Source organism: Gouania willdenowi, chromosome 16, assembly GCF_900634775.1.
Source record: "Gouania willdenowi chromosome 16, fGouWil2.1, whole genome shotgun sequence".
NCBI classification, from domain to species: domain Eukaryota; kingdom Metazoa; phylum Chordata; class Actinopteri; order Blenniiformes; family Gobiesocidae; genus Gouania; species Gouania willdenowi.
In genome coordinates, this window is record NC_041059.1 from 17,093,142 (window position 1) to 17,165,230 (window position 72,089).

The 72,089-nt window shown below is 37.1% G+C and overlaps 2 protein-coding genes across 3 annotated transcripts in view; one reads left to right on the forward strand and one right to left on the reverse strand.

Moving 5' to 3' along the window:
- Nucleotides 1–7,833: 7,833 nt before the first annotated feature.
- LOC114478099 (dynein heavy chain 11, axonemal) lies at nt 7,834–50,238 on the forward strand. Its single transcript, XM_028470929.1, is given in 88 exon segments — nt 7,834–7,897; nt 7,989–8,228; nt 11,114–11,254; nt 11,340–11,533; nt 11,612–11,801; nt 11,909–12,008; nt 12,166–12,374; nt 12,522–12,743; nt 12,832–12,996; nt 13,115–13,231; nt 13,311–13,448; nt 13,525–13,679; nt 13,783–13,978; nt 14,559–14,663; nt 14,800–15,195; nt 15,301–15,633; nt 15,922–16,176; nt 16,259–16,428; nt 16,504–16,726; nt 16,998–17,114; nt 17,250–17,336; nt 17,436–17,594; nt 17,815–17,898; nt 18,024–18,182; nt 18,282–18,404; nt 18,684–18,806; nt 19,086–19,310; nt 19,392–19,483; nt 20,244–20,370; nt 20,495–20,647; nt 20,725–20,958; nt 21,635–21,766; nt 22,145–22,305; nt 22,470–22,626; nt 22,717–22,862; nt 22,939–23,055; nt 23,139–23,277; nt 23,466–23,558; nt 23,651–23,845; nt 23,917–23,994; nt 24,079–24,211; nt 24,350–24,477; nt 24,740–24,888; nt 25,029–25,179; nt 25,283–25,414; nt 26,482–26,655; nt 27,321–27,525; nt 28,066–28,231; nt 28,426–28,528; nt 28,716–28,955; nt 29,028–29,189; nt 29,280–29,473; nt 29,622–29,784; nt 30,197–30,320; nt 30,452–30,594; nt 31,583–31,744; nt 33,164–33,397; nt 33,521–33,667; nt 33,742–33,855; nt 33,937–34,080; nt 34,583–34,765; nt 34,866–34,967; nt 35,067–35,201; nt 36,136–36,309; nt 36,409–36,644; nt 37,492–37,614; nt 39,458–39,662; nt 39,776–39,803; nt 39,806–39,939; nt 40,091–40,130; nt 40,133–40,233; nt 40,394–40,564; nt 41,627–41,749; nt 41,871–42,064; nt 43,205–43,353; nt 43,437–43,564; nt 43,896–43,968; nt 43,971–44,122; nt 44,229–44,253; nt 44,256–44,314; nt 44,316–44,420; nt 46,027–46,146; nt 47,163–47,405; nt 47,479–47,661; nt 47,742–47,857; nt 48,286–48,398; nt 48,476–48,616; nt 49,344–50,238. Coding segments are annotated over 87 exon segments (13,416 nt in total). The 5' UTR covers nt 7,834–7,897; nt 7,989–7,994; the 3' UTR covers nt 49,592–50,238.
- A 5,408-nt stretch (nt 50,239–55,646) lies between these two features.
- Nucleotides 55,647–72,089, reverse strand: part of LOC114478173 (rap guanine nucleotide exchange factor 5-like) — a 25,423-nt gene continuing 8,980 nt past the window's right edge. The window contains exons 3-18 of one of the 2 annotated variants that reach the window (XM_028471047.1): nt 72,087–72,089; nt 67,929–68,007; nt 67,601–67,745; nt 67,416–67,513; nt 63,358–63,388; nt 63,107–63,185; nt 61,608–61,757; nt 61,148–61,245; nt 59,935–60,057; nt 59,641–59,819; nt 58,584–58,674; nt 58,430–58,480; nt 57,338–57,425; nt 57,125–57,189; nt 56,972–57,026; nt 55,647–56,427 (exon numbers count right to left, since the gene is read on the reverse strand). The exon at nt 72,087–72,089 is cut by the window's right edge and continues 98 nt beyond it. In XM_028471047.1, the coding sequence (XP_028326848.1) occupies nt 56,309–56,427; nt 56,972–57,026; nt 57,125–57,189; nt 57,338–57,425; nt 58,430–58,480; nt 58,584–58,674; nt 59,641–59,819; nt 59,935–60,057; nt 61,148–61,245; nt 61,608–61,757; nt 63,107–63,185; nt 63,358–63,388; nt 67,416–67,513; nt 67,601–67,745; nt 67,929–68,007; nt 72,087–72,089 (1,454 nt within the window). In that variant the 3' untranslated portion in view covers nt 55,647–56,308. Of the gene's footprint in view, nt 56,428–56,971; nt 57,027–57,124; nt 57,190–57,337; nt 57,426–58,429; nt 58,481–58,583; nt 58,675–59,640; nt 59,820–59,934; nt 60,058–61,147; nt 61,246–61,607; nt 61,758–63,106; nt 63,186–63,357; nt 63,389–67,415; nt 67,746–67,928; nt 68,008–72,086 lie in introns of both variants that reach the window. The other variant, XM_028471046.1, reaches the window with a different exon arrangement.

Here is a 72,089-nt window from a genome sequence, read left to right on the forward strand (position 1 = left end):
TGGGTGCCATCAGAGAGCACAAGGTGTGCATATTAAAAGTTTTTTTTTTAATTTTTTTATCGAGGCTCCACAACACCTGTGATTCTCTAACCATTAAGCCTCACACCACCACAACATTAATCACAGCCTGTGAGAGGAATATCTCACTGAGAGGCAGCATTCCACAGCTCGTGCTGGGATTAGGAAATCAAAAGGCCACGCGCAAGCAAAGTTAGGCCCCAAGAAAGCAAAAGTGCTGAAGAACAGCCAGGGAAGGCTTACACTGCTCCAACATTTATTTATATACTGCTGTTGCACTGACAGAAGTTTCTTTACTTTTTTACACCCCCAAAACACTCACTGTACAGACCCTGTCTGATATGCACTGCACTTAATCATGGCCCATCATTGAAACTAAAATGCATTATAATTTACGGATATTTATTAGGGTTGTGTATTGCCTGGCATCTGGCGATACGATTCATATCTCAATACTTAGGTCACTATACGATACGATACAATTCATCCCGATATGAGTACAAGTAATTTATTTATAAAGCGCTTTTTGCAGATAAAATCACAAAGTGCTGTACAGAGCTGTGGTGAAAATACAAGTGCAATAGACAATAGAATAATAAAACATGGGTGCATAAACATCATAAGAGAAGCATCATAAAAGGATAAAAAAAAACATTTTAAATCCAGTTAACTAAAAGCTTTGCTGAAAAGAGAGACTGGTGCAGGTTACTCCAGAGTCTGGGGGCCACAGCCTGGAACGCCAGGTCTCCTCGGGTTTTAAATTTAGTTTCTGGGATCTTTAGGAGACCCTGACCTGAAGACCGAAGACTTTGCCCTGAAGTGTAGGGGCACAACAAGTCTGAGATATAATGAGGGGCCTGACCATGTCACGCTCGGAAAGTAAGAACTAAGATTTTGTACTCTATTTGAAACTTAACTGAAAACCAGTTAAGTATAATGCAATTATTGCAATTTTTTTTTAAAGTATGACTTAAGGAACAACTAATCTGTAAATGTGTACACCTTCATGAGAACATTATGTATGAAATATATTTTATTGGCATATTTTACATTCAAAACATTGGCTTTAACATGCCATGTGCCAACAACTTAAAAAAAATATGCCTGTGGCTTTTAAACCAACTTTGACTTTAGTGTAACATGGCTTAACTGAGTATACGCCGAGAACAAAAAATAAATTCAGAAAGTTAGTACTTTCTTTTTAGATTTTATTGAAAAAACACAAGCTGGTCAACATGCCAGGGTTTCAGTGCACTTCTTTGTGCAGTTACAATGTCTGCTGCAGTGGAAAAGACTTTCCTGGTTAAATAAAGGTGAAAAAAAAAAATATTGATATGGATGCATTTTGAATTGATCCGAGAATCACGCGACGTAATATCGAGATATATCGCCAAATTGATTTTTTTCAACACCCCTAATATTCATAAAGACGATTATTTTAACAGGCCAACTGAGATTATTTCAAGAAAAGATCAAACACTACCATCATATCCACTCTTACAATACTCGACTTTCTTCAAACTCCAACTTCGTCACCAATCGTCCTAATACCAATTATTTACAAATGTCTGTCTTTTGTAAAGCTTTTATCTTATAGAATAAATTGCCTAAGAACCTGAAAGACACTTCAACTTTACGCATATTTAAAAAATCTTTAGAATAATATTTTTACCAATCTTAATGTATATATCGTGTATTTTTTTTTATGTATTTGTTGATGTAATGAAAATGTGTCTTGATGTACCTTTGTACTCTTTAATTCTTCTGTTCTATACGAGAAACTTTTTTTATGGACCCCAGGAAAATTATCAACCACCACGGTGGAAGCTAATGGGGATCCAATGAGCAAATAAACAAATAAACAGACCAGTTGAACATGTACAAGTTATTGTTTAAATAAAATCAAGGAGCAACTGCAAATTGCATATCATCATTCTGTGTCTCCTCATCTTTTATACATTTTTGGATAAAAGTTTTCCTAAAAGTTTGCAGCTCAATTATATAATAATCTTTTGGACTCAACAAGTTGTTTCAATCATTTTTTTTAATAAAAATACCTTTATGATATACAATTGTTGGAATAAAAAACAATCATATTGCAACAGGTGTGCAATTAAATTGAAACAGAAGACATGAGTTGCAAAGCCCATTTTACAGTTGTTAGATCAGAAGCTTTCCTGAAATAGTAGTAATAAAAAAAAATACACATTTGTTTTTCCCTTGTGTCTATTATCATTTGATTAGATTAATTTGCATTTATGAAGTGAATGATTACACAAGTACACTATATGAGAAATAAAAGGCCCAGCTCAGGTTAAGACTGATTGACAGCAGCATTGTCTGAAGAGGCTTCACATCATTTTGAGAAGAACCACTTTGACCCCCGTGCATTATGGCCATGGAGGCAGTGCCAGTCTCTCAGGATGCTGATGAAGTGGGATAAACCAGCCCCTCAGACATAAGTGGCCTAGCCATCCTCAAGGGAGTCCTACCTTACCAGATTGGACCCAGACTCACCCCGCGCTGCTTTGTAGACAGGCACAGATGCCACCCACACACTCACACACACACACACACACACACACACACACACACACACACACACACACACACACACACACACACACACACACACACACACACACACACACACACACACACACACCTTTCCTTGTACAATTGTCACCTACTTTTTCACTGCACTCCAAGCTGAAGTTACAGGTCTACAAATGGTCATTTATCCATCAAATACGACTTTTTAAAAATGTATTTACAATGAAAGAACTTTATCTATTTGAACCACCTTTAACAGCAGTCCTAAATGTAAGCACAATACATGCCATATGCTCTAATAACAATGTGTTAGTGAACTAACAGAACAATGGGGATTGTACTACAATTGTAAGGTAATGGGGGCCCTTAAAGCTTTTGTTTCCTAGCTGGGGAGCACTTAAAGCAAACCTCAGGAGATAAACGGCCGGCTGTTGTGCTGCGGCTTCCCTTAGTCCCCCAGGACAACATATCCATCACCACGGGCCCTCGAGTGTGGGCTAACAAATTTGTTCAATCCATGTCTTACATAACTCCCAGTGATCTTACCATTGCATACATTTTTTTCTTTGGTATTCTGCCCACAGAGATCACACTTTCAAAGCAATTCTGGCTTTTAACATTCATTACAGGGGCGTTCATTTACTATAGGGCAAGAGGTCTACGTGTAGGCTGTTATTTTCACTCAAAAACTATAGTTCATTGTGTTTGAGTTTTGGAAAATGTATGTAGAAATAACTTACGACAGGATGATTGACAATATATCATTATTCAGTCAATGCGATCAATTACTATATGGATGGTAAACAACAGACTCCCACAGTGCTTTTTCCCCGCAGGCAGTGTTTTTAAATACGGGTACAAATTGATTTGACAAGTAGTCAATCAGCTTTTCAGCACATCATCCATCCATTTAGAAGTAAAGATTCTAAATTTAAATAGTTAAAAACTTAAGCTTACAAACTGTCTTAGACTGTATTACAACTGTTATTCCCTGTCTGCTGTGTTTTGCCTGACTATCAAAAGAGAAAAACTAGTGCCCTCTACAGGACACTTTACACACTAGGGAACTAAGGAACTTTTAAAACCCCAGAAAAATAACCCTCACATGAATAAAATGTTCCTGTTCTGTTGATTAGTTTGTTTTTCTTGTTGTTGTTATAACTGGTCCAAAAGAAAGACTTGAAATATGGATTGACAAATGCAATGAAATCTTTTTCACTGTGAATGGAGGGGAAAAGCTGTGTTGTGTGGTGTTTGAAGTATATCAACGATGAATTTTACATTTAAACAGGTCATTAGTGACCAGATAATTTTTTTTTGTTTGTTTAGGATAGACTACTAGACAGAAGAGGTGTTGGAAAAAATCAATTCGGCGATATATCGTGATATTATGCTGCGCGATTCTCAGATCAATTCAAAATGCATCCATATCAATTTTTTTTTAATTAAAAAAAAAAACAAAAATAAATAAAATAACCTTTATTTAACCAAGAAAGTCTTTTCCACTGCAGGATACATTGTAACTGCACAAAGAAGTGCACTGAAACCTGGCATGTTGACCAGCTTGTGTTTTTTCAAAAAAAATCTAAAAAGAAAATACTAACTTTCTGCATTTATTTGTTGTTCTAGGCGTATACCTCAGTTAAGTTGCACTAAAGTCATGTTGCACTAAAGTCAAAGTCGGTTTAAAAGCCACAGGCAGATTGTATGTTATTTTTTTATTTTAAGTTGTTGGCACATGGCATGAAAAAGCCAATGTTTTGAGTGTAAAATATGCCAATAAAATATATTTCATACATAGTGTTCTCATGAAGGTGTACACATTTACAGATTAGTTGTTTCTTAAGTCATATATTTAAAAAAAAATCGCAATAATCGAGTTATACTTTAGGATAAATCATATCGTATCATGACCAATGTATCGGGATACGAATCGTATCGCCAGATGCCAGGCAATACACACCCCTACTAGACAGTGACACAATCCCTAACTCACCGGATTCCTGCAGAGGGCGATCTTGTGGTGTGGAACTTCTGTGTGGAGGTCAGCAAACACAGGGTCCTTTATTTAGGTTTAGGGTACCACAGGATTTCACATCATCCCAAGGTTTATTATAGATGTTAACCGATGTTACTGAAAAGACACAGAGATCAATGAAAAAGCTTTATAAACGCTACTTAAACATGTTATTAATCAAATAGGTGAAATAATGCCATACATTTTTAATTACATAACCTTAAAGCTCTTGCCATGTGACATAGTTTCTTTTAAATTATTATTTTATTAATCTTATTTCCATTGTATTTCAATTCATTTGTTTAAGAGACTTTTTTTTCATAAGACTTTTAAATCGTATTTAATGATTTTTTTAAATCTAGTCACATAGGATTGTACACAGTTCATGTTCATTAAATAACGTGAGTGACAAACCTTCCTCTCAGTTATTGCTTTGTTTAGGTTTCGTCTTAAATCTGGATATATTTCTTTGTTGTATATTTAACGCAGTGAGGCAGGTTAGTTTTACTCTCATGCTGATGTGATGATGATGCTACAGCAATAATCCTGCTATGAGATGACTGTTTTGCCAAATGAAATTACACAGTATAGATTAATCATTGTATAGTTAATCTATGGGATAAGTAATTTAATTTTGACTAACCATTGATTGATGTCCATGAAATGATTCATTTATACTGCTTAAGGACTTTTGAGGAGAATTATACAGTAATTATTTGTTTCACAATTACAAATAAAAACAAAGCATTAATCAAACATTGCAGTTTATAATTGTTCCCCCCTAACCAAACAGAACCGATCAAGCAAAGTGCAACCAGGGAATTTAGCTCCAAGTGATAAAGTGATTTAAATGTTGACATTGAGGATGTGCCACATACTTCGTGTTGGCAAACTGCAGAACAAGCATCAGGAAGAGGTAATGGAAGGCCTAGCTCAGCAGTGTAACGAGCTTTGGCAGGAAAACTGCAGAGGTGGCCGATCTCTTGCCAGGCTTTAGTCTCCAAAGAAGTCGTTTTTTGTTTGCTTCGTACAGTTGGAAAAGCCTATGGTGCAACATTTGTCTCAGTTTTGCAGCTCCTATTAGAAATAAATAACAGAAAACGAAAGGTTAGCTTGTCCCAAAAAAAAGTGGAAAATAAAACGAATCACAAACACTTTGCCAACCTGACAAAAATCAAGTCGACTTGCGAAATTAGCACGACTACTAAAACTGATGGCTGAATAAAGACTAAACTAAAATTTGGTGTCAAAATGAACACCAGACACTGCTCTTCACTGTGTTAACATCTGTGCTGATTTTCACAGTGAGATAAGTGTGAGGAATTCATCTGAAGCCATCTCCACCTTAACTGCCTGAATGCATTGCTTCCAACTTGTTATTAGCGCCATAGCAACAAGCTGGCAATCTGTTCCCTGTTGGTGGTCTCGTCATTGTTAGCGATGAAGTCCAAAATGGTACCCGCCAGCTGCAAATCGGAGGACTTTTTCTTCTTAGTTTTCTCTTCTTTCCAACACGCAGGTTAGTCAATAGAAAGTATTGATATGCAAAAAAAAAAAAAAAAATTCATTAAAGGTTTTATTTTTCTTTACATATTTCTCACCATAACTTCTGAAATTACCAAGTAATAGTAATTCCTCAACTAAAACTCAATCTCTGCCAAGACACCAAGTGAGCTGCTCTGAAGTGGGGGTGTAAAATCTCTTGTAAATAAATACCTGTGGAGGTGCCAAGACAACACACACACACACACACACACGCAAACACACACACACACACACACACACACACACATAAAGAGCGTCCTACACATTCCTCTTTCTCAGTCAAACAAAGAATTGTAGTCCTGCTGCAAATCCTTCGGCCCTTGACATCTGGCTAACTAGCAACCGGTAAAGGGCATGCACTTTAATATTTTCACGAGCTATACATTGGAGATGTAATGTCTCTTAAAGACTGCATCTATGAAGCCCAGGGGTCTGCAACATTTACTCTCATCCATTTTGCCTAATATCACCTGGATTAAAGTCTTTCCAGAGCCCGAAAAATACCTTCTCAATGGATACAATACAGTGTATAAAATTCTATACAGTTAACATAATATTGAATAATTTTATGAGGTAATGTAAAAAAAAAATAACTTGAATTTGATAACACATGATCATGTTGGTCAACACATGCTAATTGCTACATATCAAGACTGCGTATCAAACCGGCATGTTGGCAATTAAATTAATCTTTCCCCACACAAATAAAATCCCTTATTTCTTCCAGAATAGTCTTTTTGTTAGTTTAATTATCTTACAAGGGATTTAAAACTTCAGGTTAGCCACAGGTGCAAGGAAAGTTGATGGTCTGTAGATGTTGCAGGAGTTGAGGTAGGAAGGTGGCAGAGTTATTGCACAATGTGATTTAACCAGTTAACCAATTGTTTTATCATAATTTTATTTGAAGTTAATGTCATTAATCATCAATACCCTCTGTAAGAAATAACAATTTTTTTTTTTTTAAAGCCACAGGGAGCCATTGCAAGAGTCAAAGAGCCAAATGAGGCCCCAGAGCCGGAGGTTGCAGACCCCTCATCTAGCCTCCTGTTACTTGTATTTATAAATCATTTTCTATTAAAACAGCCTATGTCAGAACCACATACAGTAACACATACAGCAGTATGTATACAAAAAGGGAGAGAGAAAAGACTACCAGTAATGATGCACAGCTGCACATAGGAATTTGTCACTGTATGGAAGTTTTTCAACAAGAAAATATATTATAAGATATGCAGAAACAATAGCTTACTGTTCAGAATGAAATACTAATTTTTGATTTGACAGAAAGATCGCTTAAATGAAAGTGTAATAATTCCAGCAAATTATTTTTGTCTTCTTTTTTTTTTTGAAATATATAGTAAGGTTAACATTTATTAAATGAAAGTGCTTCATAAAATTAATTTGTAGCACACAATTTGGTGTTATAATTCATGTTTTTTTTTGGTTTTTTTTACCATTTTACCAGTACCTCCACAACTACTGCACTGACCATATATTAGCTTCTCTGTGTTTAGTTAGCTTAATGCTGCCCACGTGTGTGTTTGCACCTGTTAGCCACTAAAGTAGAGATGCTATGGTGACCTTCAAGCCTTACATGAAATAAACTAATGACATTTTTCTAAAACAACTCGTTTCACTAGACACACTGTGAGTCTTAGGGACCACTAACCTTTCTGCAGTGATTGAATAGGGTGTCCGTTGCTAAGCAACACAATGCTGACCGCCCCCTCAAGTGCACAGCTCCGAGCAGACGGGTTCAAGAAAGTAAACAAAAGCTAATAGTTATTAGACTTCCTACGGATAGACACCGGGGCCTCCGCTAAACGTTTATCTTGTTTTCTTTCCGTTTGAAAAGAAGTGAATGCGTCATGGTGCAGCCATGTCCGACGACGAAAGCGAGCCCTCGTTCCTGGAGGACGTGAGAGTAAAGTTAGTGGAGGACAAAGTGTGTGATCTGCTGCAGCTGAGCCGTCAGACATGGCAGAAGAACGCTGTCAACGAGCAGTTTCAAACACATCTGAAAGAGTTCCTGGAAAAAGTGTCTGTCATCTATTTCTCTGTGTCGCAAAAGGGTGATATAGTTGTTTCTACTGAGGTATGTATCCCCAACATTATTCATATGCTCAGGGGAAATGGCCAATCTGCTTAATAAGGCCTACACTAAGTTTACTGAAGTGTTCTCCATGATGCCAAAGTCTCAGTTTACCACAGCTGCATTACATGTGTATGTAGTAACAATACTCAAGGCTTTGCTGGTTTAATGCAGAAGTTCTCAATCTGGGGTCGGAGAACCCCCAGGGGTCCTCGAGCTGTAGCTCAAGCCCCCTAATTTACATATAAACAAAAGTCAACAACTACAGTATGGAGGTCCAATGCATCAATAACATAAAAAAAACTTTACATGCAGTATATTATGAGGTGCTGATTGTAAAGTTGCGCATGCTTAAATAAACAACTTTTTTTTGCATCATTTAGCAACAAACCACATTTAAAAAATGTATGTGAAATGTTTTTTTTTATATTACTTTTGACCAGATATACAGCAATATTTGTAAAATTTGTGATTTTTTTCTCGTGAGAATATATTGTCAATGTTAAATCTAAATGTTAAATCTAAATATTATAAATGCAAAATGTTAAATCTAAATGTGAAATTTAAATCTTAAATGTTAAATATAAATGTCACGGGTGAAACTAAATATTTAGCTTGGTTGCTGTTTATTTTAGCATGTGCAACTTTACAATCAGCACCCCATAGTATATTGATATTGACATGACACATCACTGTATCACTGTGATGTGCGATGGCTCTCTCAATGGCTTTAAAATCATGCAAAAACAGTACTTCAAATTTTTTTTAAATAAATGTGCACATATTTTGGTAATTGATATTACCTTAACTCACTCAGTGCCATTGACGAGATAACTCGTCATTTCAAATCCAAATGCTCAGTGCCATTGACGAGATAACTCGTCATTTGCGTTTTTTCACGGGGATTACTAGAAAACACCCTGGCAGAGGTCCCTCATCAATATCTAAGCTGTGGGGTGTTGTAGTGACCAACTGTGCCCTGAAGATGGCAGCAGTGCACCTTTAGATGAGAGATTAGCCACTGATGCTACCATTAGCTGGGGAGGAGAAGCAGGAACGAGGGAGATTATGGCGCTACAGAGTGATATTGTGACGTATCCAGCAGCTCACAGCTCCATATACTAACACAGGACATGTGTGGACCTGAGTGGATTATTGATAATGTTGTGATCGTGAGATAAAACCATCAACTAACCGGGCTAAATGGGTCATCGGTGCGTGCCGGGAGGAGGGGTGGGGGGGTACAGAATACCCCCAGCCTGTGAGCCAGATAGCAAAATAATAGGTGACATGTAGGAGGTAGCATGGATGATCTCTTTGGATGAGAGATCATCCATGCTCAGCAGAGCTCAGAGGGAGAGAGAAAAGGCGTTTATGAGACAGAAAATGGCGCTAAGTACGAGAGTTGAGTCTTCCCAGCAGCGCACACTCAACCAGAGCATGTGTGGAACTCATGGATAATGTGGCGATGGTGAGATAAAACAATAAAAAAAAGAGGCAAGCAGTGACACTCTGCATGTCCGGGAGGAGGAGGAAGTTGCGTGTGTGCAGACTAACGGGAGAAAAAATTGGAGGAACGCCAAAATACAGTAAGAAATCCATTCAACTCTGACATAGATAGCACAATAATAATAATTTTGCCATCAAAAGCCCGGTCTCAGTGTTTTTTTTTTTTTTGTTTTGTTTTATATAAGGAAACAATGTTCAGATGTTAGAGTTGTCACTAAAGCAAAAAAAAAAAATAGCTTTAAAGTCACTGACGGGTTTTTTTTTTTTACAAAAAGGCTTTTTTCTTAGCTTTTTGCTCTGAAACTGAAGATTTGTGTAAAACTTGCTCTATTCAACAGCTGATTACAAAAGAACGAAACGAGCCAGAAACAATTTTTTTGATGAAAGTAGAGGTTTCAATCTTTCAGAATCTGGTGTCATAGTAGAATATATTCTGTGGGTCTTTAAAATCAGTCAAAATGCTCAAAAACGGCTGGCACTGGGGGTAGAAATTCTGAAAATGGCTGGCACTGAATGAGTTAATACCCATATTATGTTAAATACAAGACTAGTACATGTATGTACTCTTTAAGTAATTTCAAGATCTTAAATATTTAAGCTGAAATGTTCAAAGAATAGGTAATTCATACAGAATTCAGGGCTACAAATGGCAGCGAATTGTGTTTAATTGACAGGATTATTAGGGGGATCATTTAAAAATGTTCTCATTTGTAAGGGGTCCCTGGATCTAAAACGTTGAAGAACCTCTGGTGGTTTAATGATGCCTTTTTAATCCTGGTTAAGGTGTGTTTTGTGTGTTAATGCAAATTTGTAATACAGAATTCATACTTAGTCTAAATAATGATTCCTCTAAACAGGGAATATACATGTATTATGGTTTACTGTTGTCAGATAAAACCTATTCTATTGCACTGAAACTTGGTTTTAGTGAGTGTTTGTTTGAAATAATGTTGCCTATCTATATTCCATCTCAAACTACTGTAATCTGACCATTCTCATTCAGTCAAGGCATTTTTGTACAGAGATCTGCCACTGAAGGGATGTTTTCCCATTTTCTCACTGTTGTGTTGTCTGAATAGTATACACACCTTTGAGGTAGTTGTGCATAAATATCCCAGTTATTGTGTCACTTCCGAAATAGAAAGACCAGCCAAGAGCATCACATTACGTCATATTTTCTCCATCTTATAAGGTAGCAGTCATCTGATTCTTTATGTATGTCTGCAAACATTCAGTTGTCATCATACCATTTGTGGCTGATTAAATCTTTCTAACTGTACTTACTTAAACAGTAAGTTAAAAAATAACGGACTGCGTCAGAAATACAGTATTTTATAGTCCAACGTGTCATAAAATTTCATTATCTATTGAAAATGCAGGCATCACCCACAGCCAAAAGGCAAATCTACATACTAAAGAAGAAATGTGGGCCCATAACTTGTGAAAACTACAGGAAACCTCTGCTTTTTGGCCTCCTATCCCCAACACTACTTCTGCAGCTGTTCTGCACAATTGAGCAGGTGGATTTTCTAACTAATTTTGCATATATGTTTACAACTTAAAAAAGATATAATTTTCTGACAACATCCATGTTTTTTTCTTAAGGTATGTTCTCCACTATTGTCAAACAACAAGAACCATCAGATGTGGCCAAATCTGATGTCTGCAGACATCATTTTCCACGTTGAACGCTTGTGCAATAACACGTCGGCTTTGCGAGGAAATGCATTTGGAAAAATCGTCCTTCCTCTGCCAGCGTCTGCAGATTTGATGGAAAAATCATACAGTGCTTTAAAGTTGTATGAAAACTCATGTTCTTTGGTCTTTATTGTTGTGTATAAGTTAAAGTTATTTTATCAGATTTTTCATCTACTCAGGTATGAAAACTATGACAGGGCATTTGCCCATGTCTTAGAAAGCCTTGTCATCAACTGGACCAATCTCATCCATAAAGTTTTGAAGGAAGATCCATCAGAAATGGTTTTGACAAACTGTAATCTGTTGCCAAATGCTGAGCTGAAGTTTTGGGCTTCTAGAAAGACCAATATTGAGAGCATTTATCATCAGGTACATCCCATCTTTGTTTTGATCTTTCAAAAGTATTTCATTTACTGTTGCTTTCTACTTTACTAAACTTTTGTAAATAAAAAAAAAAATGGAATTTGTTCTTGTAGCTCCAAGGTCCGGTTGTTCAAATGATGACTGAGGTGTTGGAAATGATGGATAGCAGCTATCATCCAACACTTAAGAGTCTAATTGGAAATGTGTCTAACGGTAAGAGTGGTTTGATTCTCTCCATTTTTGTATCTTACACACTGACAATATCACAACTATACAATCATCAAAACATTTATTTCCTAAATTATTTATGAAGTTATGGATTGATGTATTAATTTGCTGTTTTCAAATATTTTATTTTGTTTGTCATAAGCCCTTCAAGAAGCACAAGACATTGATCTTCACCTGAAGCCTTTACGTGCACAGCTGGATCGAATGCAAAAAGATTTTCTCTCTCTAGAAACAAACATGCCTACACTTTTCGACATTCTCTTCTTCATATGGACAAACTGTCGATCCTATCAAAGGCCTGCACGCATCCTGGTGCTTCTACAGGAACTCTGCAATCTGATCATTGAACAGGTAACACTTCTCATCCTATACAAACATCTTAATAGATTATAAACAGAAACAGTTCTCATCACTAACTTTAATACATAATTTCTTATCAATATTTCTAACTATCTGTTTCAGTCTCCAAGCATTATTCTTAGTATCTTTATTCCATAGGCTTTGGTATACCTTTCTGATGATCTGCTGCTTAGAGAGGACCCAGAGGAAAGTCAACAAATGGTGAATAGAGTAATACAGATTTTCAGCTCTTTCAGAAGTAATTACCAAATTCAAAGGGAGAAGTTGGCAAGCCAAGCTAATCATGCTCCCTGGGACTTCCCTGTAACTATTTTTCTTTCACGTTTCAACCAATTCTTCAGTCGAATACAACTGCTGGAGGTGAGATCAGTGTGTGATGTACTTTCTTTGAAGTATCACGCAATGGTTTGCTTTTGTGTTTCATAATCTTTTTTTTTTTACTTTGCAGGATTTCTTTGAACTCACACTGGACTTTAACAGGATGGAAAAGCTTGAATTTGGTGGAATGAAAGGGAAAGTTTACAGCAAACTGGCATTTGAGATTCACGAAGAGTTCACGACACACTGCCAAGCGTTAAAGAACAAACACAGTCCGCTTGACCTCAACTCTCAGGTGAAAAGTGTTTTATTTTACATCATTAAAAGATGAAATTTCTATACATATACAGTAATAGAGCTATAACAGTATTTGTGTCAATCTTTAATGATGATGATATTGTCTTCGCTGTTAGGGTTTTGAAGCGGATTACCAAGATTTTAAGAAGAAGATTGTGGACCTTGAAAGCCGCCTGGCCAACCTTCTCTGTTTGGTTTTTAAAGATTGCACAGGACTCGAATCTGCTTTGAAAGTAGGCTGGACTAAATCATTGTTTGTTTATTAAGTTTCATTCCTAAAAAGTACATGACATATTTATTGATGGCCTTTAGATGTTAATCACAATTGGACGCTTTCTGGAAAAAGGACATATCAGACAGATATTCAGTCCAAACTTCTCTCTGCTCCGCAAACTTTTTAATGAAGAGTTGGAAAATTGTAAAAGTCTGTTTAAATCACAAATGGATCAGGTAAAGAGGAAGCAATCACGATGCATTCAATTCCCAATTTCAAACTTGGAGTAATACATTTAAAATGTCTTCACAGCGTCAGTGTGGTGTGATGAAGAATATGACCCACACCTCTGGAGCTTTGAAATGGGCAAAAATGCTGCAAGATCGCCTTCAAAAATCATGGGAAAAAATCAGATTGCTGTTTGACATGTCAGTAAACGCAGAAGCAAGGAATATACAGAAAAAAGAGTTAAAGATACATATTTCTATCAATAATTCACATTTTATATTCAAACTATATTGTTTTAATGATGTCCAAATAAATTGTAATCACTGCCATGACATTTTTTAGGTCTTTAAAAGATGTAGAGATTGTGAACGAATACCACAAGTACAAGGAGATGATGAGTCTTCTGGACCAATTTGAGAAAGACATTTACTCCGACTGGTACAATGGTTTGGAGCACACATGTGTGTTTAACCTGAACCAACCCCTTCTATACAGAGATGCAACATCTGGCCTCATCTCAGTCAATTTTAATCCAAAAGTAAGTGATTTACATTTTTAAAGCATAAAAAAACAGTGTTGATATTTCAAAACTTTGAGTTTCAAAACTTATTGAGTGAGTCGTGGATAGAAATTATGGACAAGCTAGAGCTTCAGTACCTCACATTTAAGTTGCCATTACTTTTTTAACTGATGATTTTTCAACACAGAAATGTGCTCGTGCGAGATATAAATAGCTTCTAATGATGCAAATCGAAATGCAGCTATTATTGGAGAGGTAGAGCAGGTCATCCAATACCTGGAGGGCTTGGCTTGATGCATTTCCCACATTGTGTAGAAAAAAACCCGTGAATAAATTTAATAAAATTGTTGTTGGTCGGAAGGGAGTAAATGGGTTCTGTCATACTGGACCAGGGCAGTTACCTTCAACAGTATGACTGGGTGTGAATAACTAATGGTCTCTCTTTTACAACACAATATAATAACATTGCTATTATGATTAAACGGTGTCTGACTAATTATGTTCTAACTATATTTTACTCTCTTCATTATGGTTTCTCTTAAATGAACAAATATTGTTTATATATTAGAGTGCTATTGTAAATTTCCTTCCCTCACAGCTTGCTGAGGTCTTAAAAGATGTAAAGTACATTCAAACACTCGGTCACATCAGCATTCCTGATGCTGCACTGGCTGTTTTGGACAAGCGTGAAATATTCGCTAAGGTAAGAAGCATTCTTTTTACTTAAATAACTAACTTAAAATTTTAATCTACCCACTGATTACAACTGAAAACAATTTTGTATTTAACCATTCTTCAATATAGGTTTAAATATTTTTCTTCATGTGTTTTTTTTACAGTATATGAGCTCTCTGCAGCTGGTGGTACAGTGGTATAACAACTTAAAGCAGACAATTTTAGAAGTGGAAATTTCTCTCATTCGAAGTGAGCTGGAGTGCGTCAATCTGCAGTTGACAAGAGCTGAAACCAGCCTCACATGGCAGGACCAAAACTGCTGGGACTTTATCATCAACATCAAAGAACTCGTACAAGACATTGTACGTCGAGTAAATAGAGCAAAAGAAAACTGTGTAACCATACAAACAGTGATGAAAGGCTGGAGCAAACAGGCTATGTTCTCCAGAAAGGACAACAAGAAAGCCTCGCTCATTCAGCTCGAAGACAGTGGAGACCTTGTAAAGCAGAGGTACAGCTCCATGACAAAGAATGGAGACCATATACAGGAACTGGTGCAGGTACGTATAGTTAGTCTGTAAACAATGGTCAATTGTTATAATGTTATAATGTTTTAACAATTGCATTTTGGATGTGTACAAAACATTACCAATCTGAAATTTCAGGAGAACATGGCCCTTTTCCACGCGAGCCCTGATTCAAAAGAATGGCTGTCTTACCTGGAATACGTGGATGAGATGGTGGTGGAGGGGCTTTTCCACTCCATCAGTCACTCTCTTCAGTTTTTTGTAATCAACATGAATTCATCGTCCAACCAGGCACCGCTGTTTGAGGCTCAGATGATACTGAGGAGCTCAGGGATCCACTTTTGTCCTTCAATGGAACGAGATGCTGGAGACAGTTTCTATGAACTGGTGGAGGAACTTGTTGGGGATATTTTCAAGACATCAGTGAATATCAGAAGAGTTGCTACTCATCTCAGAACAGAGAGCTATCAGGTAAGTTGTTCTTGTGTCACCCAGAGGGAGGTTCCAGGAAGAAACTACAAAATCTCAGTGAAAGTCACACTATCCCAATTAATGGGTTTTTCTTTTCTGCCTGATAGGTAGGCCATAAGCTATGATATTTAGCTGTCTGTCAGACTTGTATGTGTTAAAATGATCAATGCCATTGTTAATTTATGTTTAAGGAGCTGTTGCTTGTCATTGCTAGATGACTCTCTAATGTACTGCTTACAAAGGCCATTAGAAGTTTGTTTTCCACAAATAACAAATAATATCTTGCAGGATGTGATAAATAACATGGGAGATTTACTGAGCCTAAGACAAGAAATAATGGAACGAGTGGAAAACATACTGAAGAAAGCTATACATTACCAAGAGAAGTTTGAGTGCTACGCCCATCTTTGGCAAGACGACAGGGCTGAATTTCTTAACCAATTTCTTTTGTACGGACGCGTGCTTACAGCGGAGGAAAAGGAAGCTTATTGTACAGGTAGTCTTCCTTTGACACCTCCAATGATTGAAAACTTCCAGGCAAAGGTGAGAAGTTTTTTGAACTTCTAAAGCTTGCTGAAATATTGGATTTTCTGAGAAAAAATGTTGTCATTTTGTTTTCCTACAGATTGATTACTATGAGAATCTGTATGCTGAAATTTCCCAGCTTGAAGACCACAAGGTTTTTGATGGATGGTTTCGGGTGGACATAAGGTTGTTTAAAGTCAGCCTTCTCAACACAGTGAAAAAATGGAGCTGGCTTTTTAAAGAGCACCTCTTGACATTTGTCACTAACAGGTAAATTGTACATTTTTGATTTGTGTACTAGAACAAGCCAATGTTCTCTACATCTTTCTAATCTTTCTTTTGTAGCCTTGATGAGCTGCAGATGTTTATCCAAGCCACTGTTGAAGGGCTAAGACAGCCACTGGATAAGGGGGATTATCGTCACTTGGTGGAAGTCATGGGTCACCTGTTGGCTATCAGAGATAGACAAAAAGTTACAGACAACATGTTTGAGCCTCTGAGAGAAACAATAAGTCTGCTTGAAAGATATGATGTTCCCATCCCAGAAAACTTCTACTTCCAAATGGAGGTAACATGATCATATTGCCACTTTCAACAACTAAATCAGTAGAATAAACAACAAGGATCGCTAGAGGTTTTGTGCAAGCAATGTAGCCTCACAGCAGAAAGACAGTTGGCTTCCATCTTGGTCTTTTTGTGTGGATTTTGCATTTTGAATGTGCATCAGTGTTGAGAAAACTACGATTGTCTCAAGCAATAAACGCTAAACAGGTTAAGTTGGTATAGTATTTAACCAGCTGTCACAATGTCTACACTTTACAATTTGATTATCTTTTTAGCAACTCCCTGAAAAATGGAATGATGCCAAAAAAAAGGCCTTGAAAGTGAGGCATGACGTGGCCCCACTGCAGAATGCGGAGGTGTTGATTTTACGAAGACGATGCACAGAGTTTGCGGTGAGAAATTAGCTTTAGTAGGAATTAATGATTGGAAAACCTAATATAATATTCTGATGGTGTCTATTTTTTGTTGTTGTAAATATACATTTTCTATCAGTACTTTTTACGTAAGGTATTACTTATGTTTTTTAGGTAAAACAAGCCAAATTCAGAGAGGCATTCAAAGCTACAGCACCCTTCACTTTCAATGCGAAAAACCCCTACAACAGTCTGGAAAATGTAAAACACTATACATTCTACGATTAGTCTTATCAAATTTAATCTTTTGCTAAGAAGCACATGTAAGGTTACAATTTCTTTTCCCCTTCTTTTTTGCAGTCTGAAACAGCAGTTAAGAAAATGGAGAAAGAAGTAGCAGAGTTGCAAGAGTCTACCAATTTATTTGATGTCAGTATTCCAGATTACAGAGACATCAAGCAATGCAGACTAGAAATCATCATCCTCAAAGAATTGTGGGACATTGTTGTGTTTGTGCAGGTAAAATGTTCCCCTCTGTTATTGTTAATGAGTGGGATGTTATCAGATTTGGGGTAAATTTAATTTCTTGACAACAATACTCAAAAGTCGGTATGTAATTTAGCCTCCCAGACCATTCTGGTATGCGATTATTAGAACATTCTGTGGTCTTACTGTGCCATTTGGCAATTAATCCCCTCAGCACATATGACCCCTGTTTTTTTTTTTTTTATAAATGCAGAGCAATGTAGAACACTGGGCAATGAACAAATGGAGAAATATACATTTAGAAGAGATGGATACAGAGCTGAGAAAGTTCACAAAGGTAAATGAACTAATGGTGCCAACTCACAACAGTTTTCTCTACCCCTTCCTTGCTCTCATGAACTATTGCTGTTTGTAACAAATGCTCAATAAATAATTATATCAAGCTACCTTCCATTCGTGTAGGACATACAGAGGCTTGACAAAGAAGCCCGCATGTGGGATGTGTATATTGGATTGGACCTTTATATAAAAAACTTGATTACGTCTTTGCGAGTTGTGAATCAACTGCAAGACCTTGCCGTGCGAGAGCGACACTGGGTGCAGTTAATCAGAACAACACAGGTGCTCACAAACTTTCAAAGTGTATTAATATTGACCTTTGTATTCCATTAAATAATATTCATTCTGCATTTTGTACGATGGTTATTATTTCTTTGATAGATGGATGTTGCTGTTACAAACAGCACGACTTTGGAAGACCTCCTTGCACTGCAGCTCCATTTGTATGAAGCAGAAGTTTGCAGCATTGTAGACAAAGCAGTCAAAGAAATGGCCATTGAGAAGGTTTATCCTCACTTATATTCAGACTTTAATTTCAAGTTTGAATTAAAATGTATGGAATTCCATATTGCCTTAACCTATAGTTACTATTACAATAAGATAAATGTTCAAGATTGACTAACAATTTAAAGAAAGATAATTATAATTTTTAATCAACATGCTTCAATGAGTACAGTATTACACTGTAGTTTACTCTGGTAGTCACTGTGCTTTTCCATGAACGATTGTGGTTGTACGAATAGTAGCCATTATTATTATAATTAAAAGTTGTTCCGTTTTTAGATTGTCACAGAAATAAGTCAAACATGGGCATCAATGGAGCTCTCCTATGAACATCGATTCCAAAACTCTGTGCCTCTGCTTAAATTTGACGAGGAGCTTATTGAAACTCTGGAGGATCACCAGGTAAGCATTTTAAAACAGTGAATAAAGATGAGAATGCAAAAAAAAAAAAGCAGTTTCTGCATATGACAACACAGCAAAGAGTAAAAGACTGTCTTTAAGTCTGATTGAACGCTTGGTGGAACATTGGGCATTGCTGCACCATAGTCTTAAACATGCATAACATGTCCAACCTCTTTTTTGTGTTTGCAATCAAAAAATCTGCAGCAATTTCACATTCAGCCAGATGTTTTTTTTTTATTTTAAGTTTTGGCCTATTGTTTTTGTCTCCTAATTCTCAAGGTTCAACTCCAGACTGTTTTTCAGAGCCGACATGTAGATCACTTCCAGTTTCAGGTAGAGGAGCTACAAAAACAGCTGATGGTGGCTGACTCTGTGCTAATGGTTTGGATGGAAGTGCAGAGGACATGGTCCTACCTTGAAAGCATCTTCAAAGGTTGTGAGGATATTTGCCAGCAGCTTCCTGCAGACACACGCAGATTCCAAGCAGTAGATGCTGAATTTAAGGTCAGTACTTTTATGCCGATTGTCCAACAAAGCCGTCTTTTGTTCTCATCACATATATAATATGAACTTTTGTAATTTTAGGAGTTGATGTTGGAAAGTATCAAAACTAAAAATGTTGTTGAGGCCACCAACAAATCCCATCTATTTGAGAAGTTGGGGGATCTACAAAAGAGGTTTGTGGTTCCATCTATTATTTTTCTAAGGCAGCATGATCCTGTAGTGGTTGGCACTTCTCCCAGCAAGTAGGCCCTGGGTGCTGGGTTTGATACCTTGGCGAAGCGCCTGGAACCTTTATTGTGAAGTTTGCATGGTTCTCTAGCTTTCTCCCACTGTCTGGAAATATGTACATTAAGTTAAATGGAGTGTCTAATCTGCCTGTAACCGAATTGGTGTGTAAGTGTGATTGTCTTTTTCTATGCGTTGCCCCTGAGTCAGACTGGGTACCTGTCCACGGTGTATCCCGCCTATGTGAGCTGACATAGGTCAGAACCCAACATGAATGCATGTCCATTTGTCACTGGCAAGTTTTATTTTGGCAAGCTGCTATTGCTATTAACTTGGCAGACACAGTCCAAAGAAAATGTACTTATTATAGCTCAGCCAGGGCAGAGAGAAGAGTTTCTGCCGATAGAGTTGTGGTGAGTGTGCCAACATATAAATTAAATTAAATTAAAAAAATATATAAGCTTTGGGGGTTTTTGATGGTAAAACCAACACATTTTCTTGGTGAGCTTCCGAGTCAAAAAGTATCAAACAGTAACTCATAAACATGAGTTTTACTTACTGATAACTGAATGGTTAGCCATTTTTATCAGTAATGTATGGTTCGGTTTTCAAAACAAAATGTTGACTTGCAATATGGCAAGTAGATCGGATGCACAGAAGATGAGAAGGAGTTTGCTTACTTGTTATGCTCTGTTGTCCTTTGAGCAGGTTGGCTTTATGTGAAAAAGCACTCGCTGAATATCTGGAGACAAAGAGACTTTCCTTTCCACGATTCTATTTCATTTCATCTGCAGACTTGTTGGATATCCTGTCTAAAGGGAACCGTCCCATGGAGGTGTGTGTGTTTCATTTACCAACCAATTTTGTTTTCTAACGTTCTTATTACTTTACATTGTTATGACATTAGCCTTGAGACTTAATTAAAAATCACAACTTATTAATTTTTTTTACTTTTACAGGTCACTGTCCATCTCTCAAAAATATTTGACAGCCTGTCGGATCTTGAGTTCATCAAAAGCGATCATTTGGGTGTTCCCACACAAGCTGTGGGCATGTACAGCAAAGAGAGGGAATATGTCCCATTCCCTGCTCTGTGTGACTGCATTGGGCCAGTAAGGTTATTTTTGATGCAATGAATAAGGTGATGATAATTACCATTTTTCATTAAATAGGTAAATCTCTACTTTAGGTGGAGGAATGGCTTACTGGCATTGAGGAGAATATGAAAGAGTGTGTCAGGGCTCACCTGAATGAAGCTGTGTCGGCTTATGAGGACAAACCCAGAGAACAGTGGATACTTGACTTTCCTGCTCAAGTTGCTCTTACGGGATCTCAGATCTGGTGGAGCAATGATGTGGAGCTTGTGTTTAAAAGACTAGAGGAAGGATTTGAATCTGCTCTAAAAGACTACAACAAGAAACAGGTGAATGGTATTTTTCATTCGGCCTATAGCATCAAAAGTTTGAATCGGTATACGTTTTCAATTCCAGTCATTGTCTGTCATGTATAGACCCTCATGGGTTTATAAGACATCAGAGATACAATTGGATATGTTTTATATCTTTCAAAATGTATGTTATCAGTCTGCTGCATTAAAAGTAACACACTGTTATTATGATAGTATAGTAGTCTCAAAACATTCATGATGCACATGGGATATATATCTATAAAGTACTTTTCACATTTCTAATAATGATAGCAAATTTACATCAACATCAGTGGCACCTGTGCTGGGGTTGGAGAGCCTCATTGTTCACATTGTTGCATTATTGGTGTTGTCAGTTTCATCAGCACTATTAAAGGTTAGCATGTCCTTGGCTGGTGTTTGAATAATCTCTCTCTCTCCCCTCGACCCACTGCACAGCTCTGATTGGATCTGCTGTCATAAGCGACAAGAGACAGATGACACACACTGATGTCTCAGTCAAAACAAAACCACAGGAGAATTCTTTTGACTCCCATTAAAGTGTACAAGGTTCACATTTATGTGCTGCCAATCAGTTTTATGTTTGAATTCAATCGGGCAGTCATCTCTTAACGTTTATCGACTTTATCCTATATTGCATTGAATGTTTTATTTAGTCTTGTGATGCCGACAGATTTCCCAACTCAACCAGTTAATTGGCATGCTGCTTGGAGATCTGAGTCCAGGTGATCGACAGAAGATCATGACCATATGCACAATTGATGTTCATGCAAGAGACATCGTTACCGGTCTCATCACTCAAAAGGTTGGGATTATTTTTTTTTTTTACGTTTAAAAATTATTAATAGAATATATTTTAGATAGATATTTTCTACACAACATATCAAGGGTGAAATCCATGTCAAAGTTCAATACTTTACTCCTGTACTTTGATGTCTTCAAGAAAATGACTTGACCAAAATTTTAAATCCCTATTTGTGGCAGGATAGTATCATTCTAAAAATAAGTAAATTCTAAATGACTTGCTCTTGCATTAGATGTCTATAGATACAAAGTCGAAATGTATACTTTATGGTACAAATAATAATCAATAACATAAAATGTTGGTATGGGACTTGGCATTACAATTTATTTTAATGACTTCAAGTCAAAAAAAATTGATAGCAGAACTGTGTTTTCTCAGGTCACCTCCTCCCAAGCTTTCAGTTGGATCTCTCAGCTCCGACATTCCTGGAACGAGCAGCTTCACCACTGCTTTGTAAACATTTGTGATGCTCAGTTTCAATATTCTTATGAGTATCTTGGTAATACATCCCGTCTTGTCATCACCCCATTAACAGACCGGTAATTCAGCTCTATCAATATGAACTTCAACCACAACTTCATTTATATAATGAATATTCAATATAATATAAAGTATATTATATTGAATATGAACATATACAGTAATAGTAAAAGTTTTTTTTCTAAATGGATCTGTGTTTTTCTTCTAATATTGCCAAGTGCAGATGTTACATTACCTTGACTCAGTCACTCCACCTGACCATGAGTGGGGCTCCAGCAGGACCTGCTGGAACTGGAAAGACTGAGACCACTAAAGACCTCGGCAGGGCAATGGGTGTAATGGTGTATATTTTTAATTGTTCTGAGCAGATGGATTACAAGGTATGCATTTCAACAGTGTTTACTTTTCATTGGTTTGCTTATGTTCTTTCATGCCATACTTGATCAAGTTTTATTGTTGTATTTATGAAGTCGATTGGGAACATCTATAAAGGCCTGGCCCAGACTGGAGCATGGGGCTGCTTTGATGAGTTCAACCGCATCCCAGTGGATGTGCTTTCAGTTGTAGCATTGCAAGTCAAAGCCATTCAAGATGCTCTTCGCTCCAAAAAGAAACGGTGAGTAGTTGGAGTTAATCCTTGAACTTTTCTATTTATGGTTTACTATAAATTGAGTTTGTGGGTCATCTCATAGGTTCTTGTTCCTCGATGACGACATTGTTCTGAAAAATTCTGTGGGAATTTTCATCACTATGAACCCTGGTTATGCTGGTCGAACAGAGCTACCAGAAAACCTAAAAGCCCTTTTCAGGTTTGAATACGTTTCAATATTTATTTAAAATGCACTTTACCTTGGCAAGTAGTTTATTGTCCCTGTCCTATGACATAATGTAGGCCCTGTGCGATGGTGGTGCCTGACACTGGGCTTATTTGTGAGATAATGTTGGTATCAGAGGGCTTTCGTGGTGCTAAGCCGTTAGCCAGGAAGTTTATCACTCTCTACACGCTTTGCAAAGAACTTCTCTCCAAACAGGTAAGCGGACCTCTATAAGTAACATTTGTATAATGTGTAATCACGCAATGAGAAAATATATTTTTTAGCTTTATTTATGTTGTTCAGTGGGTCATGACTCATGTACGTATTCAATAGCTTGTATTGACATCACATTGTATTGTTTATGGATCAATTTGGATGTACATCTTCTCTCCCTGGCATAAAAGGATCACTATGACTGGGGCCTGCGCGCTGTCAAATCAGTTCTGGTTCTGGCAGGAACACTAAAAAGAAGAAATAAAGAACGGCCTGAGGATCAGGTGACCTCATGGGCCTATGTTGAAACATAGCAAGGGTCCAAGGGTTGCAACGATTTCTATCATACTGATAAGATTTTGATTTTAACATTTAGGTGCTGATGCGTGCACTTCGAGATTTTAACATGTCCAAAATAGTGACCGAGGATGTGGCCATTTTCCTCGGACTGCTGGGAGACCTTTTTCCTGGGCTGGAGGTGGAGAGAGAGAGAGACTGTGAATTTGAAAGGAACATTCGAACTGCAACCATGGAACTTCAACTTCAGCCTGAGGAAACATTTATTCTGAAGGTTTGTTAAAAAAAAAGGTTGAAAAAAAAAGATTGAAATGATCATGTTGGTATCATATTGTCTTTTATTAGTTGATGCAACTGGAAAAACTTATGGCTGTTCGTCACTCTGTTTTTGTTGTTGGAAATGCAGGGACTGGAAAAAGCCAGGTTGGATTTTGTTGTTATAAAAGTGGTGCATAACTTGATTTCAAATTGCAGATGTCAAACATCACGTGTTCACAAATTTTACAGATATTGAAGGTTCTCTTTAAAACCTATGTGAACATGAAGAAGAAGCCTGTGTGGAATGATCTCAACCCAAAGGCCATAGACAGAGATGAACTGTTTGGCTTTATTCATCCTGCAACTCGAGAATGGAAAGATGGTAATTAGATATGGAATTAAAAAAAAATGTTATTATATGTTAAATATTTGAATGACGAAATCCAATAAATTAAAATGCAATTATAGTAGTACTACTGTGTAAACAACAATGTCTTTGCTTGCATTTATTGATGTTAAGGTTTACTTTCATCACTGATGCGGGAGCAGGCGAACATCTCCCACCTTGGGCCTAAGTGGATTGTGTTGGATGGAGACATTGATCCAATGTGGATTGAATCACTCAACACTGTGATGGATGATAACAAGGTACCTCCCTCCTGGTAACCCATACACTATTGTACAACGTGTAGGAACCAGGGTGGTGTAGAGAGAAAACAATCCCCCCCTGCACGGTGATTGTGGTTTTATCTAGTCCTAGAGGGATTAATCCTGTTGATGTAATACTGTGTCTTTTAAAAATCACGTTAAGGAGTATTTTTAATAGTTTTTGTATTGTACAGATATTATTGATTATTATTTATTCAGGCTGGGAAATTTTTAAACGTAAAACTTGATCATATGTACTTAGGTTTTGACATTGGCCAGTAATGAACGAGTCCCGCTTACTCCCTCAATGAGGCTTGTGTTTGAAGTCAGTCACCTAAAGATGGCCACTCCTGCTACTGTTTCGAGAGCAGGAATCCTTTACGTGAACCACAACGATCTTGGCTGGAACCCGTAAGTAGCTGATAAACTCACTTGCTTTGTATTTACTTATAACTACCAAGTTAAATTCCCTGTGCTGTTTTAAAACTGTACTTGGCAAACAAAACTTTTCTGATTTGCGTTAAGTATTTTTTTTGTTTGTTTCTGCACAGGTATGTCACCAGTTGGATAGACAAACGAGAACGCCAGACAGAACGAGCCCACCTCACTATACTGTTTGAGAAATACGTTCCACGATGTATAGAACAGATCAAAAACCATTTTAAAACAATCACACCAATCATAGAAAACTCTATGGTGCAGGTGAGGTCTGCATGTGTTAGCATTTGAAGTCCATTGGTAGTGATTTTTCTAAAACGCAAAAGTCAGAAAACAATAACTTTATGATTGTTTTCTGCTCATTTAGACACTCTGCACTTTGCTCGACTGCCTTCTCACGCCAAAGAACATTCCTCATGAATCCCCTCGTGAGATCTACGAGACATTCTTTGTTTTTGCTTGCCTCTGGGCTTTTGGCGGGGCCTTATTTCAAGATCAGGTATTTCTGTTGCTCATTTTTAGGAAAGTTTGGAGGAAAATTAAGGTTTAAAATATTTTTTGGCAGGTTTTTAAAACTTTGCTCAGATCATATTATTGGAAGGCTTTAATTGAAAAAAGTGAATAATTGTTAGTTGTGATTTTTTTTTTTGTATTTTTTTCTTGATCACGGGAAATAATTTCACCAATTGTTATTAAATTATTTTAAACCACTGCTTAGAATTAGTGCAAGTATTTTAGATTTGAATAAACCTTTTGATATTTTATTTGGTAAGTTTTATACATAAAGCTGACATTAAGTCATTAGCATGAATAAGGTGTCATGAAGGCTGTCATTAAGTGTTCGCTAAATATGACACCTTTAGCTAAATGATGACGCCTTTGGAGCTATATTGGCATTTTTTGGGTGGAGGGATCTAGTGGGGTGAGGTTAAGGGTTAGAGTTAGGGTTAGGGGTTAGGATAACAAAGGGTAAAGGCTCCAACATACTCGGGCGGACACCCGCAACTCAGCGCGGAGAAAATGAAATGCTTAGCTCAGTTTTTACTACCGTGCTGACTTCTTCGCGTAATTGGTGTCAAACAAAACACTGCTCGACATTGTATCGACCCGCATTAAATGTAGCACTGACCTGTATTTCACCCGGCTGGTGAAACAGAGCAGGAGAGATGAACATACGCTTAGACGAGAGACTGGCAGATGAGCTACGACAGTAGCAACACGTCCCAGGAGTACAAAGACTACAGAGAATTGCTAAGAATCATGGGATATGTAGGATTTTAATGGAAACTACTACGCGGTGGTGCGCCTACGTATGTAAGCTCTGAGGAGAGCGGACAGTCCGTGCAGAGACGGTTATGCGCGGGATCCACCTGAGTGTGTTTCAGCCTTTAGGCTTAGGGTAACAAACAACACTTAATGACAGCCTTCATGACACCTTATACATGCTAATGACAGGTGTCATATCATAAAAACATCAGCCTTTCCGTATAAAACTTCAAGTAAAGTTTGACATTTATTTATAAGCAATGGTTGATTTGTCCTTGAACTTTCTGAATATCTGTTCAGCTCTATGATCACCGGGTCCTGTTCAGTCAGTGGTGGACCAAAGAAATGAAGACGGTGAAACTTCCAGCTCAAGGAACAGTATTTGACTACTATCTTGACAACAAAACCAGAAAGTTTCTGCCTTGGAGTGATGCTGTACCTTTGCTTGAAATGGAAACTTTCTCACCATTTCAGGTGAGACCATTTGCATATGATGCCAAATAATATGTTTAGTTAGACATAGGTCATATATTGAAAAACTGTGGAGAACCCCTTTAATAATCCTTGTAATAGTTGTGATTTGAGCCCGTGTGGTGGAAACAACTTTTCCAAGAAGTTTGACAATGAATGTGCTTCACAAACACAACAAGCAACCTTGGGAAAGAAAACAACCCAAAAATGAACAATACAGTCGTATTATAAATATATGTACGCCTGAGTGAACATAATAGGAGAAGGTAAAGTCACATCTTTGGGTTATGGCAGGAATGTTTAATGAATGATAGGCTTGCCACTGTGTCTGATTACCATCTAGCGGTCTTTGTAGCAGACTGTGTGGGGGTGAAGGCATGAGCAACAAGGCCTGAGCTATCACCCACGCTCCTTTGTCTTTCTTTATGCTCCTGCATACAGCTGTGCACGCTCCAAAGACTCTTGCTGAGCCATAATTAGTTGGGTTTTGTTCTGAGCAAACGATGCTATTATGACAGAGTATTTGTGGTGTTCCAGGGTAATACAAGAAATTATAAATCACATGCAATCCACTGAACACATGTCTGTCAATATATCACAATCAAAGAAAGCCATAATAACTATGTATGTTTCTGTGCTGTGTTCTCCTGCTGCTTTTATGATTGCAGCCTGTTCTGGTACACACAGCAGAGACTGTGCGTCTACGGTACTTCATGGACTTGTTGGTGGATAAAGGAAAGCCACTGATGCTTGTGGGGAATGCAGGAGTGGGAAAGACTGCGCTTGTCAAGGAGAAGTTAGACTCTCTACCAGACGGTTACTTGACCACAAAAGTACCGTTAAACTACTACACATCCTCCCTCATGTTGCAGGGTGAGAGTTTTTCTTAGTGTTAATTGATAAGGTTGGCATCATGTACTAGAGCACCATCTACTGGCATCAATAAGAGATGAAAGAAGATCTAAAGTTATTTATGACATTTGGTAAACCCTGCCAGACTCTTTTTTTTTCTTCAAAACAGCTTTTAATTGTTTATTGTGTGGATTTTTTAATGTAACTTTTGTAACTGTAAGGCTTTTTCTAGTATTCATAACACAAAAAGTATTGACCATTGTTTTTTTTGTTTGCACCATTATGATCAATTGATAAACTATTCCAATAAGGCTTTATCTCTTCAAAAAAAAACCTGCTGCCTTAACTCATCAACATTATTACAAAAATTGCAACATGACCTTTTATTTGAAAGCCTCAATTGATTTAATTTGCTGTGATGCAATTTTCTGTTCGGTATTTGAAATAATGAATAGGTAATCAATGTAATAGCCAATAGTAATTATTAATATTCAGTGAAAAGGCACATGCAGTTCTGATAGATGATGTTCTTGCAAATAAATTCAATTTCTTGTCTTGCAGGGATCTTAGAGAAACAGTTGGAGAAAAGAGCCGGAAGAAGCTACTCCCCTATCGGAAACAAAAGACTTATATACTTTATTGATGACATGAATATCCCAGCTGTTGACAGTTATGGGACAGTGCAACCACATACACTCATACGCCAGCACCTGGACTATAAGCACTGGTAAACAGAGTTTGCTGTTTGTTCAAAAATACTTTTAATAAAAAGAAAAAGGAGTAAATATTAGATAAGCCTTAACAAAGTGTTGTTAAAGGGCACGTTTGCGATTATAAATATATTTTATTGATCTGTCCCAGTACTTGGTGTCAAGCCAGTGTGTAGTGATCAGTAATTATTTATCATCTTGCCCTGTGCAGGTACGACAGGCAGAAACTGACTCTTAAAGAAATAAACAACACACAATATGTCGCTTGTATGAATCCAACTGCTGGAAGCTTCACCATCAACCCCAGATTGCAGGTAGGTTACTCGGAAAATAGCTTTTATTCTGTAACTATAGTACCATTAAAATAAATGAACCACATTGTAGAATTTTACCACTTTGGTAAATAAAACTACAACTTTTTGACTGGATTGTTGAATGTGAGCTGTTCCTTTGCAAGAATGTAATTTTCCCATATGAGATCATGCTTTTTTTTCTCTGCAGAGACATTTTTCAGTGTTTGCTGTGAACTTTCCTTCACCAGAGGCTCAGGCCTCAATCTTCAGTCAGATCATTTGTGGTCACCTGCAGCAGCATTGTTTCACTCCACTGGTTCAGAGGAGCGGCCCAGCAGTGGTGCAAGCCGCTATACGCCTCCATCACAAAATGGTCAACAACTTCTTTCCCAGCGCCATCAAGTTTCACTACACATTTAATCTACGAGACCTACTGAATGTTTTTCAGGTAGGGTTCCTTCAATTTAAACTGGAAAAATATGTTTGATTTTTCATACCAATGGATTATTTTTGTCATCAGGGAATTCTCTTCTCTGAGCCTGAGAATGTGAGGCAGGGTATTGACCTCGCTCTGCTTTGGATTCATGAGTCGTGCAGAGTGTATTCTGATAGGCTGATAGACGTCAAGGACTCGCAGCTTTTTCAGAAACTTCAAATAGAAACGTTGCATGAATGCTTTGAGGTTTGTTGTTATTCTTATGTATTTATTTTAAAAGTCTCCTCTTTATAAAAAAAATTACCAAAAAGTGTATTCCTGTATGTCTTTCTCCAGGGAATAGAGGACATAAACATCAAAAGGCAGCCTCTCATTTATTGCCATTTCACCCAAACGGGTCAGGAAGCATCTTATGCTCCTGTGAAAGACTGGTCTGTTCTCAGGACGAGCCTCACAGATGCTCTGGAAAGCTACAATGAGCTCCATCCAGCTATGAATCTAGTGCTGTTTGAGGATGCCATGCAACACATGTAAAACTGTTTGGATATTTTAGAGTTGTTTTGTTGGTTGGATTTGATTGATAAAAGTAAAAGTTGGAAAGACTATTTTACCTAAATCTGTACTTTGTATAATTGAAGTTTGTTCTTCGAGTCACAACAATGGCATTTTTGTTGTCAGTTGTCGAATCAGTCGCATCCTTGAGTCTCCAAGAAGTCATGGCTTACTGGTTGGTGTTGGTGGGAGTGGAAAACAGAGCCTAACTCGTCTGGCTGCCTATGTGTCATCTGTGGAAGTCTTTCAAATAACACTGCGGAAGAATTACAACACTCAAGATTTTAAGGTAATGGTTGCAATAAAACACTAAACCTCTCAAAGTGTTTCACATGTCTGCCTCCTTTGGTTACAATTTAAACACTTTTATAATTAATATTATAGGATTTAGTTTATTATTCTTATTTTGATTATCTAGATCAGATATTATGTTCATTACATGATGCAATATATTGATTTGTTTTTTCCAGTGATGCAGAACATAGGTGTCAGATACTATTAGAAAGCTTTCTAAAATATTCTCATATCTCGCTGATGGTGTTCATCAATTTAGTTATTTATTTACACCAAGAGGTTTATCATTGGACCTGCCCAATCCAATCCAATAAATTATCATATTGAGCTATTGGAATCGCTCCACTCTCCCACTTTCAGATTGAATGTGATAGTGTTCATTCTCACAGGTGATGGTTTTTCTTTAGATGGATCTGGCTGGATTGTTCATAAAGACGGGAGTGAAGAACCAGCGTGTGGCTTTACTGCTGACTGATGCACAGATACCAGATGAACGCTTTCTTGTCATTATTAATGACCTGTTGTCATCAGGTGAGAAACAATCTCTTAAGAAAGGTTTTCCATATATGCAGGAATTTCAAGTGATGAAGATGATTTAAGAGAATGTAGTGATGGACATAACTCCACCTTGTCAATTGAAAGTTTTATTTTGGATCTTGCAGGAGAGATTCCTGAGCTCTTTAATGAGGAGGAAGTTGAAGGTATCGTGTCTAGGATGAGATCTGAAGTTCGTGGCCTCGGCTTACTTGACAACAGAGAGAATTGTTGGAAATTTTTTACAGAGCGAGTGCGACATCAATTAACGGTGGAGTATTTTTGAATGTTGCTGCTATTTTTTTCTTTTCTCATTTTTTTTTAACCTTACTATTTGTCATGTCTCTCCTGCTTCATTGTACATTTTTAGAAATCAATGATCTGTTTTCCATGTGTAACATCAACATGGGAATTCTTCTTTCTGGGTTTGTAATATTTCAGTGTGCTCTTGTTTACAAAAAACCTGAAATCTGAAATCGAAAAAGAAAGCCCTCCTCGATCCTCAAAATAAAATATCACACGTGTCAAACTCTAGGTCCGGGGGCCAAATCCTATAGATTATCTAATTTGGCCCACAGCAGTAAGCAAAAAAGTCAGAGAAACCATTAATCATTGTGTAAATTATTCACTAATTCAGTTGTCAATACCTCAGCTAGATATCGCCAAAATAACACACAAATTCAATGAAACTTCACACATTTTCCCCGTGCCTATATCACATGATGAAAGTTATTTTTAAATAATTAAAAGAACTCTCAATTTTCCAAAATTCTGCAATTTTCTTCAAATTATTTTACAAAATATACCCAAATTACATAAAAATGGGTCACAAAATCAAATTAACTTCAAATATAAATTATTAATGATAAAATAAATAATAATAAATTGAAAGTGAAGATCCTGCAGGGACTGATATCTGTCACTTATTGCTTTGATAATATTAGTGCCGTACATTATTCATCATTTATTTATGCAAACTAGATCACAGTAATGATGAAAATACTAATTTTCTTGCTCCATGTTTGGCCCCTGAACTAAAATGAGTTTGACAATGTTATACTGATATATTTGTCTTGCTAATTTACCAAAGCAAGACAAAGCAAACGGTTAAAAGAACAAAAGTTTTTTTTTTTTATTACAAATGGATGTAATCCAACTCCTGACGAGTGATGTCTGAACGTCAACATTATCCAAGCAGCAGCAGAAGATAAAATAAGCTCTCTTTTCATATATACATGTGTTTTACCTCTTCTTTGTAGGTAGTACTGTGCTTTTCCCCCATGGGCAGTGCACTGCGTGTCAGGGCTCGTCAGTTCCCAGCCCTCGTAAATTGCACAACCATTGACTGGTTTCATCCCTGGACCAGTGATGCTCTGCAGTCGGTCAGCTACACGTTCATCCAAGACATCGAGGGCATTGAGGTCAGGCTTTTCCTCTGTCTTATAGCTTCTTTTGTAACCAATTTTACTTTGTATGAATGATTTTTTTTAATCTAGTACAAAATAAGATTGCCTGTCAGAGATTCCCATTTAGGTGGTATAGTCTCTTGCCCCAGATTGTTTCGTAGCCCAACATTTCAGTAATGAACACTTTATAATTATTGCAATGCAGCCGGATTAAGTTTCCCAGCGATCCTTCATCATTAGTTCTCTGCTAAGGTACTGACAAATTGCTGAGCACACGCCGGGAGACTCAGTGAGTGCAGGCGTATCATTGTTTTCCATCATAGTAGCGGAATGATCACATCCCAGCATCATTTACGTTAATGAGAGAACAGCGATTAAGCACATAACGAGCCTCTAAGGTGGCACAGCTGTCACAACCAGGAAGTGTCATCACATCTGTGAACATGTGCCAGGCCATTACTCTCGAGTGTTTGTATGCGCACATCTGTCCGTGTGCCAAAAAAAGAAAAACACACGTACTATTAATGAAGTTTCAGACCAGAGCAATAGAAGAACAGACACTTTTATCATGAGTATGAAATAGAACTGGGGTAAGTAACTGGAGGTGAAGTATATTCATGCATTATGCAACAAATATGATATATAACAAACATTATTATACTTTTGGGGGTTTGGAATTATTTAAAGGTAAATTAGCCTTTATTTTTTTTTTTAAAAAGTTGTTTTGACAAAACCATTTGGGACATAATTAAACACTTTCAAGACTATTCATCTCCTTAAAGAGGCTGAAGTGAGTCTAAGAAATGAAGTGATCATTTATTTAAAGTTAACAAATCCCCTAATAGTTGCACACAAGACCAATCAATGAACTTCTTCGCTTCTGAAAAGACTTCAGCGTGCTTTGTCAAAATGTGTGATGTCAGATCTTAATTAATAATGATTTTTTTTCTACTAATGGCTCTATGATCATCAACAATGGCTTTTTGTGAGTTATGGTCAGGTTTGATCCTCACATTCTCTGCTCATTTGTTTATGCTTTAATTGATCGCTAACTACATGATGAATGCAGGCTTCGCGTCTCTGTGCATCACATGATGAATGCTCACTGTAGTCAAACAGCTCCCTTAGACAGTGCTAAAAAATGTTGGAAGACTCCAGGTATAATGTAAACAGCATGCATGTTTCATAAGCTTTACATCAACGCTCTGAACACATGATTTTCTCAGGGGCTTTAAAGCATAATCATTTCTGCAACCTGCACCAAAATTTCAGATTGAGTAAGTCAGGGCCACCTGTGTAAGATGGCAAAACTTGTAGATGAATTCAAAATTTATGAAGATAATATTTCAGTTCCCATCAGGTTGGAGATGTTAAACTCCACTCAATCCGGCTCTCCCTGTTCTCCCCTCTCTCCTTGTCTGCTTATTTTTACAGCCTGCCATCCAGGAATCCATCAGTCTTTTCATGGCCTATGTTCACACCAGTGTCAACCAGGCAAGTGAAAAATACCAGCGCAATGAACAGCGGTACAATTACACCACCCCCAAGAGCTTTCTCCAGCAAATAACCCTGTACAGAAACCTTCTGGAGAAAAGCCGCACTCAGTTACAACACAAGATTGTCCGACTTGAAAATGGCCTTCAGAAACTCCAAACCACTGCAGTTCAGGTGAAATTTCTCTTTCAAAATTGTTAACATCAGGGCATGAAAAGTAAACTTAAGGGGTCAAATTAGAAGATCAATTACTTGTTAGGATGTGGACATTAAAGCTTTTTTTTTTGTTTTTTTTAGGTTGAAGATCTTCAGGCCAAACTTGCATCCCAAGAATCTGAGCTCATGGTTAAAAATCAGAACATTGAAGCTCTGATCACAAAGATTGGACAGCAGAAGGAGAAGGTTAGCAACAAGAGGAAAGCTGCAGACATGGAAGCAGAAAAAGTGAGTTATTGTTATTTGTAAAAAAGAAACAAAAAATGACCTGACTTTACATCTGTATTCTATCATCTGTGCAGGTCTCTGCCATTCAGGCAGAAGTAGCTGTCAAACAGAGGGACTGTGAGAATGACCTGGCCAAAGCAGAGCCCTCACTAACAGCTGCCACTGCAGCACTTGACACCCTCAACAAAGTACATTATTCTATCAGACTAAATACATTCAATTTAGTAAACAATCAATTTGATTTTTTTTTCTTTACCCTTCTTTTTAAGTTGAATCTCACTGAGTTGAAGGCCTTTCCAAACCCTCCAGTCGCAGTAATCAATGTAGTAGCAGCTGTGATGGTCCTGCTCGCACCTCGTGGTCGAGTGCCGAAAGATCGGAGTTGGAAGGCGGCACGAGCCTTCATGGGCAAGGTTAAGCCATCATCATGTCTGACGTATCTGTCTGATTGATGTCAATCTAATTTTGGCTTGGGCCTTGACCCTGGCTATGCTTTACGTCTCTCCTGTGCTCACATTGCAGTCGGCTGCCTCCATGAATATTGTCACTCTATGGTGATAGTCCTGCAAGTCACATTGCAAGAATAAATGTCTGTTTTAGATGTCAATTGGAATTTTTAATGAAATATGAATATGAATGATATTTTTCCCAATTTTAGATACATTTGGTTGTAGTGTTATTTCAACAAAGTAGTAGAATGTGTTAACAAGTAGTCGTGTAAAACATTGGATTTTGACTTGCGATTACAATGGCATTAATTCTAGCGGCTCTTTCAGGGTCGATAGAAGCACAAAATCACCAAATATAAAGTATAGAGTACGTTAAAAAAATATTAAGAAAAAACTTTTTGTCAGCTTGATTTAAAATAGTCTTTAAATGTGTTGCCAATTCCCTGTTGTTTTTTTTTTCCGTTAGGTGGATTATTTCTTGCAGACCCTTGCATCCTATGACAAAGAACACATCCCAGAGTCTTGTCTGACTGTGGTGAAACAACAATATCTAAAAAACCCAAACTTCCACCCTGATCAAGTTTGGACTAAATCCACAGCTGCAGCAGGCCTTTGTGCCTGGGCTATTAATATAGTCAGATACTATGAGGTAGGACACTACCAGAAAATGTAATGTCAGTAAATTTATTTCCTGTAAAACAACCCCCAATGCAGAGGCTGATAATGGAAAATTGTCTATTTTGTGGCAGATTTATTGTGAGATAATTCCCAAAAGGCATGCGTTAGCTGAAGCTAATGCAGACCTAGAAACAGCAACAGCCAAATTAGTGGCAGTTAAAAAAAAACTGATGGTGAGTGAATCTTTTTTTTTTTGTTAAAGCTCAGCGTTTATTCTGTTTTCATGGAGAAGAGCCATGATTTTTTTTTTTTTTTTGTCTTGCCTCTTCCAGGACCTTGATGCCAGCGTCTTCAGTCTGACAACTCAGTTCCAAAAGGTTACAGCTGAAAAAATCTCTTGTCAGGAAGAGGTGAAGCGGACCTCCCAGACTATAGAGCTGGCTAACCGACTAGTTGAGGGCTTGATGGTAAATAAGGGAATATATAAGGTGTTTGATGTTGTGGTGAATAACCATGAATAAATCAATGTTTGCTGTGTAAACCTGCGTACCAGATCACATTAGGTATCTAGAGTAATAGTTAATATGTGTCTGGCGATTAATGAACATTAATAAGCAGATCACGTCACATTAAGGACACACAGCACATCCCTGTAATTCCAGTTTGTTGAATATGTAAGAGTTGGAATAAACAACGATTACATGTCACACATGGAATACTGACTGTTTTAATCTTTCTGTGAATAGTTTCTATACATGCACACTATTGTGCAAACAAATCTTTATTTTTATGGATGTGAATACATAATACAAAATGGTCATTTTAGTGTCCATTATGCAAGTTTGACTTTCCTATTTCAGAAAATAAATGTGCTTTGTATGGAACAGCTTGGCTTTTAAGGATATCAAGATAAATGTTTTGTCTCTATGGCATTGACCTGGAAGCAATAGTGTACAGACTAATAAATCAGGCCCTCTATATTTAATCATTAACTTACCTCAAAGCCTCAACAGCTGTTGGAAATTAACAACATCTCACCCCAGACTGAGTGGTATTACAGGCAATCCATAATACATTAGAGCAAAATTATAGTGATTTTTAACTGTCTCAGAATATATTATGTGACATATTCTCGATTCACAGCCCCTTGTAAGAAATGCCATGTGTGATTTATTGTTGTAGGCTTTCACAGACATTGTATTGAAAATTTAAATGAATGCTAAATTATTGCAGAGTCGATCTACAACCAAACTCTGAGCGCTACATGGGGAAATTGTAATCGGAGGCTTTGCATCTTTCCTCTTGTTAGTTTAGTTGATGAATGGAGTCTGAAGTTTTGACACTTGCACGGACTGAGTTTGAGATGTACGTTCTTCTTGAAGTGGTGTTTGTGTTTTGCAGTCAGAGAAAGAACGCTGGTCTCAGACACTTGTGACATATGAAAAGCAACTGAAAACCCTCTGTGGTGACATCCTCCTTATATCTGCATATGTCTCCTACTCTGGTTACTTCAGCAGCTCGTATCGTGTCGAGCTTTTTTACAAAACATGGATACCATTCCTCCGTTCCCAAAAAGTAAGAGTACTTTTTAAAACGTACGGTTATCTTTCAAATATTTCTGCATGTTAACATCCACGCACTGATGGTCAACATGCTTTTCTTTTTCATTTTCAGGTTTCTGTACCGATGACAGACGGCCTGGATCCAATACTCATGCTTACAGACGATGCCACTGTGGCTGCTTGGCATAACCAGGGCTTGCCAAATGATAGGATGTCTATTGAGAATGCTGCCATTCTGACCACCAGTGAGCGCTGGCCACTTATTATTGACCCCCAGCAGCAGGGAATTAAGTGGCTCAGAAACAGACTGGGGTCAGAGCTGAGGGTGGTGCGGATGGGAGAAAAGAGGTAAGAAGGGTTTATTTCAAATTCACTTCAGTGTGGGATGGACTCATCAAGCTCTCAACAGAGACACTTTTATTTCTCAAAATCTACAGGGTAAAAAAAACATTTGGTAACCCTCAAGATAAAATAACTGGTAATTTAGTCCAAAATCACCTTTAAAGCCTTGTTAGTTTTTTTTTTTTTTTTCAAAACAGGCACATACTTCTAAAATATTTGAAACAAGAGCACAAACCTCTGCTAAGTAAAGCACCATGATTATTCATACTTTTCAAAGCTTATAAAAATGTATATCCCCAATAATAATTATATAGTAGGCCCAAATGTATGGGCACTCAATTTTATCAAAAGAATCAGGATAAAATGCACAATCTGAATTCGATATAGATGAAATTATGTGGCTTAATTGAGAAACCAACCATAACCATAGTTAAACTGATGATTTGACGTTATCCTGCTAGTGAAACAAATCAATAAATAAACTGCAGTGAAAATAATTTAGTAATTAGAGAAAAATTATACTTTTGTCAAATTACTAGTAATCTTGTAAATGCCGTAGGGCTGCTACTTATCTTAGAGTAATGGAATTAAAGTATTTTTTTTTTTATACTTTATTCACTATTTTTTCTCTTTTAGATTTTGTTTTTTATTGGTTGATCTGTACATGCATTATGTGTGTGTGTTTTTTTTGTTGCGACACTGAATTTTTGGAAGTCGTCACTTGATGCCAAACGAAGTTTCTTCTAACTTAGAAGAGAAGACATTTTACCTTTTAAATTAATATTTAGTCAGAAGGTGTTAATGTGGCTTTAGTTTACTCCCAATCACATGTGTTGGCTTTCTACATGTGCAGGTATCTGGATGTGATTGAGCAAGCTCTTCATTATGGTGAAACCGTCTTGCTTGAGAATGTGCAGGAGACGTTGGACCCAGTCCTGGAGCCTCTACTGGCCAGACAGACTATTAAAAGAGGAAGGTTAGTGCCACGGTTACATTCATGGATTACTGATTATTGTCATAGTTTTCATCAACTTCACCTAAACCAGACTACGACTAAATGCAAACAAAATAAGGATGACTAGAACTTAATGTGTAACAATAAAAGTGGTGAATGTATGTAAATATATATAATTTTAGTCAACTAAATCCTCTACAGATTTAGTTAACTAAAATCATTTTCTATTTATATGAATTAAACAAGAATAAAACTAAAAACTACTTTTGATGATTAAAATAAGATTTTTTACTTGTTCATCTAAGGTTTTTATTATAAAATTAGCTCACTCATTGTAAATACTCTCTGCTTTGTTAAGCATTGGGTTTAGGTAAAAAACATTTGAAATCAATGAATGGTTTATATTTGTGTCCATATGTAAATCAATATGTGCACAACCTGTCCTACAGTGTCTGTTGTGCAAGACGATCACATCACATTTACCAGATGGTTGGATCTTGCTGAGCTTTGAAACCCGTAGGACGTGACTAAATGCATTATTATTGCCCACTCTTTAGATTATAAACGAGTTTGCGGTATGACTTTTGATTCTCGGAGGCCAACATATTGATTGGTCCCTCAAGACGGGTGATAGATGTACATTTATGTGTTCATATTCTTTGGTTGTGATGAATATTGAACAGCCGAGTCTCAGTGTAAAAGCAAGGTTGAGGACATTCATGGTTATGTATAAGGTTCCCTGTGCTGGATAATGCTGGCATGAAACACTCTAAATTCAATGGACATGAATCATTGTGAAAGATATGATTTGGCAATGTGAATTAAACCAGATGGGTGATTTGCTGGGTACAGAAATCAGCTTTGTATTTTTTATGATCCTAGATTATATTTCAGTGGTCAAATGTGCATTCAAAATACAAATTAAAGATTTACCCCCAAAATTATAGTTTGCTAAACCTAACAACTAAAATCAGAATGAAAATAAAATACTAAATATTGATTATGACTTGATCCCCTCCTTTGAAGATTTTACATCTTTCTCGCCCTGATCGCAGTTTGATCGTGAGTATTGAGTATATTGGGGCACTGAGCTGCTTTTGAAGCTCTGTATGTCACCATGTAATAATCTATCATGGTAAATCTGATTATAAGTTTATCCCTTGTAGATGACCTGTACACTTGTTTCTGTCAATGATTAATACAACCTAGAGCGGCGGCCATGATGAATCTGGTAGGGCTTCACAACTGAAGTTCATTAATAATTGGAATGTTGTAGAGTGTGAAGTAATGAATACTAATTATTCCCTTTCATGGCTGACGGAAGACTACAAGCCAATCCATCAGCAAGGACTTTAATTTGGTAGAGTAATGGTTCTATCAATAGTACATTAATTCTGGCTTGTGAAGATATAGAGTTGAACCAGTCCCAGGCCATGAGGACCTTGTGCTATAAAAATTGGGGCCTTGTCTGACACCCAAGGGGTAATTAGAGATAAATGAAAAGCCACCAGGTTCGTCAAGCTAGCGCTAATTTAAATTGAAATGCAGAAGAAGATAAATATTGGCTGGTTTGTAAATATTATTCAGTTGTGAGAATTCTTGTGTTAGATGTGTGAAAATGTTATTGTAAATGAACACTTTAGTAAATGCTGGGGGTTCAGTGCTGAAGGTCAGATGTGTTTTCTCATCAAAAAGAAAGTTAAAACAACCATTAAGCTTTCAGGCAGATAAATATTTTTCTATGTCGTTCTAAAAAATACTTCCTGTTTTTGTCACTGAATTGTGTTTGATTATTCCGCAAGTGACTGTCGTAGTATTTTAGCCATTTGTCACACATCATAGCTCATGTCTTTTTGATATTTAGGTATATTCAGATCGGGGACAAGGAGTGTGAATACCACAGCAACTTTCATCTCATTCTTCACACCAAGTTAGCCAATCCTCATTTCCCTCCTGAGCTCCAGGCCCAGACAACACTCATCAATTTCACAGTGACCCCTGTCGGCCTGGAGGAACAACTGCTGGGACAGGTAGTGTCCTGGGAGCGGCCTGATCTGGAAGCCATGAAGGTAATCCCTGATAGGTCTGTGGTGCTACTTGTAGCTGGATTTTAAGATGGTAATAGAGTTTCCAAACAGACCATTTCATCTTAAATCCAACACCCCTTTGTCCCTTTCTCAAGATTGACTTAACCAAACAGCAAAACCACTTCAGATCGAACTGAAAAGATTTGAAGATGACCTCCTGAGTCGTCTCTCTGCAGCTCATGGTAATTTTCTTGGTGATATTTCGTTAGTGGAGCAACTTGAGAACACCAAGACAATGGCTGCTCACATCCAGTGCAAGGTAAAGTTAAGATTTTTTTAGTTCCTTCAGGGGCAGATGCCCTTTAATTACATTAAATGTGAATGAATTGTAGTTTGGAATATTTATAATGTGAAAGATTTGGAGCATGACTGAAGGTCTAATAGCTCATTTGTGCGTATGGAACACACAGGTGTTGGAGGCCAGAGAGAACGAGACAAAGATCAAACGAGGCTCGAGAGCTATAACCGCCCAGCAGCCGAGAGAGCATCGCTCCTCTTCTTCATCATCAATGACCTTAGCAAGATTAACCCTATGTATCAATTTTCACTTAAGGTGAACCCTTGAACCCAAACGATACCTCACAAAACCTGTCTGCGTACAAATTGTGTTTTAATGAGAGTTTCTCCCAAACTTTTTGTAAAATCTTCTTCCTTATTTAACAACTGCTTTCTTTGTAATTATGTATCAAAAACACTTATTGATTGCTTTGCAGACCTTTAACTTTGTGTTCAACAAAGCGATGGAAGTGGCAGATCAGGATGAGGATGTGAGGACCAGAGTGTGCAACCTCACTGAGGCCATCACCTATTCTGTATTCCTGTACACCAGCCAGGGCCTGTTTGAGAGAGACAAGTTAACCTTCTTGTCACACACTGCCTTCCAGGTGAGGGACTCAGGACCGCCTCAAAGGTGGAGCCAGCTGTCATCCTCATCAATCACAGTTCTTTTCTGCCCTCACATTAACTTCAATTAAAAGCAGTCAGCAATGCCATACGCTGCTATTGATTATCTCTCACACTTTGGCTCCACGGCTGCTGTTCAGACAGTTGGTTCTGACAGGGGGGTTTGTTCTGATGGCATAATGCAATTATCTATCAATCCACCAACTTTTTCCATCTTAGAAATAGTGCTACTCTGACGACTGTCCTTCATGGGACTATTTCACAGTTTGATACACTTAAAGTCAGGGTTGGATTCAATTACATTGTTTAGGTGCAATTACGTTTTCAATTACAATTCAATTCTGATAACAATAGCCTGCAATTTTCCAATTACAATTAAATGACAATTATTTTTATCATCAGAAAGTTAATTACGATTACATTCACAATTACTAAAGTTCAATTAAAATTAATCACAATTACTGAGTCTGAAATAAATAACCCCATGAAGCATATCCTTCCTCTTGTGTTAGCTTTCTGTTAGCATCTTATGATAACAGGTCCAAAATCAGCCGTAAAATACACTAAAAACCAATATATATCATCTAATTTATTTCCTATCAATTGGTTTCTTTGTTAGTCTTCCAAATCAATGAAAATATAGGTTTTAATATTTTTAGTGTGGGTGTCTGAGCCTTTTTTGTGTCAGCATATCCCTCGATTTCAGAAAATGGTGAAATGTGTGAAAGCTTGATATGAAACTGATAATAAATAATAAATAATTGTTAACTACATATGTGTAGAACTGTATCATGGTTCCCCAGTTTTGCGTTAAATTATCATTGAAATTTTTTAGAGAATTTTCATGGTAATTACAATTACAAAGTGAATTATCTAAACTCAATTACAATTTAATTACGATTATGACAGCAACAGATTCCTTGAATTACAATTATAATTAGGCCATAATTTTAATTAATTATTAATTACGTGATTACAATTATAATTGACCCCATCCTAGTTTACTACCATTTGCTTTTGATTCTTTTTTCTTTTTTTTACAGATTTTGCTAAAGATGGGTTTAATCGATTCTGAGGAATTAGATTTCCTTCTGCACTTCCCAGTGGAGCCAAGCAAACATAGCCCTGTGTCCTTTCTGTCTCCTCATGCATGGGGGGCTGTTAAGGTACAGTGTAGCTCAATAACAACTTATAGTATAACATGATCACATTTTGTTTTCAAAAGCATGATGTCCTGCAAACTCGCTCTCCACCCTTGCTAAATGAGGCTGTAACACTTTCACGCAGACGATATCGACAATGGAGGATTTCAGTGGACTCGATAAAGAAATTGAGAGCTCACCAAAACGCTGGAGGAAGATTGTTGAATCCAGCTGTCCTGAAAAGGAAAGGCTTCCACAAGACTGGAAGAACAAGAGATCCCTACAGAAACTTGTAATCCTGAGAGCTCTCCGCCCTGACAGGATATCCAACTCACTCAGGTCAGTAAGTGCCAATTTTGTGATATCAACCATAGTTAAGCTCTATAGTTGGCCCCACTCAAATTGGGAGTACGTTAACTCAATTTTGGTTTACTAGTGCACGAATACACTTTTGTAGTGAAGCAAAAAACGTCACTAGTACTACTAGTAAAAATTATATACATATATACAAATATATATAAGGGGATGGGGAAAAGGAAATTCAAATTGCCATGTTTCAACCAATCAGGGTGCTGGATTTGGCTATAATCCATCCTACGCCATTTGCATTAGGTCTTCTAGTACTACTAGTGAAACTTTTGCTTTTACTAGTACTAGTAGTGGACTAAAAACAATCTTCTATAGCAGTGGTTGTCAAACCTTTTTGGCTCAAGTACCCCCTTTTCTCTTATTACTGAATCCAAGTACCCGCTTTGTCCGACCACAACGTTTTGCTTAGAAAATTATTAACTATTTATAGAAACACACATTTTAAAGAGTCTTATTTTGTAAATAGTAGGAAAGAAACAGTATTTAGTGCAGTGGTTCCCATCCATTTTTGGATTGTGACCCCATTTTTGTAGCAAGAATTTTTTGGCGACCCAAAGACATTTTTTTCTAGAATTATTTTTGATCATGTTTGAGCTCATATATTATATATATATATATATATATATATATATATATTTACTGCATTTTAGTTGAACTACGGTACATTTATATTTCACAAGTAAACGTATAGAAATAAAGATGTTTAAGATTGTTTTAATTTTTTTTTAAAGCATAATAATAATAATAAAAAAAACTTTAATCTATTTCATCTAAATTCTCAGAAATTTCAGAGAAATTTAAACTCCAGGCGACCCCACATGGGGTCCCGACCCCAAGGTTGAAAAACGTGATTTAGCTCCTGAATAGATTTATTTCTATAGTTTTTATTGCGTACCCCTAGGGGTACACATACTAGTAAACACATTTTTGTTTTACTAGCCATGTCTACTGGTCACTAGTTACAAGTAAAGCAAAACTGTCTCCAAGTAGACAGTTTTGTGTTACCAGTAATACTAGTAAAACTTAGAGTTTGTATTAGTAATGCATTTGGAGTCTTGTAGACAATTTTGCTGTACTAGTAAGGTATTAAAAGACAACTTTTTTTGGCAGGAATTTTGTAGAAGAGAACCTGGGACCAAAATATGTGGATGCCAAAAGGCTGGAGTTTGAAAAGTTGTATGAGGACAGTAGTCCCTCCACTCCCATGTTCTTCATCCTGTCACCTGGAGTAGACCCTCTCAGAGATGTGGAAAAACTTGGTATAATATATTACTCATGTTGTTGATAAACATTGATCATATCCAGGAGAAGTATTGTATATTTACCTGTTCTCCATCTGTAGGTCTGAAGAGCGGGTTTTCGGCAGAACACGGCACGTTACACAATGTGTCCTTGGGTCAGGGGCAGGAGGAAATCGCTGAACGAGTCCTCACAAATGCGTGTAAACAGGGACACTGGGTTATTCTACAGGTAGACAACATTATTCAGCTGCCTCTTTAAATGTAGATACTTCTATAATGTACCTAATGATATTATCTGACCTGCTCAAGCAAAGGAACTAACAAAACTCAATTTGGTTCAATAAAACCATAATTGGCTACATTAGCTCACAGAACGGCTCCTTTAGGGAGAAGCCTGCAATCGAGTAGAGAAGTGAGTTTCTTGCTGATGTGGAAAACCAAAGGACCCTCAAATAGAAGTATATGTGATGATAACATCTGATTGAATAAATTATATTTTAATATAGTTTCTGAGGTGGCTTGATCTTTGAAATAAACCTTTTGAACCGATTATTGCTCAGAATGTGCACCTGGTGGCTCGCTGGCTGTCCTCTCTGGATGCTCTTTTGGAGAAAACATCCTTGGATTGCCATTCGGATTTAGGGTTTTCATTACTGGGGAGCCATCACCCAGTCCCGAGCAGCATGTGATCCCCAGAGGCATAATTGAGAATGCCATTAAAATCACAAATGAGCCTCCCACAGGAATGAGTGCCAGTTTGCACGCAGCCCTGAACAATTTCAGTCAGGTTAGTATTTTTTTTCCTTTATGGGAGCCAAATCAACATGCAACATCAACATTATATTCATGGCGTTTCCACTGAATTTATGTTTCTCAATTACCTGTTTCCATAGGATACTTTGGACATGTGTTCTAGAGAGCAGAGTTCAACTCCATGCTCTTCTCGCTTTGCTTCTTCCATGCCTGCATTATGGAGCGGTCGTAGATTTGGCCCCAAGGATTGGAACCACAGATACCCCTTCAGCACAGGAGACCTCACCATCTCAGCCAATGTGTTATACAACTACTTAGAGGCCAACACTAAAGTAATTTACCTGGAATTATGAAGCTTTATAACAAAACACAGTTCCTTTTCTAATTATTTTACTAATTCTCATGATTTTTTAAATCTCCTTTCTTCTCAGCTGAAGCATTATAATATTGGATAATGGTATTTGTTATGACATTGTAGCCAACAGGAATGGTGGTTTGCTTAAGGTGTCTAATTCAATCCTTTGTTTCACTGCTGTTCCTAAGAGATGTTCATTCCCATCTTATTTCACATTTCTTGTCTCACAACAATCAAAGTGCAAACCTATAATTTAGCTTTATTCACAAAGACAGAAAAAAAATCCATTCTCAGGTGCTGCACCCTTCCAGGTTCTAATGTTTTCTCTTGTAACTCCTATTACTCTGTTCACAACCAATTATGTCTCTGAGGTATCTTCTGCCCTCCAAAAAACGAATGTCCTTCATTATGTTAACCAAACACTAACCTGTATGTGCATATACAGAGGATTCATTAGGAGGGCAATGGAGCGTTATCCTAAATGTAATTACATGCAGCCAATGTGACAGTTCACAACGCTACATAAGTGATCACTGCAATTAGAGCTGATGAAGGAAGCAATTTGCAAAACAATACAGGTACAAATGATTGTGGACCGAGAGCTTTTGTCATTTGTTACGAATCACGAGTTCTTTTCTTCTTCCTTCACCCTCACGGATCACAATCTCCCGCTGAGAAAAACACTCGTCTGTCATACATTCAATCAGTGTGTGTAAAGAAACATAATTTTGTTGTATCTTTCTCTTATCATAAGAAGAGCTTACATGGATAGTGAGACGATTCTGAAACCCTCTCAGGATAAAATATTCTAGGAAGGCTAGATTTGCGTGAAACTTCCTTTGAAGACCTTTAATTTGTCATTAGGGGTGGGAAAAAATATTGATAGTTCTATGCATTGTCAGTATAAAATTATCAAATATAATTGATGCAAATAGTTTCAATAATCGATTAATCAAATAGTAATATAAATAGAAATATTATAAAAGGAATGTTAACAGATATTTTAAAAGTACTATGGTTGAGCTACTGATTTGGTGCATTATATTTAATTTAAACTATACAATATATAGCTTTGAACAGCCCGTTTTGTTATTAGCAGGGATGCTTCTACTTTGGCACTTTACCATGCAGTTCTAACAGTTTACAGATATCCTCAGCTGGTTTAATAAATGGTAAAATAAGTACATTGGTCTTCTATGTCTGAATGCAAATGCTATGTTTTTAAAAACAGCATTTCATCAGGTACAAACAAAGAAATGCTGTGTAAATGCATTGATTATCAGTTCATAATCAAATCGCTGTCTCTATAATCTAAACCAAATTGAATTGTGAGTTGCCTGAAGGTTCCAAACCTTATTTCTCATCAAAGTGACTAGGCCTCTTGGATAGGACATGAATTAGCTTTAAGAAAATCTCTAGTCTAGGAAGTTTACTAGATTTAACATGAGCTATGTGACTTAACCTCCACAGTGTTTATCTACTAATGTTGATAACTCATGTATTATTATTTTTTTTAATTTTAGTATATCCTGAATTGTTTGTGTTTTCTTGATGTTTTCTTGATGTCCTATCGTTTGGTTCAGGTGCCCTGGGAGGACTTGTGCTATATTTTTGGGGAGATCATGTACGGAGGGCACATCACTGATGACTGGGATAGGAGACTGTGTAAGACCTATCTGCAAGAATTCATGAATTCAAAAATGGTAAGTTGGTCAATGATGGTGTGATGTGTTTATTTTCTGGTTTTAAATTTCAAAAAGGAAAGTTTGTGCTCAAAGAAAGCAGTTTTTTTTTTTTCTAGGTTCAGGTTCGTTTTCATAACATCTTAAAAATGCTTTGAAGTCTCTTTGTTGTTGTAAAGGGTAAAGGACGCCCTCTTGGGATTAGAAAGTAAACTGCATCTTTGCACAAAGTGATCATTTATATTGTTGTACTGGTATGGTGTACAATAGCAAATCTAAGTGTTTCCTGCTGTAGAACTCATCAGCCAAAGGTTATCGTTTAGTCCTTAGCATGTTTTGAAGCTTTTATATCTGTTTCCCCTTCACACAAAGGTAAATGTAACAGTGCCACTTTTTCCAGAAAACCATCATTTTAGGAGAAATTGTTTAGTTTAGTGCAGAGTTTTTCAACCATGTTGTGGTGACCCCATGTTGGATCGCCCGTAATTAAATTGGGGTCACCTGAAATATTTAGTAATTGATACAAAAAAAGAATACTGATTAAAATGATATTTATAATTATTTTTTAATTATTATTCTTTTTCAAAATAAAACACAGTGTTGGCCTCAACTACTTAAAGGCCTAAAGTAATTTTACCTGGAATTATGAATCTTTATGGGATTGCCTGTAATTAAATTGCGGTCACCTGAAATGTCTAGTAATTGATACAAAAAAAAGAATACTGATTAAAATGATATTTTTATTTTTTTATTTTTTCAAAATAAAACACACCCACAATCTGAAATTCAATTTGTCAAATATAAATCTATAGTTCATATGGAATGCAGTATAAAAAAAATCCGAGCTGGCGCATCTTGTCAATTTGTGCTCTAATCCTGGCCACTCTCTATTTGCAACACAGAATAACAAACATGATCAAAAACTAATTCTTCTCGAGTCGCCATAGAAATTTGTGATACAAAAATGGGGTCACGATTGGGAACCACTGGTTTACTATGACTTTTGTACCTTAACGTTTTTGATTTTCAATCCCTAGTTTGAAGCAGAGCTCTTCTTGTGCCCGGGGTTCCTGGCCCCTCCGTTCTTAGACTACACTGGTTACCATAATTACATTGAAGAGCATCTCCCATCTGAGAACCCCACTTTGTATGGTCTCCACCCAAACGCTGAGCTGGAGTGTCTGACCACCGCCTCAGGCAACCTTATGAATGCTCTTCTTGAGCTGCAGCCACAGGACTCATCCAGAGGAGAAGGAACAACACAGACTGCAGAGGAAAAGGTTCAGACTCAAAGGCCACTAGATCAGACTGAGGCACCTGTATGATGTGTACTAAATACGTGTTCTCTGTTAGGTCACAGCTATGATTGAAGACATTCTTGACAGGCTTCCCGAGGAGTATAATATGGTAGAGATGGTGACGAAGAGCACAGAGCGAAGCCCTTACACCCTGGTGTGCTTCCAGGAGTGTGAACGCATGAATATCTTGCTCGCAGAAATAAAGAAGTCACTTATAGAGCTTGATCTTGGCCTGAAGGTACAGCTTGCTCTGCTTACAGTGTAACTCTGGTAGAAGATCACCTTTAAATTATATTTTATACGTTTTATTTTCGTTAGGGGGAGCTCACTTTGTCGTCACGCATGGAAACTCTGCAGTCTGCACTCTTCAGTGACTCCGTCCCAGATTCATGGGCACGTCTGGCTTTTCCCTCCACCAAACCCCTCGCACAGTGGTAACTTTAGCCTGTTGACTTTTTATAACCGAATGGAATACTTTAACATTTCTATTACGTTTTTACAAATAATTACTACTTACAGTAGTGGGGGAAAAAGCATCTCATACATTTAGGAGAAATTGCATTCAAAAAAAACTTTAAGGCTCCAAATGCAATATCTTTAAGTAGCTACAATCAGGACTTTGACACCAAATAAATCATTACAAGACATAAACACAACTTTGGCTATAAGATTATTTTTGGTCTCTGATTTGTTTTTCCAATGATAAAAAAATATTTTGATCTGAATAAGCAATATCTTTTAAAGTATTTCTCTGCAAATACTGTAGGAAAGAAAGTCTGAAAACACTCCTCTCAGTGTAAAGTAGCCTGTCAAACATACAGTATGCCAAAGCTGTGTGTATAAAGTGTATGTCCTCTCACAGGCTGAATGATCTGATGTGTAGCTGCCATGAGTTGGACTGCTGGACTCAGGATTTTGTTCTGCCTGCAGTTGTTTGGCTCTCTGGGCTTTTCAACCCTCAGTCCTTCCTCACAGGTACAATGTCATGTCACCACTAAAGAATAAGAAGCCATCTGAGCTAATAGTCTGCTTATGGGTTTTTCTTTTTACAGCTGTGCTTCAGAATATTTCTCGCAAGAATCAGTGGGCTCTGGACAAAATGACTTTGACCGTGGACGTCACCAAGAAGATGAAAGACGACTTTGGACATCCACCACGAGAAGGAGCCTACATCCACGGACTCTTCATGGAAGGTCACAATTAACTGCACACTTAACCCTACATGCATTCTCTTGTACTGTAAGAGACTGTATAGAGTTTGTACTGTAATAGAAGATTCATATTTACACACTCCTGTACAGTAGGTGGTGGTATGCACCTATTAAAGTTGGTTGCAACACACTAATAACCAAGAAAGATGATGAGATTCATATTCAAAGGGCAGAAACAGGAAACCTGTGGCCCTCGATCTAATGTTATAAAGCCCTCAAAGTAAATGAACAAAATACACATGTAATAACAGTAAAATACACAAAATGACAATAAAAACACACAAAATGACTGAAGTAACACAGATAACTACAATAGAAAATACACAAAATAAGTAAAAATGTAAAATAAAATACACAAACTAACTTCAAAAATACAAAACAAGACAAACATTTATTTATTTATTTAACAGGGACAATGCAATTCAACATAGATACACTAGTTTGCAGATGATGTGATGCACATAGAGTATATATAGCTAATGCTAGACATTTACACAGAAATTAAAGGATAAAAACACCAAAACGACCACAAAAATGCACAAAACACAGTCTAATGCTCAGATTGGTCCATATTCTAACTGCTGACATTGTTGCCAATTGTTGATATAAAAGTTTCCCATCTCTAGTATAGGATTTAGTTGTTTTTTTTTACATCTCTTTAAGCATTAGCAAACAAACCCATGACAACAATAATCTCTTGTGATTTAAGGCGCTCGCTGGGATACTCAGTCTGGAATCATCTCTGAGGCTGTTCTGAGGGATCTGACCCCAGCCATGCCGGTGCTTTACGTCCGAGCTGTGCCTGCAGACGAGCAGGAGCTCAAAAACACTTTTCAGTGTCCAGTGTATCGCACTAAGCAGCGTGGGCCTACATATGTGTGGGCTGTCCACCTGCGAACCAAACAACCTCCTGCCAAGTGGATTATAGCTGGGGTGGCCCTGCTGCTGTCAGAGTGAGCATGGTTAGCTGTTGGAGAACATCTCATACGTTTTACTGCTCTTATTATTGAAAACAGTATTAGATCGTGTTTTGTATATGAACCCTAGTTTGCCCTGTATTTTAAACAGGATATATAATATAGGCACTGAATTTACTTTAGTCAGTATTTCTTTTGTGTTGTATAGTTTCTTTATACAGTGTTTGTAGTTAAAAACGCTAACATTCCAGAGTCTGACACTGAAGCCTTGAAGCATGTTTAACCGGCGTTAAATCTGTTGCGTCTGTGTCCGACATTGTGAGACCTTTCCCTGGAGTCCAGCCATGATTTGTTGTGAGCTTATGTCTCCATTTTGGAGCATGTAATTCTGAATCGGGAGCATATTTTATCTGAAGGTCAAGATTAAAAAAGCTGTGTAGCTGCCCTCTACTAACTGAATGATACACAATGCTGTCTGGAAGGTTCCCGGACAGAATTCCCAGGAGATGATGTGCATAGTCGCTATTGACTTTTAAATGAGGTGCATTTGACATTGACCTTTTGTACGGTAGTGGCAGAATACTAACAGGCTAGTGTAATTCATTCAGCGGAGCCTGTTGGAAAAACCTATTCAAAAACACTGATAGCTTTGTATGAGAAAGCAACACATTGGTTCAACCGTTCTTTGTCGCTCTCTAGTCCCTGTTCGCATCTGATTAACTCAAGAGGAACCAAAGCCCTAAGTGTTGAACGAATGTTAAAAAATATTGCATCTTATCAAACATGTTGTCGTTTTAAAACTACTTACAAGAAAATGTGATTTTAAAATAATTTTTTTAAGAAATTTTGCACATTAGAAATCTAATGCTCCAGCTTTTACCTGGAATTCAAGCAAATATTATTTACTAATACAAAAATGATTTTGGATTATTTAGAAATAAAGTGTTTTCCAAAACTATGCATTTAAAGTAAAACCAGAGAATCTTGAATACATGTAAAATAACTGAAATGTATCCAAATATACTCATGATAAAAACACAACAGGTGCCGTAGATTTGCTGAAACAAAGACCTGATGATATCACATAGAAAACCAAAACCTAGAATCCTGTTGTTGATGTTTGGCAGTGCGAATCTGCACTCCTTTTTTCTCAAATAAGATTTTCTCAGATGCTAATAATTGTTGTGTTGGTGATAATGTCTTCCTGCCGGCTGAGATGTGTTCGACAGACAAATGGTGGAATGATCCAGTGTATTGTTTTGCATGGGGGGAAATGAAGAAGCAGTCTTCCTGTAGTTTCCCTTCATCTGTCTTCTCTTCCTCTCATTAGCACGCCACAGCAGCCAGCCAGTCATTTAGTGACGGGGAAATGATACAGTGTTGGCTGAGTTTGGCAGGAAATGGCAGGGTTTGTGGAGGGGGGGCTGCTCAGTGGGGGGTTGTGCCATATTTAGTCGCGGTAAAGGCCAAACAGGACACCTGTTTAAAGTCACAAAGGGCATCAGGGTCACACCTCTGCCTCACCAACAATAGCTTTTATTCCAAATGCCCACTAACATGTAGAAGTGAACTGTTTGCTTACTGAATAAAGAGAATTAGATGTTTTACAGTTATTTTTTGTCTTTAAACTGAGTTCAAACGTCTGCCAAAGGGCCAATACAAAAAAATAAACAATCTTTTACACACAATTTAAAGGCTAAATAAAGACCAAACTAACATAAATACGTGTTCCTAGACTGTGGAAAAAAGGGAGAACATGCAAACTACATACAGAGAAGTCATTGATGCCCCCTGCACAGACAGAAACCACAGTCATACCAATGGAGGTCAGCTACTTCTGGAGCTACAGCTGCCCTTTGAGGTAGAAGTGATAACCATTACCCACCTGTTTCTGCCATCTATTCACTGAGTTTATTCATTGATTTTCCAAAGAGAATGCAATTGAAGGCTTGACAATTTTCTTACGCAATTCAATAACATGCTTCAGGAGAATTCCTATAACCGGACTGTAGAAGTGTGCATGTGTGTGTGTGTGATTGTGTCTTTATGCGTTCCTCCCGACCTAACTAGCATTATGTTGGGAATACACTAAGCTGGGATAGGCTTATGCAAATATATTTTTTATTTATTTTGAGCTAGTTCATATCTTAGTTTTATAAAAAACATTTTTCAGCATCCATCCATTGTCTCACAGATTTTAATAAATAGATTTCCTATTCATTTTTTATTTAATGTCCAGTTTTCTCTTTTATCAGTCATCATTAATATTTTTTGATCATAATTTGAAATGTTTTGGTAGTTGGTATGGAGACATAACAGATCTAAACGTGGAAACCTTTTAGTGTTGCGCTATGCTATACTGACAATGTATGAGAATACTTACTTTTTTTTTTCTTTCTGAAAAACATTATTTGTAAGACTGAATTTACAGAATTTTATAAATTTGCCTAAATAATTAATGTTATATTTCTTTAATCACAGTATTTGAAAGGAAATTGTTTAGATGTTAATTCCTGCTTAATGATTTTCCCTTGACAAGTGTATTTAAAACAAAGAACTAATAAGGGGGGGTGACAGCTGTCAGGTCTCACTAAGATGATTTAATTGTAATTTTCAACACTGTTCCTCAGTGCAAAATCTGCCACAGGTAGTTGGAATTAGGAAATTTAACTACATTTTTGCAATGATTTCTTATCAAAATTACTGCTGTCATAGGCTGATTATGAACCAAAAAGCTCTCTTTACTCAGTCAACATCACTGAGGAACAAAACAACCAGCTTGAACTCACCAAAAAAACACCACAGGAAGATGCATGGTTTGTTGCCCTGTGTCTTTAACTGTTTATCTAAATACTGTACAGGCATGCTTATCACACACACACACACACACACACACACACATCTCAAAACATGCCCTCACCACACAAAAGGTATTTATAATAAAAAAGATATTAAATTAGTCAAATAAAACAAAAAAAAAAACAATATTTATACAAAAAGTACACAAAACGGCAATAGAAATGCAAAATATACAAAAAAATTTAAAAAAACACACAAAATGACTCCAAAAAACATACATTACAAAAAAAATATATTAAAAAATGAGCAACAAAAAACATTTATCATGCGCATATCCTGTAGACTTAGACCAGGGAAATCGCGCACGCTATTTTACTTTGCACCCGCAAATATACCCCTTTATAACACTACAGAGTACATAGTATGTACACCTCTCTGTACATCCAACCTTCAAACACATACTCTGATTTCAAAACGATTATTTTCAAGTTTGTTTGACCGTTCGCTGTTTAGACCGGACCGACGGGACCCGGAAGTTATTGGCGGGCAATGGCTGCGGCTGTGTTCAAAGCGAACGGCGAAAAATGTAAATTTCTCCGCGGATACGGCATTATAAACGCTGATATTTTTACCACGTGCTATATAACCAAATGCGCACCTTGGAGAGAGAGAGTTCCCGGAAGTTTCAAATAGTTCCTGGACGTTGTTGGCGGCTGTTGATATCACTGGACTCTGAGGCTGATGGAGAGACGCTTCCTCGGGGGACGGACAGACGGAGCGGAGATAGTACACGGTAAGAAGAGCGGATGAAGCGGTATATCAGTCTGGTTTTAGTAAAAGTGACCATAGAAAGCTGTAAATGGACTGATATGTAGATGTGGGGCAGTGGGGAGGTGACATAATGTATTAAAGGAAACTTATCAATTGAAACACGGACTTTTCTGTGCAATTTAACTGAGTACAGCATCCCGCCAACCTGCCCGTTCTGATTGGCCGAGTTGTCTGAAGGGCACCCTCATCAGCCAATAGAGTGAGGCCCTTTTTAGGCTGCGGCAGTTGTGTGGATTTTTCTTTGAAAATTGCTCTGTATGTACACTAAGAAATGTTAAATGGTAACCGAGTAGCTTTATTTGTATGAATTTATGTGTCTTTTATCAGATTCTACCTAAACTTCCGCTGCAGCCAAAGTCTCACTCTGAACTGAGTTCAAAACTTGACAGCCCTGTCTACCACATGTTTATAACCTAATGCGCACCTTTTGTAAGGAAAAGCAAAACAAAAGCATGTGGGGAAGCACTTGAGGCTGTTACATTGCACGCTCCATTTCCGCCACCGGCAAAATATGAGAAGAATCTGTAAAACCCACCTGTTTTCTGTCTCTCTTCTCTATGGGAGTATGTTTGTACATGGCATTTTTATGTGTATTTAATTTTCCCAATGGGTTTTTTGAGTTTTTCTTTGCCAAAGGAGGGTATAAGGACAGGGGATGCTCCGGGACATTTATTATCCATTTGCTTAAGTCCAGCGAACATTGGTGCAAACTTTATTTACCATTTTATCATGCGCATGTCCCATAGAATTAAACCATAGAAATCGCACTCACTATTTTACTTTGCACCCGCAAATAAAACCCCTTCATAACACTACAGAGTATCTACTCCTCTTTGTACATCCAACCTTCAAATACATACTCATTTGGCCATAATTGCCAACTCTACTTAAGCTCCCACTATATGAATACATATTTCCAATGGGCACTGTACTAGTTACCATAAATCTAATAATGTATTTATTACACAAGTCTAAGTATCAGATGTTTAGAACAAGTTCAGCATAGTGCAGTAGATTATAAAAAGTACAGTTAAAATATTTTATCATAAAGGTTAATTGATTGTTCATATATTTGAAAAAAACTCATGTTAAAAATGTCCGAGCACCTTTAAAAAAAGACAATCCTCTATATTTCTGTGATTATCACTGCTGCTGAGCATCTTTGGCAATAACCAGATCAGAATTATGCAAAATATTTTATTACATGCAGAGATGACTTTAGGTGGTCAGTCCATGGTTGGTTCACATATCACGCAGACCTGCCTTAGCGGTGCATACCAAAAATAAGCACAAAGCAAAGCAGCATTGATAGGGCAAATAAATAACGCTGAAATAAATATTTTTACTATGTAGAATTTCAACATATATACACAGTATAAAGACAATCTATTGTACAATGTTGATTGCAAAAGTGACATCACACTGCAACAAATTCAGCAATGACTCCGGGCCCTTAAAGGAAATCTGTACAGATGTTTGTAGAATTCATACAAAAGGAAAGAATATTCTACAACGCTTTACTCTGCTAATCATAGACCACAGAGTAGATGCAAGCAAGCAGATGGCTTCTTGATTTTTTTATTTCTATAATTTAATTCATGATTTGCTATTGCACTTTACTCAAAAAGCTCGGGCTTCCTTTTTATACTACATGACTAAGCACGTTATTCAAGGCAAAAAGCTCAACAGAGCAGAGTTCCTTAAAGCTGAATCTATCAGCTTCACTGTAAGAACCATAGAAAAACACTTTGTTCTTACTCTACCCTTTTCTTAATCCTTGGCTTAGTCCATATCATTTGTAGTAGTGTGGCTCTGCTGACCATTATCACTGATTGTTCACAGCTCAACTCAATAAGGACCATTGTGCCAATGCTTTGTGAGAAAATTGACCAACTTGCATTGTTTTCAGCTGCACATTTTTATGGCATTATTTTTGTGCCATAATTCCGCGCACATCAAAATTAATTTTGCACCAGCAAAAGTAAATGTCTTTTGCTCGTGCAAAATTAGTTTTTGATGCGCGTGGAGTTATGGCAAAAAAATAACGTCATACATTTTGTGCTGATTGGCTCTATCATTTAAGTATAACTCACTTCCAGGCAAAATACATATATTGTATTTCTAGTCTCCAGATCTTAAATATTGCACAATGTTGAAATAACAGAAATGGACCGAACACAGAAAAATGCGCACACACACAAAACCAAAGAAAGAAAACTGAATAAATTACCTTTAACAAAAGCATTTTAAGTGAACAGAATCCTGATTGAAGGAACACAATACTTATTTAATATGTAGGCTGATTTGTGAGCTTAACACTTCTTTGGTTGAACCTGATGAAGTATGGAGGGAGATTTGTTTCTTTATTATTCAATAAAAAAAAAAAAAAAAGAAAAGTATTTTCAGTCCAACAAAATTCACTTTTCAATCAAAGAAAAAGTGTTTCAATGTAATTTTTTGGAGTTTCAAATATTTATTTGCTTTTGAACACATTTTTTTTCTTTGATGGAAAATGTGTTTGAAGTGATTTTTTTAATAAACTGAAAATACCTTTTTTTTTTTTTTTTTTTTTTTTTAAGAATAAATTAAATTGAATAAGACACAAATCTAGCTCCATAATGAAGCACTGTCCGCTACCAGTGGTAATAGACAATATCCTAACACTGGTGAGAAACCCACAGTTAGGCTATGATGTGTTACAAGCCAACAGGGAAAACCACTTGGTAGTTTGCTGTATAGGTTATAATAATAAAACCTTAAAATTAACAAACACTTTACAGGGGAATGTCTTTGCCCTTTTGTGCAGTTGTTGGGTTAATAAATCTTCTGCCATCTGTAGGATAAAGCAGGTACTGCAGTGCTGGAGATACAAGTAAATGACTGTAGAATGACTTTAGATGGCTGTGGTCCAACAAACATTTAAAAAAAAAAATACTGTTAAATATTTCATAATTCTTTATCAATCAGAATTTGCTTGTTATTAAAGTGTCTACTGATTAAATGGCTCCCTCTGGTGGCTGTAGTGGATTGTGTAGTTGTCCTGGGAGTCCTGAGATAACAGAGATAACAAAGCCACAGCAGTAGTTTGTTCCTTGGCAATATGTGAAAAGCATGTGAATAGTAGTGTCTACGGCCGAGGCTCCAGCCGCTGGGAAAGATCAAACAGAGTCTGCTGATTGTCGATGATGTGGAGACAGTTGACATAGGATCGGACCTCCAAGCTGCTCTTCGAGGGAATTCCATTTCCTGGGCAACAGACAGAACTTCCAGTTAACAGAAATGTGTCAAAACTTTCTGCTGCCTTTGCTGTATTTAAATATATATATTTTTTTAATAGAAATGTAAAAAATAATATTTACTAGACAGATTATCAATGAGATATTTTTTTCTCCTTTTGTAAAGAAGATAGCCTATACAATAAAGATCAAACCAAAACTTCTCACGACTAAAAAAGAAAGAAAAAATATTATTAATTATTGAGATATATATTGTATATCACTATTTTGACGAAAATAATATTGAGATATGAGTTTTGGTCCATATACCCTAGCCCTAGTCCACAATATATACAAATGTAAAATAAAATAGCAATTTTTTACTGTTGCAGAATTATAAACCGGATAATAAAAGGTGTTAATATCTGTTCTGTTAGACAAAAACATATTATTTGTAGTTGATAAATATGTTTGATTCACTAAGGTGAAAAGTATATATAGTTTGGTATGTGTATCACAGAAAAGCCTGTCAATCTATCCATTATTTCCCACTCCGTCACGACTACGACACTCACCCATGGGATCTTTCTGACATTGTCGGATGAGTCGGGCCATGTCAGCGATCATGTGCTGCAATTTAAAACAGACAAAACCCTTCAAACCGAGCACAGCTACGTGCAGCAGCAGCAGCAGCAGCATACTGTGCCATGAAAAACACTCCAACTCACCAGCTTTTCAAAATTCACCAGGTTGTCATGAAAGGTTTTGTTGCATTCATGAATGAAAGTCAGATCTAGAAATAAACACAGCTTGTTAGCATTCATCAACAGGTTGGAGAGATACGATGTTGGGTATTTTTCACGTGGCATCTCCAGATGATCGTACACATCACACAGCACCAGCTATATTCCTTTCTTTGAGGGAAGTGATAATGAGCCAACCTTTCAGCAGCAGGGGAAGAAAGGGGATCTTTGGAGACTTCATCTTCTTAAAGGAGTCCCGGTAGGCCTTGTGGTTCAGTGAGGGATCCTGTGAAGATGTTCACCAAATGAATACAATGAGTGCAATCCTCAGGGGGGAATGAGTTAGCCTGTGCCTGCATGCTTTGTTAGAGCTTAATTATAGCGACATTAAAGTCTAATGATTGTTTAAAACCCTGATGTTTCGCCTAATGTCTATAAATATAAAACATCTGTTGGTTTCAGCCAGGCAACACCCGCACTGTCATAAAAACAAAAATTCGTCCTTCTCACTTTGCACAGAGGGGTTCATTGTTGAAAACTCATTGTTTCAGTTAGATTGATTGAAAGTGATCAAGCCAATCACAACCAGCCATTTGACAAAGCCACCATTCCAAGAAGGCAAGAAAAGAGTGAAAAGGGACTAAAATTGTCCAAAAGCAGTTGAGTGGTAAAAAAAAATTAGAAAGAGGAAACAGGTGGTATGTAATAGCAAAAGGTAGCCTAAATGAGCAAAATGTGGCAAACAATAGTGAAAAAGGGCAAACGTGGAACAAAAACAAGCTAAATGTTTGAAAAAAGGAAACAAGTGTTATTTATTGGCCAAAGGTAGATTATTTGGATGAACAATGGTTAAAGACTTGACAAAAAATGCAGCAAAGTATCAAAAAGAACTTGCAAAAATGAGAAAAAAAAAGGGATATTTATTGGCAAAAGGAAGCTAAAATCTGAAAAAACAAAAAAGTGTCACATTTTTTGGAAAAAGGGCAAAAATGGGAAAAAGAATGTTGAATAACGGCCAAAGAAAAAGGTAAAACAGGGTTTAAAGAGCCACATAATACCAGCTTTATCATGGTTTTAGTAAATTAATTTAACAAACTAAATTGGGAGTTGATGCCGGTTTCCCTGCCCTTATAGAACATGTCGCTGATCCACCCCTGGTTTCAGCCTCTGACTCAGACTTTGCTTATATGTCAAATAAAATCAATGTTGTTTTTTGTTTTCTTCATTTTAATAATTGAGAGAGAAAATGTGTATGGAGCTTTGAGTGAATGGTTTCCTTTGATAACTCACTGTAACTGTTTCCAGCTCTGCAAACAGCTTCTTAAACTTTCCAGGGATTTTCTGTCAAGACAAAATAAAGATTGGAATCTTTGGAAACATCTGTGGATGGAAATGCGACATTGCAGTTTGAAAGGCAATGAGAGGAAAATAAAGGTCCTCAAACCTCCCAGGTCTGACTGAGGCGGCTCACGGCTGCAGTGTTCAGGCCCATTATGATGGAAAAGAAGCAGTTGAGGTTCCTCTGAGCCTTGCAGCTATAAAAGAGCAATGGTGCACACAGTGAGCTTATTTCCCTGGGAAGATGCACTTCACTGGTTTACCACAGGAGAGGGTAGTCTCTGCACAGCCTGATCTGCACTGTTGGCAGGATTTACACATTTTAGTCATTTTAATCTCAAGTTTGCAAATTTAAAAAGCCATCAATGCTTGTTCAATTTATACAGTAATAAAAATAAACAGGCTGTTTGGTCTAAACAGTTTGGGTGTGAAATCATGGTTTGTAAATCTACATCTGCTGCTGATGCTGTGCTCTGACTGTGGAGGATATTCATTTTTCAATTACAATTAAGTTTTCAATTATCCATGTTCAATTACAAGTCAATTATGATTATGATGACCGATATTACAATTAAAATTACAATTGTATTTTTTCCACCCGAAAGTCTATTACAATTACATTCTCAATTACTAAAGTTCAAATTCAATTAATCACAATACTGAGCCTTTAATAAATAACCTCATAAAATGTAACCTTCTTGTGTTAGCTTTCTGTTAGCATCTCTTAAGATAACGGGTTGGTTTTGACCCTTGTCTTAAGTCAGCTGTAAAATACACTAAAAATATTACTTGTCATTCAATTGTGTTTTTGTTGTGAACGTCTGAGCCTTGTTTGTGTCTGTATATGCCTCAATTTCACTTAAAAGAGAAATAAATGGTAAAATGATTCTCAAGGGTCGTAAGAAAACTTAATATGAAACACATTTTGATAATTAAGTATGTGTAAGCCATAGAACTGTAATATTGTCCCCCAGTTTTGTGTTTAATTAAATTGTAACTGACAGTTTTTTATCTAATATAAATGCCATTTACAAAGTCAATTATATGAACTCAATTACAATTCAGTTATTACAATAGCAACAGTTATATAAATTGTAATTAATTACACAGTTACAATTATAGTTGCCCCCTATTGTGGAGCCTCTATGAGCTCAGGTTCTTACTGGGCTGCAATCTTGATGAACTTCTTGATGATTTGAATCCGTTTGCAGATGGTTTGACACAGTAGAACCTCAGTCATCACCCAGAGCTGAACCTCATTGCAACGTTGAAGCAGCAACTCCAGCGCTACCGTGTGGTGGCTACTGGTACGACGGCTGAAGGTGAAGTAGACCAGCTCTTGCTATGGAAACACATCATCACATAGTCAGTATTAGAGCTGAGCACAGCTGGGGATGTCATGTTTGGTGCATTTAAAAAAAAAAAAGGGAAACTTTGTATTCAAAGTGAAGTCTCACCTCATGCATGGAGTCAAAAATGGTTCTGTCAATGTCAGTGAGAGCAACAGCCACGTCCCATGTGTTCAAAGCCAGCAGACAAGCTGTCCTCTGCTGGAGCTCAGCGTTATCTATAAATGGGTTCTGCACAGGAGAGACAGCTTTTACCACCCAGGACTGCACATGGATTTATTTAACTCATGATGCATTTGAGGTGCTTTTTTGTAAATAAAACATTCATTCATCTTCTATATATTTCTTCTGTATATTGGCAGTTATCTGGATCAGTGATCCTGATCATGGTACCATGAGTATTCACACTTTAAAAGCTTATAAGAAATGTCTATCCACATTAATAACGATACAGTAGGTCCAAATGTATGGGTATCTCCATTGTTTTGAAAAAAATCACAATCAAGCTGAATCCGATCTGGATGAAACTCAGTGAGGTAATTGAGGAACATACTCAATATAACTGAGTCAACTTTCATAAAGATCGGTCAATAATATAGTATAAAAATCAATTTCACTGAATGTTTTCAAAATCGATTCATAGGTACTGAAATCAATTTTTTATCCTGTTGTACTCTAACCCCAGTAGTCTCGTGTTATAGTTTGGCATTAGCAATGTCGACTACTGGGTGCATTCAGTGCAAACATGGCGGATGCAGACAAAGCTCCCCTGGGTAAGTCGCCCCAACTTAAGTCAGAAGTTTGGAACCATTTTATTGATATCCAAGTAAAATTCAAAAGATCAATCAATCCATACTGAATCAAAATCGAATTGTGATAAATTGATCCAAAACCTTACTAATCAAAATCAAATCGATTCAGGAAATTGGCCACGATACCCAGCTCTAGTCAATAATTAATCGATTTATGATTTTTTGAAATTTTGCCAGTGATGACAGATTAAACTGATCCAGAATCAGTATATTGATCTGGATTCCCTCCAAAATCTGGAATCTTCCATGGCGGGAGATCTATCTTTGGTTAAAGTTTTGTCAAAATTGGATTTTGGCGTAATCCTGCTAACAATTAAACTAACCAATAGATAAAAGGATAATTCAATATTTCAACAAAAGAACAGACTTTGACGAGAGGTGTTTACTAAGTTTTTTTAATCAGTCAGCTCAGGGGATAGATGTGTGTCGACTGGCTGTGGTAATCATCTTCTAAAAGAAATAAACATGAATCTATAAAACAACTGAAAAAGGTGCTGTAATGATCCTACCAGGACTGGTCCCAGGTCTTTTCTGCACACATGCAGCCTCCCCACTGGCTGTAAGGAATGAGAGAGCACTCTGTCCTGAGGCTGCAGTAGAACTCGACCTGCAAGAAGACAAAACACATCACAAACAAACAAGCTGAACACCATGCCATGCAAGCATGACAAATTATAGAGATAAGGTTCTGTTTGACACCTTCACTCACTTCAATCACTCATAACAGGCACTAGCTTTAAACACAACTGCACAGGAGAGGATTGTCTCTTTGTACAGTCAGCTCTGTTGATTGTAAAAGTGCAAATGGCAATCTCACCTTCACATCAGACTCAGGTTGTTCTTTTTCTATGCATAAAATATGTCTCAATTTGTGCAGCTGCCGGTGCATCATGGGAATTAGATTTAAGAATTTTCTTCAGTGGTGGGTAGTTGTCCGTGTGTGAGTTTGAGAGTTCATGTGTTGCCTACCTCCAGCATAGGTGATCGCCACAAGCACCAGTTCCCCGTGGGGGTAATCTATCCTCTCTGCCACAGCCTGCACCAGATCCTGTGCTAGAGCTGCAGAGTGGGCTCTCACACTCAGGTATGAGTCCATAGTGATGTACACCTGACAAAGCACTGAGAGAAGAAAACACAGGAAGGCCTTTATAGCAGTTAGCACAATAGCACCATGTGGCTAAACTCTCACACCTTTTGACATTAGCTTTAGCATTCATCAGCAAGTGCACTGCCTGAACACAAGGTGGCGCTGGAGTTTTGTGACTCATTTGTGTGAATTACAAAATAGTTTTAAAAAAGAGGAAAAAAGTATTTGAGAGTATTCAATCTGTTGCTGCTTGACTGACTGACTGCTGCCAACGAGATTTTGTTGTATTGTCTACCCAGTGCAATGACAATAGCACATCCATCCATCTATCTATCTATATATCTATTTTTTTGTTGCGGGGAGGGTGCAGTGCATAATTTTCATTGTTTGAAAAAAACAAATATAAATATACATTTTTTACTTTTTAAAAACTGGCTGTAGGTGCAGCACAGATGAACCCAAACTTGTTCTGATTTATTTTACAAATGACCAGTCAAATTGTATAGTTTATGATTCCGTGTTATCCCTTAATGTGAAGTATATATATATATATATATATATATATATATATATATGTATAATCCATTGATGATTATTTGACAACAATCATCTTGGCCCTCAAACAAAAGTTTCACCAACATCAAGAAAACATGTATATTATACAGTATTTTCTGCTGTTTATTTGCAAAACACTCTTTAAAAAAAATCTCTTTTAACTCAGCACAAAACTCCAGTGACATCAGTGTAATGTGATTAGGACAAGAGATGTCTCGATCTGATATTGATGTGAGTCCAATATCAGCCAGAAAACAAATATCGGATTTTATTGGACTGCATCTATAATCGCCGATATAAGCGCTCGATAAAATTTTCCACTCCAGCACTTCTGTCCATAGGTGACTGTGGTTCACATTCTAACAAAGTAGCCTACTGTTGCTGACTATTGTTCTTTGTTTGAGTCACATCACTTGACCAAGCCTTTTCTAACATTTCACACTTCAAAATAAGTAATAAAAGTATGTAAGACTTGTGCTGATACTGTATTGGAATAATATCGGTATTGGCCGATACGTAAGGCTGCAATATTGGTATCATATCGGAAGTGAAAAAGTTGTATCGGGACATACCTAATTAGGACAATTGTTGAGTAGAAACACAATCAAAATAAATTAATTTCTTAAAAACAAATTCATTTCAAAATCCTAAATATAAATATTTTTGTTGATACTCTTAAATTCCATTTGAATTCTTCCTCTAGTAATGACATTTTCCAGTAATGATTCCCATTGTTCTACAGTACAGACTAATTGTCCTCTTTAGCTCACTTGGAAACTTTGCCTGATGGGAGGAATGTTTGAGGACAGTGTGTTTTACGACGTACCTTCTCGCATCTCCCTCTGTGTGCTACTGGATGGAAGCCCATTCTCTTTCAGACTCAATTGGTGGAAAAGTGCTTTGCTCTACAAGAAGGAACATTTTATTATGTTCATACATTCTTTTGAGAACATGATGCATTTCTACGTAACTGCTAAACATTGTCGCCAAGAGGAAATGTGAGGACAATAGTTTCATCCAAAGACGAAAGGTTATAACGTTAGTTTGACAAAGGTGAACAGGCATGTTCTCACTGACCTTTCTTTGAGGAGAGTAATCCTCCTTCAGGCTGGAAGAAGGAAGAAAAACATGTCAGTGAAATGTTCAGTCAAATACACAGAGGACATAGTTCATTTTTGTCTGTCAAGATGTCACCTGGACATGTGTCCAGAGGTGTAAAGAGTACTGATATCTACTACTCAAGTACTGTTACTTGATGTATGAAGCCACACATAAATACTCAAGTACAAGTATAAAGTAGCACAATTAAATAGAACTCAAAATAGAATGTTAAATTTTGGTAATAAATCTTGCCACGGTTCCCTTGCATACAGCAAACATCTCATGTATAAACTTAAAAAGGAAGAGATTAAATCTTGTACAATTGTAACTTAATTTATTTTCCACAAACGCATCTGTATAAAATAAAAGGTTTATCAAAATGTGCAATTCTTTTTTAAACAAACAAATTAATTCAATTCAAAATAAAATTCTCACGATGACTTCATGAACTCTAAAACTGAGAAAATAACTAGCATTCAATGCTTTTTTGGCGCGTTGCATTACGTTTAATCTGATTGGTCGGTTATGATGTGATGCATTTAATTGTTGTCTGGTCATTTCATTTTTTTGTAGTTTCACAATGTCGGTCACTCATTTTAAAACAAAAAATAATAATTTACTCATTAACTTTTGGGTGTAGAAATGTAACGAATTACATTACTTATTTTAAAACGTACTTGAGTACAAGTAAAATTACTGTACCCATAAAAGCAACTCAATTACAGTAACGTGAGTACTTGTAATCTGTTACTTTCACCTCTGCATGTCACAGTCTTTAGTGTGGAGTTACTTATTTAGGGTTAATATCAGGGATGGACAAAATGATCCTGGGACTTTACTTTAATTAACCTATTCTCATTGGTTGGCTGTGGTTAACATGATGGATGTGTGTCCATTATCATCTCTCAGCTTTAACTGGGTTCTGCATCACAATAGGCATGCTGGCACAAAGCCTGTCCTCTGGGATCCCCCCACCCCATATCCCCTCACTGACTGACAATCCAGCGCTAATGAAAAATATGATTCCTGCTGTCATGTCAAAACACAGCTTGTGATCTTGCGATCTAACTCCCCTCCTTTAGGCTTCAAAAACAGGATTGCTGCAGATACCAGTGAGCTTTAAAGCTAACACGAGCGCAAGAAAACCAAATGGAGTTTAGCTCACAAGCTTTCCGAAAATCAGGAGCTGGAGCTTGGGTTTGCACAAAGGACAGATGGGAATTGGTGGGAAGGCTCTTTCTATTTAAGAAAAAATGACAGAATTTGACTGGGTAGCAGATTGTAGCAAAGCATTCAACCATGTCCTCCCCTGGGGGTGGGGTTGATTGTGTAGAGTGCATAAGTAGTGGAGCATGTCACTCAGGTAGATTCAAGAAAAAAACCCTCTGCCTTTAAAAATGGGGGTGGTGTTAATTTCCTTCCCCAGAAATAAACTCTAATCAAGAAGACAAGGATAATACTATACTAGAACTGGTTTCCATATTAAGGAAGTGCTAGAAAAGGAGATTTGGTGGGAGGCAAAGGTTGTGCTTGAGGAGTGTTTGGTTTAGTTTAAAATAAAAACAAGTCATGTTGTTAAGCAAAGATTTGGGTTTGTTCAGGAGTGAAATATAAACAACAAAACCTTCACCAACTACCAAATATCCTCTTTGCCAGATATTGGTAATCTGGATCAGTGATTTTGATCGTCATGGTATAATGAACATTCACTCCTTAAAGGCTTGGAAGAAATTTCTAGCAGATGGTTCTGCTGTTTATGATTAAAACAGAAAGTAAAATGGAACTTTTGACTAGAGCATGTAATGCGCAAAGTCGTAGTCGTGTTGTAGAGAAAGCTCAAATAGCTGAACATAGGGATTTGTTGATTTTTTAAAACTGATCCAGAATCAGTATATTGTTCCTCATCACTTTTGAGATATTTCTGTAAAATTTCATCAAAATCCTTCCATTCGGTTTTGAGTTCGACTGTTCACTGAAAAATAAATCAATAGAATATTGTAGTCAAAAACATAACCTCCTTGGCGGAGGCAATACGCCTCTTAACAAGAGGCTTGACAGTCATTTAGTTCATTAAATTTTTTTTTACAAACTCTTTCCTCCTTTTATAATAGATTTTTTATAAATTCCCAGACACATGCTTATCTTTCTTCTCCTATTTCTACAGAATTAGAATGGGTGTTGTCTCAGGGTTTATTTCTGTACTTCAGCTTCCTACATGCATTCTAGGTTAACTGTAGTCTCTCCATGAACAAAACAAATTGATCTGTGTGTGTGAGTGGTTTTTAGTCTCGGTCTAATGGCCTTGTAGCAGCCTGGTGAGCTATCCAGGGTGTAACCTGAGTAATCTGAGATATGCTCAACTACAGGTTCTACACACAAATCTGAATAACACGGGAAGATCAATGGACAAAAAACAACAGTTTTTAGAGCTGGAACACAAAAAATTTGGAAGAGTACAAAAGGGAAAAATAGATGTTGACTGTTTAATAAGGCTTAACTCTAGGGGTGGTTAATCGGCCCATTCTCTCGATTTCATTTGATTCTGATTATTAAGGTCTTGATTCGATTACAAATCAGTTCTCAGTTATTAATGATTATTTCTTATTATTGATCTCCTATTTTAATTTATTTTAGGTAACACCTCACAGCACCTTCGATACTGTATAGTGTTATTGAAATTTCCCAATTGTTATTATTTTGTTTTAAATGAAGTACTTTACTGTTAAAAAAAAAAAAAAATTGTATTTATTCATTGATTTTATTCTACATGTAACAAAGATGCAGATGCTTTGGAACTTTCTGTGGTCATGGGACAGCTGTGTAATACCTTTAATCAAACTTGACTATTTAGAGGAAGTAAAAGTCATAACAAGGTTTCCATAGGTGAACCTGTGGAAGGATGGTCCCGCCTGACACTTGAAGCCATAACACCCCTGAGTCTGTTACACGGTGTTGTGTTGACAGAAAGTTAACAACTTCACCCTGTAGATAACTGCTGTATGATAGGCGGCAAAAGGAGGACTTGCCTGATTTGTATTACAAATCGATTCATAATTGACGATAATGAAGTTGCGATTAATCGATTTTACCACTGCTACTTGACTCGTGTGCTAAAGTTTGCATGTTCTATATGAGATATGTCTGTGATTTCTGATATCCTCCCAAAATGAAAAACATAAAATAAAAGTAGGCAGTGGCTATCCATACGGTTGCAGTATCAATATACTGACATTCTATCCATACGCAGTGCCCCTATTTGGCCAGTTTAGGTCACGTGATAGGTCAGTCATTGGTCAGTTTAGGTCACGTGACCAAAACTAAACCTTACCCTAAACCTAACCCTAACTCTTAACAATTGTCTCAATATTGGGTTATAACCTAACCCTAATCGTAAAACGCTACGTACATGTACTTTGTTAATCGTATCAATAGCAACGGGGGTTGTCTGTACAGCAACCGTACAAATAGACACTTTCATAAAAGTATTTGTTATTTGGAGTCTCAAAATTTGCTTTTGTGTGTTCGTGTCCCACCTGAATGAATGAATGAATGAATGCAGACTTTTAATATAATGTGAATGTCCTGATGATGGATGGATGGATGTTTTAATGGATTTCTGTATAAAGCTAGTATATGCATGTGTTTGGCTCTTATGTAACTCCTGTCTGGTGCAAAGTGGCAAACACTTCCAACAGCACTTTGATGGTTTCTAAAACGGCTGCATTTCCGTAGTTTAATGTGATGAATAAAGAGCTCTGTGAAGGTCATCTCTGAGCAGACACTTGCAGAACACTGGTATTACTCTTCAGTGTATGAATGGATTCATTGATAAGAGGCTAAAAGTAAACAGGCAGCAGAGAAAAAGCTCTTTATGCATCTACAGAACAGTTTGTGACTCTGCTGCCTTTCAGTTCTCATTGGAAATGTTAGACACCTATAAATCGTCTTTTTTTCCAATGCTTAGATTTTTCAAGTGTACAGATTTGAACTGCATGTAGTAGATTTATCAATAAAAATATTGTGCGATCACTCACTGTCTCCTATGCATCTGGTAGAGCTTCTGCAGTTCCCCCACATCCTTCTCCAGGGCTGGGTACTCATAGACATCATCCAACACGTAGCGGTACAGAGTCTGGAAGGAAGCATCAGCTTTCACATTTCCTGTGTTACCTTCCCTGTCTGGTTCCACCTTTTCCCCCTCTGGAAGTTTGTGTTCTACCTTCATGAAGAGTTTGACATGCTCATCTTCTCTCAGGAAGTCTCTGCACAGAGATATCCATTGAGAGATCAGGTGTAGGACTTTTTGTTTCCTCTCCAAAACTTCCTTCTGTTCCTCTTTGCCTCGCTGTCGCTTGTTGCAATAGGTGTGGCTCGGTTAAGGTTCAAAACACAGAAGAGCTGGCGAACATTTGCTGGTATTAAACATAGGATGTAGATTAGTAGATATGGCTATATAGATAATAAAATAATCATTCTAATTGTTAAAATGTACAAAAGAGGGTAATTATCATTTGAATTCTTGAATAAAGTTCTGGATCGAAGGATATTGTCCCAGCAGAGCCTGGCATAAATCGCTGGTAGACATGAATACTGGGTAGGTTATCAGGAAATCATTAAGGACTGAATCTGTGAAGACAAATGCATGACTGTCATCAAAGGTAAAAAAAAAAAAAAAGGGCACATCTTCCAGTTACAGTATCTCATAATTTCTTTAAAAATGCCAATTGTGCACACAGCCTCCATCGGTCCATGCTGGAGGGTTGGTGCACTGGTGACCTTGACAACAACTATATGATTAATGTCTGTTGAACTATTCATACAGTAAGAATGTCCTTTTAATTGAGACTGCCTCCATTTTCTTCCACTCTCTATTGATAATAAAGGACGAGTCACTTAACAGGCAATAGGCTGAGGCATTTCAGAGGCAAACACAATATGGGAAACCTCACAATAGCACATTATGGTAATGGTCTGTCCAGATAACAAGAAGAAAAAAGAGCATTTTTTTTTTGTCTTTCAGAAATGCCACAAAGAGTGCAGACAAACCTTTACTGGCGTTATCTCATTGTGTCATACGTGTAGCACTGCTAGCTGTATCAATGAAGATAAAGCAATGATCCTAACGTGCCATTTGACAGTTGCTGACCATTTAAGGCCAAAGTAATCTATCATTGCTAAACCATTTTCCTAATATGTTGACGAGATGCACTTTTATTTATTTATTTATTATTATTTTTTTGCATCGCTAACCTTTCCAAGGTTACACAAAGTGAAGTGTTGCAGTAAATGGATTGAATCCAGGCCAATTATATTCTTGTGTAAGTGGGTTAAGGAAATGCATTAAGCAGTCTACCTCTCTTACTTGTCTTTGTATTTTGCATGAAGTAACACAAAATATAAATTATTGCAATAGTTTTGGTTATTCGGTGTCATATTTTAAAAGTCACCTCTGAAACTTTTTGCACTCAACGATTGCCGTAAATATTAAAAAATATAGGAAATCAGTCGGAAATTCTCCTTGAATAAAGTGAAGGACACGAATCGCCAAAATCCAGTGCCCAGCCACAAAGGAAAAGCTTTACAAATCCTTTTAGTTTCACAGCAGCTTTCCCAGATCTTTGTGTGGGACTCCCTAACATCATTATGTTAATCCATGCAGAGCAGCTGCTAAGACATCACTCACTGCTTATGAGACGCTACACTCATGTATGTCCAGCAGGCACAATTACCCATAACCCCCAAAGTTTTACTTTCGATCATTTTAAACAACTGTTTATTTATTATAACAAGAATTAGGATTTTATTAAATTGCCAACAAAGGTTACCCTGAAACCAATTGACATTCATACCTCAAGTTAACATTTGCAATAGGCAGCGACTTCACCATCCAATGGAGCAAAACAAAGGACTATTTCTAGTTCTTTAGTCTTGAGTTTATTGATATAAATATGGGGTGTAGTTTTAACTTCGCATTACCTTCATTCAGGAACAAATCAGCTAAACTTATTTTAATAATCCATATTCATACACACTTTGGGAAGCAAAAATGTACACATTTAATGGGGTGGCAGTAAATAGAGAGGTCAATTGGTTTGCCCCATAGGCTATAAAATTAATATTATTATTATTATGTAGAAAAAATATCTTGAGAAATGATGTGAAAAAAAATTGAAATCTGCACAACTTTGAATCACAAAAGTTGTATGGGCATGCACTTTAGTCCTACAATCTATATCCAACAATAATTTAGCAGTATTTCACCTTTGTGTTCATTATCTTTTGACAGCAGACTTTAAAATCCCAAATTGTAAATAAAACTAAATATCCCTCATTCTGCTTTATTCTTTGCATTTTAATATACTTGTCAAAATCATTCAATGCCGTCTTTTAAGTGAAATGAAAGCTTTATGTAAGAGCGTTTTCCTCTTTAAAGAGTCTCCTTTCGCCATTTATTGCGATGTAATGTTTCTTTAACCACAAATGAGCTTTCACACTTTCTATATGGTGTGTGGCTATTAGAGATGGGACACAGACACATAAAAAAAACACAAATGTCCCATTACATGGTTTATCATTGTACGCTGTGAACAAGAATCAATAGCAAATTGACAGATGAGGCAGAACTACAGGAAAGGAGGCATCAGTGAAAACAGCAGCACATTAGAAACTTACACAGAGCTGCAGTAATTTCAATTTGCTCACCCTCAAACAATCGTGGTGATTTCACCAAAGTAGAAACTTTGCAGTAAAACTAAAGCTATTTTACATTTTTGATTATTTTTGAGAAGAGTGATCTTTAAAGGTGCAGTCTGTAACTCTTAGAAAAGTGACTTTTTGTCATATTTGTTAAAGCTGTCACTATGTAAAGACAGCCTTATATGAAACTAGTAGTTTGTGTGAAAAAAAACAGGCTCATTGAATCCCGCCTGCTGCCTTTGGCAGATTGCCAGAATGCACCGCGACCGAGCAAAAAGAACCAATCAGAGCCAGGATTGTGTTTGATGGACTGTCTGACAGCTGTTACTCACAGCCCCCACCCCTTTTTGCCGTGGCCAAAAGACAGCAATACTCATAGCAAGGCTCCTCTGAAAGTTACGGACTGCACCTTTAACCTCCCTATTATTGTTGGGGTCAATTTGATCCCATTCAGAGTTTGTCATTCAAAAAAATAATCGTTGACTTTATATTTTCTGACTTTTCCTAATTTGATGGGTACAATTTATTAAGCACAAAATTATCATGATGATATTTTTTCATACAGTATTGCATGCATTGGTGTTCCTCTGGGGTCAATATGGTTCATACTCTTGTGGTCATTATTGTAGTCACTAAATTTTGGAAGATTTGGATGGAAAGTATTGGAGATGGAGGCAAATATCCCTGGGGTCAGATTGACCCCAGGGGTAAAATGTGTCAGTAATATTTGAGGATAATAGGAGGGTTAAATGAACATACTCAATGGAAATAGTGACATGGAATAAAGACTCTCAGGCTGTCTTCTCCTGCAGAGCTGAACCTCCAAACTTCCTCAGCTATAGATTCATTCAGGAATCAATCTATAACAGCACCATCTGCTGACTTTCTCTTTATCTTCTGTGTTTTGACTCAGAGTCCAGTACCAGAGGGAAATACATCAACAATAGGTGTGCGATAGGATCATTTGGTCAAGGAGCAAATAACTATATGTGATACATCAACCAATCAAACAAAGCTCACCATCCAGGAGGACAACATGCTTTTCCTGTTCTTTATAATGAATAATGACATATCATGTGATCATTTTCACAACCAATGAGAGAAAAAATAAAATCACACCTCATCTTTCTCACTTGTTTTCATTTTCACACCTCCTTTTTTCTTTGCATTCCACCCATCATCACCTGACTGTGCTGCTGCTGCTGCTCTCCATCATCATTTCTCATTGTGCAATATTCCCACCACTCTGGCAGCAGCAGAGGGGCTCCTCTGCCTTGGCAACAGTGTGTCACACTATTATGCGCCTACTTGGATGAGAGACACTGTGTTGCTGTGAGACTGGACAGTTTGTCACACACAGTTTTTACATCATCGTCGAAAAGAATGGGAGTGACGTTACGCTACGATGTGACATAAAGAGAGAAGCTCAAACTTATCAGTGCCAGGGAGGGAATCCTCGCTCCCTGATGAGTAAAAAAAATACTGTCTGACAGGGGCCGTAATGTAAGGAATTAATGAGGAAAAAGGAGAGCGGTAGTGGGTCTTTCCCTCTTTACACCCACTTATTTACACGCACACATTAGTGAACTTGTAAGCTTTTGTATATCAGTGTGTGGAATAAGATTCTGGAACAGTTTGCCAATGGAAATTAAAGAGTGTACAGATATCAAGTAATGTAAATGAAAATTTCATTACGTTGTTGACAATTTTGAAAGTGTGTAATATGTTTGTGTGTGTGTATTTAATCAAAATCATATAAAGATATGACAAAATTTTAACTATAATGTAGGAAAAGGGCTGGGACTAATAAGTTTATACTTCCACCCACTCCCTCTCGGACGCAAAAAATGTATCTTTAGTTTATTGTAATGTTGTTTTTTGTATTATTGCATTTGTTCGAAATAAAACAGTATATCATCATTCAAACACACCACATAAGAGCAATTCATTCGTTTATCAGATTAACCCCAGATTAAAACTGAATGCATGTATAAAAGTAGTGCACCAACCTG